General features: G+C 38.1%; 1 protein-coding gene across 1 annotated transcript; it reads right to left on the reverse strand.

Moving 5' to 3' along the window:
- Positions 1 to 24,527: 24,527 nt before the first annotated feature.
- GNAI1 (G protein subunit alpha i1) lies at positions 24,528 to 58,006 on the reverse strand. Its single transcript, XM_009086860.4, has 9 exons — positions 57,659 to 58,006; positions 38,405 to 38,447; positions 38,188 to 38,329; positions 33,643 to 33,800; positions 32,032 to 32,160; positions 28,893 to 29,022; positions 27,539 to 27,692; positions 26,427 to 26,642; positions 24,528 to 26,325 (listed from the first exon to the last, which is right to left on the reverse strand). Exons 1-8 carry the CDS (start codon positions 57,774 to 57,776, stop codon positions 26,452 to 26,454), a joined length of 1,065 nt encoding a protein of 354 aa, XP_009085108.1. The 5' UTR covers positions 57,777 to 58,006; the 3' UTR covers positions 24,528 to 26,325; positions 26,427 to 26,451.
- Between the last annotated feature and the right edge of the window lie 14,083 nt (positions 58,007 to 72,089).

The raw sequence follows: 72,089 nt of genomic DNA on the forward strand, positions 1-72,089 counted from the left end.
ATGTAGGAGCCTGAATAGCAGCCACAAAGCAATTGCTCAGAAAAGTAATAGAAAGGCCACCAGACACTGTGTCATGCCAATGTTATCCTTTTCATAATGTATTCAGAAAAATCAAAATGACATAAGCAGGCTTTAATGATGCCTCACTTTTAGAAAAAGGCCCCATGTGGATTGCTACACTGCAGTCCTCTGCTTTTTATAGTCTTGTTACATTTCCTTCCAAATTGAAACCAGGCTGGGATGCAAGTGTACAGTCTTCCACTCATTTCAATAGGAAAAAAGCAGCAAAGTACCTCATGTTTATTAGAGAGAAAATTAGGAGTTTTAAAACAAGAAATAGTGAAAACAAAGTGGTAAGTGTCCTTCCCCCAGTAAAATTTGTGGTAGAAGTTCAAGGCAGCAACTACTTAACTTTTGTTGCCCTGTTACTGAGGATGGATGTCCTGGATAGTGTCAAAGGGATATCAGACTCACTTTGGGCAGTGGCTGAAAGTCCTCATCCAAAAACAATACCTTAAAAGCATGAAAGAGCTTCAATATTCCTGCTTATTTTCATAAAAAGCTGCAGATAGAGAAAAAAAGATAAACACAGGAGTCCTTGACCCATTAAAATCAAGTTCAAAAGTCCAAAACTTATCTAGCCTCACTGTTTCCTGATTGGACACACTCCTGGTTCTTCCCACTGGTTTAGTCTCACCAGGTACTCCAGAACAAACACAGCACACTCAGAATGTATGACAGACACCAACACATTTCAGTGCCAGACAGTCACTCTAACACATTGCCAGAATTACCCTGCCCTAGGTTTGCCTCTCACACTCCAAGCAGATGGTGGGAGCACAGCTATGGTGGCAGGGGATGCTCTGCCTCCAGAGCCATTTCCAGGCACAGGAGGAGACAGGGGCTGTGGGGACAGGTGGCTGGCCCTGACCACAGCATCCATCCAGCTGAAAGCCTGGGCACTGACCTCAGCAGTGGACACAGCTGCTCATGAGAATTCTCCAGCATCTTCACTTCTTTCCCCCAGCTCCAGCGCTGGCTCTACCAGGGGCTTGGGCACAAAGTTAAAACTACAGGAGACAGGCTCTGTGCAAATATGTGACCCCACTCAGGGGAATAGACCAAACACTGCCTTTCAATGAACTCCTACTGCCACCATACTTATAGTGACACCTAAAGATTTTGGGTTTTTATACATTTTTCATATTTTGTAGCTTTGTAGAGTGTCAATGGGTGGTTATACAGCTCCTGGTATTTCTCCTGCAATTCCTCTTGGATTTTAGAGTAATAGGCTAATCCTTCCAATGCATACTTGGAATTCTGTTTAGTCTTATTCTTAAGAAGAAGAAGCCTGACAAAGATATTTTTTTTCCACTAGAACTTAGAAGACATAACAAGAAAGCCTCTGGAAAAATTCCAGTGGAGCAGAACCTAGGGGAACTGTTCTTCTATTTGGACAATATATTTTAGACTAATGAAAGATGGTTAAAATTATAAAAATTGTAGAAATCTGTTGCCAGGTGTGCCCATAACCGTGGAGGCACCTGGAAGCTCCCATTAAAGACCTGATTCTTATCTTACTATTCAAACACTGTTGCATGTTTTGGGGTTTGGGGGTTTTTTAGGCAAAAATAGCAGATGTGAAATTGTCCCAGTGACACAAATTCTTGAGCATAACTTAGTGAATATAACAGTGTCTACTTCAGGCAGTGGCTGACTAATGCAATGTGGGGTAAGAGTTGCTAAGGAGGAGTGTGAGCCCTGGAGAGAGATATTTGCTGTATTGCTGAAACCTGTGTATGCTTTGCCACAGTAAGAATAGCACCCTAGCATGGGAGATCAAACATGGGCTTGGATAAAGATAGACAACAGTCTTACACTTTCAGAGAAAAGTTACATAATCAGCAAAACTAACCAAGAAATGTAGAATACACCAAATGCTTTTCCTACAACCCTCTCTGCCAAAAAGTATATAAAAAACCTGTCAAGTAAGCTAAATCTGAAAATTCTTAGGACACATTTTGTCCTACATTCAGTTAAAATGTTGTATATGCTAGAAGAACATGGAAGGGTTACATAACAGCTTTCTTTAGAAAATACTACAGTCAAGCATCAGGCTTCTGCAAAGCTCAGTTCCAGTGACACGATTTCATTCGTGACAGTAAATTCTGTGGTTATATTGGCAGGAACCATTGAGCCTCCCACGATACCAAATATTAGAACATTTTTTTAATACATGGGTTTTGGATATATATTTATGCATGTTCACTAAAATGAAGCCACTTCTGAAGACAATAAGAAAAAGCAGAAGGTATTTTAAGGTCAAATTTCAAACCTGCTCAAACTGGTAGGATCAGATAAAGCAAACATTGCTAAATCTTTACTTCTGTATGGAGCAAATCAGGCAACAGCCCCTCCTGAAAGACTGAGATCACAGCAGGAGACCCTCAAACTCTCAGCTCCCCAGCTGAGCTCAAGCCCCACTCGTGGAAGCCTGACAAACACCAGGCTTCAATCACTACATCATGCCTCTCCAACTTATCATTTACCCTGGAACCTTTATTATTATTATTTGGGTTATCATAACACCACGAACCACCATGAAGAGCACTACTATGGAAACACAAGAGATGCCCCATAACCCTGACTAAGCTCTGTAGCCTGGGCACAAAGCAAGAATCAAGAGATTACACACACACTGGTGTAGAGAAAGCAGTGAAACAACATAGATCAGCCTGACTAGCCAGGATCCCAGTACATCAGGGCTGACTATTGTAAACTAAGCTAATGGAACTGTGCTGATTTACTGAGAAAACATCCTGTCGAGTTTGTATTGTACTTAACTGCTGCTTCATATTTAATTATAAAAATCTTAAAGCAACACAAGAGCCTACAGGAACACACTTGCCTGCTGTGCACCAGCTGTCTGCAGTGACAGAGCATGACAGATAGCCCCAGCACTGAGGGGGGTCTAAGGGCTAAAGCAGTCCCTCAGCAACCAAAACCACTGGCTTCTTCATGCATTACAATCTTTGTTGCAAGTGTACTTTCCCACTGTGCCCATTACCATCATTGGGAAATAATTATTGTTGTCTGGATAGATCTGGATAGAAAATGTTTTCATCAGTGGGAATAAAAACACCACGAGAAAGAAATTACAGGGCTGGAATTTTAATCCTAATGCATCTTTTGGGAAGACTGAAGCACAAATTCCCCCGAACTTTCCAGTGTTGCCCATTGGATGGGAGGCAGCTGGTACCCAGCCCAGGGGATGCTCCAGGACTCTGCCAGGCCATGCAAAGCCCCACTCCCACAGCCCAAGCAGCACAGCTATTTCCAGGTGTTGAGGAAGTAAACACAAAAGGCAGAAATCCTCTCAGGGAGGGGAAAAACCCACAACAGCAACCTGATGTACAAGTTAGAGCTATGGTTAGTTGGGGAGTGAGGACTCAGATTCACCCCTGATTTGTGTTTTGGGGGAAACAGGGAATCTAGAATGTTTTTTTTTCTTCCTGGACAAATTTAGTGAGTCAGTTTCAGCAAATTACTGTCGTTAAACACATTAAAGCAGCTGTAAGTAGAGGAAAACCCAAAGATAGCCATACAGAGAATCATGCTGCCAGGACTATGGCAAGAGTATTTAATGTTTTAGAGGAGCTTGGAAGAAACTTATAATAAAGCTAAATTATTAAATAACCAAGCCAGAAGAGATTTTTATTACTGCCTTCAGCTGCTGAAGATGAATGCCTGGTAAGTCCCAAAGGATGTTCCTCCCCTCTTCAGTCCACACTCCCTCCCAAAAAAAAAAAAAAGGAAAACATAAAAAAAGGCTCCAAGTGTTCTGCACAGACAGAATCTGAGATCAAAAGAAATTAAGTTAATAGATGGGGAACCAACACAGAATATCACTTGTAACTTCTTCCCTTTTATTTCCAGTCTCCCCTTCAGGTGTTTATCACTTTTCCATCTGTGTCAAGAGAGGCTCCCTACAATTTTGAAAAATCAGATGTGACAAAAATCATGCTAAAAATATTTCAGTCGCAAAATATGACGCTTCACAAAATACCAGAAGGCCAGAAATATTTCACAAGGAAGCTTTCAAAATGCTTCAAGGACACTCATGATAAAATTGCACTCTGAATCATAAAAACCACAGGAGAGAGAGGGGTCCCCAAATAAATTTAAAATGAACTGAAAGTTTTTGTACACTAACATTTAGAAATAAGAAAAAATTAATAAAAACGTTGAAGACATTTTCAAAATGCTTTCCTAATACAAAGTGGTCCCTGGGGGGATGTTCACACCTCTAGTTCAAAATTTTTATATATAAATTTTCAGATAAAAGTGAGAAATTTAGGTGGGTTTTTTAAGGAACTCATAACACGTGCTACCTGAACAAATGCTGTAACAATGGGATTTTAGTGTGTCACCTCTTGTCTGCAGAGCCAGGCACGATGGCTCTGGGCTGCTCCAATGCCAAAGTCAAGCCTGTGAACAGAAAGCACCTTGGAAGTTGACTTTGCATTTACCCTTGGCTGTGAGCACACACAGAGTTAATCCCAGCCCAGCTGACAGTACTAATTCATGCCAGCTCCACTGGCTGCATGCTCATGTGTGAAAAGCCAGCTCCTACTTTGTCTCAGGCAACTCCTTGACTCATTATTATTTTGCAAAAAGACCCAGTACTTCTATTTCTGACTAATTCACTTAATCAAAATCTCTCTATATGCTTTATTATGTCAATTCCCCTGTGCCTTCAGAGCAGGCTGCATTTTTCACATGAAAGGAAGGTTGAGATCCAGAAGAAAATTTTAGCTGTCTGCAGTTTATACTTTACAGCATCTTTTCACAAGGCCAAGAAGAAGTTTAATGTTGCTCCTCCTGAAGCAGAGCAGTAAGGTAATATTAGAAACGATCTTGTAAACCACACGTCACTGTGCTACATTTGAAGTGCTCCAGAGCAGGCTCTGAGAGATACTGCAAAAGCAAGAAAATCATGTGCCAAGAAAGGGCAAAAGGCAGGCAAGAACTGAGAACCATTAAACTCACTATAGACTCTATTATTTTTGACTATTTATTTGTGACAATACCCTCTCCACTGCCTTTCCTCCACTGTGTGTAAATTTAAATGACAGCACATAGAAAATATCATACTGCAAGACCCAGTGCAATAACAGATTTGCAGAAAATTCTCATCTTACTGTACCCAATAAACATGCAATCATTTAATGCAAGCAGGCCAAATCACAGGGCTGACCAACTTAGCCCTCCATGTGTTTAAAAGAGCCACAATAATTAACATGAAGTTTAAATTTCTAAATCCCTTGCTACAATATACACTAATCACTGTGCACAGTTATGCATGCCTCCCCAGGAAGCAAGTTGTCAGCACAATTACCACATTTAAATATTATTTCTGAGATCAAATTGGTTTGAACTAAAGAAAGCTGTAGCAACTCTCTAGTCTTCACAGTCTGCTACTTCTGTGTTAGCATTGTGGAATGAGTTTTTCATTTCAGCCTTTCTAGGTGGGAAACCCCAAGCTTTCCATTCCAAACCTTCTACATGCACCCTGTAACAGCTGTAACAATGCCAATGAAATGTGCTTCTGCTGTCCTTGCTGTTCTTCAGCTAGAGCAGCCACACTAGGCTTCTGTAATTCATAGCAAGTCATAACAATAATGTTATTGTCTGTGGATGATCATCTGTGAGAACTGCTGACAGAGAGGAAGAAGGAAATCTCTCCATTATGCTAAACCCATCTTGAAAGAGCCCAGAGGGAGGGGGAAGCACAGACTCATGGCTCTGAGGTGTTTTCAGAGCACCCCTACCATGCTCCATGCACCATCTCCCTCAGCCTTCCAAGGCTCTGACATGTCCAAGGATGGCCACACAGCAGGGCCAAAGGCAGTCTGTGTCTGTCTGCAGCAGCTCTGCTCCTTGGACACTCTATGTAATAAAATGACCAGAAAGGGATGAATCCCACCTCCTATTCTACAAGACAGACGATGAGGGCAGAAAATATTTCTTCTGTATCATCACCCACATTATCACAGGCTTATCACAAGAGCCTGTGTTATCTCAAGGGCATGGAGAGGAATCAGGAGTTTAGATCTACAGGAGTGGTATGGTTAGACCTCCAGGACAGCCTTTGGAGCTTGCAGCTCTCCCACTTATCTTCAGAGGCATTTACTAAGGAACAGCAAAGTGAGCACTTTGTAGGTTTGAAGAATTTTTAAAACAGATATTGTTCTACAGGTGTACAGAGTAGTCAAAGCAGAAAGGAAGGCTGCTGTGAAGAATTAAAGCAGATCAGAAAAAAAAGAAAGAAAAGATGTTCTATTCCTTCACTGGTGCACTTGTGCTGTTTTGCTTCAGCAAGATGTTTCTTGCTGCTGTGAAATAGGATATTGATTGGAGAGAGTAGGAACAAGGAACCCACAAAACCCTGAAATATCAAAATTGTTTAAGTATGTCAATTTTAGGAAATGTCTAGTCTAGAAGACTCCAAAGAGGATTTGATCTTTGCTTTTTTTCTTTTCCCTCTCACTCACAGCTGTAAATGTAGGTCTGGAAAAACAAGGGTTTAGTTGGAAAAATAAAAATATTAATTTTAGAAGCATAATTTTATGCCTCTTATTTTTGATTATCAGGCATGCAACATATTTGTTCATATTTATTTTTTCTTTGTTAAAGTATAGGTACAAATTCATTAATATACTGTACTTGTTTTATTCTAACCCAAAGAAGAAAAGCAGCCATAATTTTTTCTAAAGAACGCCTGATTACACTGGTTTTGTATGAACAGAATGAAAAAAATATATCAGCAAGAATATATCAGTCAGGGTGGACATAAAAATCTATTTCTACTCATAATAGATAATTTGCCATCCTAAAATGTTAAGTTTTAAATGGCAGATGTGCATCTTTACTACTGACATAATTTCCATCTTTGCTATAACATTGAGATACATCTTGAAAAATACATAATATAATTGTAGGTCATGTTTTTTTTAAAGGTCGCTTTTATCACATTTTCAAATCTGTTGATAATTGAGTTTAAACACCAGAGGAATGATTCCTAAATGGCTTTGTCTGTTCAGTGTCTATTTCCTCTCTACTTCCTGAGAGAAATCAAATCATGAGGCATATTTAAGTCCCTGGTCACATATATGAAAAGTTCATAAGAGACTTCTGTATTTATTTTCCTGAGAGAAAAGGGATTCATCTTGTCTGAATTACTCTGTTTATAAAAAGCCTTACATGCAAAGCATACAAAAGTCAATTCAAGTGTTTTGAATAACATTAGCAGACTTCACATCAGGCCTTAAAGTCATTTATGGGAGAACAAAGATGTTGTCCTGTGTGCCTGGATTTTTAGATTGAAAGCCATTGAACTTGTTAGTTGTGAATAAGTTGATGATTTAAACATTATCTGTTGTACTTTCAATTTCAGATACAAGTCAAAGACATCTTGGATGGCCACTTCATCATTTTCTCCTCACCTCCCTTACTGTTACACATTGCAGTCCAAAGACACTGTCAGGTCTATATGCAGCAAACTGGGGGAGTAGACACAAGATGTGAGTGTTATTCAGCAGTTTTCTTTATAGTTTGCAGCACTTTCCCTGAGCTGTTAATAGAGCTGTCTGGGTACTGGCTCAGCCAGATCAAGAGCTGTTTACTTGTTTTCCTCTCTGCTGGATCATCACATTTTCACAGGAAGTAGAAGATGACAAGTTCTCAAAACTCTGTGATTTAATACACTCACCTTTTAAAAAAAGGAACCACCTTGCAGATCTCAGTGATAATCAGCAATGCGATGTAGAGGTTGTTTGACTAGAATCTCCCCTTCACTGACAGTCTCACAATACTTTAAAAAGTTTGGGAGGTTTTTAATTACCTTAGAGAGGAAAAAAAAAAACCAACAACTTTTTTCCCTCTCTCCCAAAAGATAAATCTGGTCTTCAGACCAATCTCAAGATAGTGTTTTCTTTAGGAAAGACACAGTCAGTAGATCACCAGCTTACAATGTTCAAGCAGCAGAAATACCTTGTTGGAAACCCTTCCTGCTAGACTTCAGCTGTGCTGGCTACTTAATTACCTGATTTAGTCATGCAATATTCCTTCTTGGACTCATCTGGAAGAAGCAACATAATATTCTGAGGACAGAATTATGAACAAGCCTACCTTGAAGTAGTAATGATGCCAGCAGTGCAGTGCACATGATTTACATCACCTTTGAATGTAGCTGAAAGAATTAGACTGCAAAGAGAGAAAAGAGAGCTTCCAACAGACTGGGTGCAGTCTTTGCTTTGGAGTTATTGTATCCCAAATCCCCAATACTGAATCAGCCTCAATCACCCAGAAAGCACCCTGAGTTACCAGCATGTGCAACTCAGATCTACCAGCAGAAAAGGGCTTTCACTGGATAGTCATCATTGCACTCTAACACTTGGATGCTGAAACCCTGGGAACTTCTCCCTTTCATTCTTGCAGTTTCTAAAGGAGCAGATCTTCATTTGCCTTTGAAACTCAGAGCCAATGTAGCTTATTAAACAAGATGAATAGAGTTGCCATCAGACCTGCAGAAACTGTGAGAGTCCTGGAGCTAGGAGGAAACAAATCAGAGCTTCACCTGATCATATTCAATGTGACAGGACAGAGATATCCATAAGAACAGAACAATTATATTAAATATGAAATACAAATATAAGGCTTCCTGAAGAGGGAGTCATACACATATAGGTTTTGTCTCTTTGCTCAGCAAACTTGCCATAATCTATAGGATTTTTGTCTTTTGTGTAGGACAGTGATAACCCTTAATTTCTCAATGTATTTTTTTTTTTTGTCTGTGGATGCTGGATCCTCTCTGTGTGGATGATATGGGATACATTGATGCTGAATTCTGAAAACAAGACAATCTTTCTGATTTTTACAGTAGGCTGATGCATTGCCCCAGTAACTGTTTTCACTCTCCTTCAGTTTTTCATTCATTGGAAGGGAATAGCTATTTATTCCTTTTAAGAAAGTCCTATGAATGAATATTAATATATTTATAATAATAAATTCTGTAGCATGAATAAACTCTGTAACACTGCACTACCAATAATTTTTGCTACATAATTATTACAGCATATTGATTTATGAAGAACTTAAGGATTAATAAGATTCATATGAATTTTGATTAAATGTCTGCATTAAGGTAAAATGCTTCACAATAGTGTTAAAAATGCCCAGTGCAAAAGGTAGCTGAAAATTATCAGTGAAATGAGGAAAATCCTTCCTCTTAAAGCCAAGTACACATGAATAGCAAACACTTCAAGCAGTATCAAAAATGTCTATTGCTTGGAAAAAAGGAAATAATAAAAAAAAAGGAATGTGTCAGGGCTGAAATTAATAATTTCTGAGATAAGACTTCTGTTTGGAGTCTCATGTGCAACCACTACACTCTTAAGCAGACCTGACCAAGCTGCTCAGAGGAGGGGGAAAAAAACCCAAAAGCTCCAACCAACCAGAAAAAGTAATAAAACTCACTGGAATTTGGAATATAGTTTAAAGTGTTTGTGCTAACACAAAAATATCATTGATGTTAAAGTAATCTTAAACAGGTTCATGGGTTAAAAATTTCAGTAGAAATTAATACCTTTAGCTTGAGCCAAGGCACTTCAAAAGATAATTTAAATTTTAACTGATGAAAAATTATCATTATTTTCTAAAAAATAGGAGATTAATTAAAAAGACACTGAACTCCTTTATTAGGACAATAGAGTAGCTTTTTTTTCTATTCTTTTTGTTGTTTGCTTGGTTTTGCCATTTTTTAGAAACAAATAATAGTTCTGAAAGCCCAAAATTTGTCACTCACATTATCAGGTGATTTTATTAACTGAAGAAATGAAGGGAATAAGGGCCTGAAAAAAATATTATTATCTTTGCTGACATAAGGAATACAACATTAAATACCTGGGTTTTACCACCAGCTTTATCACTTAAGAAAAAAGCCTACATGGGTAGATATACTTATTTTTTTCTTTCCAAATTAAAACAGATATCCCTGAAGAAAGCTCAAATGACCCTGCCTTCCCATTTTAACTGCATATTGGCTCAGCCTCATTGCTAATCAGAGGTCATTTCTCTGAAACACAGGATTGTGGAACAGAATTACTACTTCTGCTCTCAGGGCCTCACCCTTGCTCCAGAAGGGTGACATCATTGCCAAGCACCAGTAAACTGAAATAAGACTGAGCTGATTTCCTGTTACTTTGTGTACCTCCCTGAAAGATGCACTTTACAGTCCAAGTTCACTGCCTTGCAGGAAGAGGATGCTTATTTTTAGCAACATCCTTGAATGTTTCAACCAGTGTGCAGATATAGAAGCAAACAGGACAATTGCTAAATCTCATTGCTCTGTTTTTGGTTTTGGTTTGTTTTTTTTTTTTTAACTGAAGAACAAAGTTCAATACAATACAATGGTAGATTTATATAGCACAATCATGCATCAACCATTAGGGAAAAAAAAATCTTATGGTTTTTTTATTACCTTTTTATTAAAAAAACAAGTAAGAAAACAAATTGAGGTCACAACTTAGTTTTCAGACGGTGTGATTCACATCTACAATTATGAAAACATTAAAAAATTCAGACTATGCAATCAAATCCTGTGGTAAGAGGCAGACCAGCTTCAGAAGATTTGACTTCAGAAACCTCCAGCAGCTAATCTGCCTTTTTCCTTCTCTTCCCACACCAACAGCATCTGTTCTGCCATGGTATCTGCCATAAGATTCCTGAAAGGAGCTCCATTCTATTTCCCCAGAGTTTTCTTCACCCATCAGTTCAGAACCAGTATTTTCTGAATTGAGACAAAGACAGAAATTGCAGATTCTCAGATTTGCCATTTGGCAGCTTAGAATTCACATCTCTGTGGCAGCTTTCCTCTGCTTTGGGAAATCCAAAATGTGCCATGTGCTATAACTGCATGGACTCAGTACCTCTGAGGCCACTGAAGGACTCACACACATCATCACCACCTTCCTGTGTCAGTCACAGACTCCTCACCCCAGCCCCATTATGGTAAGGCAAGGAGCAGGAGCAGCCCTGCATGGCTTGGGTTGTGTTTGTGTGGGCAGGAGGGTGTGCCAACAGCAGCTGCCCGCTGGGGACACATGGGATGGGATGAAAGCAAGCAGCTCTGGGAGAGGAACACCACAAAACACAAGTTACCCAGTATGGAACACCTGATTATTATTCCACCGGCATCTTCCCTGGCCTCCACACTCCAGCTTCTTCCCACAAGATCACTCCAAGCTTCTAAAATGGATTATCCTCTAGCAGGACAGCCTGGCCATGGTATGGATCCCAAAAATTTACCTCCCAGAAGAAGGAATATTGATAGATTTTCCTGCAGAGCCCATGCCAGGTATTTTGCTGCCACCAGGAAGGGAAGCAGGTCCCATAGACCCAGATGTGGCTGAGAAGAGCAACTCCCAGCAGAAGGGCATGTTTGCTCAAAGGATGATGTGGCTCCTGGGATTAATGACAGAGCAAATCTTTATACCAGGGCAAAGCCAGCAATCCAATCCCTTTTGAGGAGGCAACAAGGGAAAAACAGGAATGGACCAGTAGTATCAAAACCTCCCCACAACAGACCCTGCCCAACACTCCCAACTCAACTGCTCTTCCCACAGAAAAACCCATTCCAGGTTCCCATCTCTAGGCTATTATGAAAACAGGGACATCCATTCAGACTGCACACAGGGCACTGCCATCCTCTACCTCTCCACACCAAAGGATGTTTAGCAGTGGTTGGTAAATAATTTCAGTAAAGACCCTTCTCCAAAAAGGTTTTTTTTTTTTTTTTGGTATTGTAATCAAACTGAATATTCTTACTAAAACTTTTGAGATCCCAGTAAGCTAAGGTCAGATACTGGCAACAATTCATGTCTTCAGACTAGAACAGCTCCCCACCACAAAAAGATCTGAGACTTTAACCTCAGCTATCCCCAGGCTTGCACATACAATTCAGTGTGGGTCATCCAGCAGCAGGCTGATTGTCAAAATGTTGCAAAAAAGAGAAGAGGGAGCAATAGAAAAACAGACTTTTCTGATGGGCTGCATTTGAAGGAAGGTCATGGACACCAAGAAAAGTGCAGTTCCTTGGTTGTGTTTTTTAATCCAAGTCTCCTGCCCCAGAAGGCCCCATGGCAGGAAACTTTCCTGGCTCTCCAGGTGTAGCAGGTGTCCAGGCAGAGGTCAAGCAGGCTGCCATTAGCTGACAACCTCATCCCAGCCTCCCCCCACCACAGGCTTGCTGCATCCTTATATTAAAAAAAAAAAAAAAAAAAAAAGAAACTTAAAAAGAAAGTTTGTTTCAGTGTTTTGATGGGAGCCTTTTCTGCTCCTACACCTCTCACAAATATTAAGCTTTTCAACAAGAAGGCAGCCCATATACAGAAATCCAGGCTGATACAGAAATCCAGGTTGCTAAACAGGAGATTTCTAAAGAAGGAATGCTTTATCTCCACAGATAAAAGGCTGCAAGCAGTAAGAAGAAACACTCAGAACTTGTAGAGTGAAAGAGCAGCCTTCCAGCAGCCTAAGAGGTTTCACAAAATGTCATAGCCCTGAAAAACAAAGATGATCTTTACTGTCAATAACAGCAACATACTGGTTATGCTTTGTATGATATGAGTGTCCTTAGGGCTATGGGATGTTTTGTGCATGCTGCAAGCTTTCACTGTGGAGAAAAGATCCCTGCTCTAGGCAGGGAAATGAGCAATACAGATGAGCACAATGTCTGGTTGGGCAAGAAAGGGGACAGGGAGTCTGGAGAATGGCAGCCTTGGACAAGGCTGAGCCTGTTGAACAATTCACTGGGATGGTATGGCACAGCTCTCTGCACAGTGGTCCCAAGCACCTTACACTGCTTGTAGAAAGGCTGTCCCACACCACCCTTCTCCTTAGTGAGATGACAGAAAACACCCTGCATGTCAACAGTGAAGAGTTAGGAGATTCTCAAAGCAAGTGCATGAGCCTCTAGGTCTGTTGGTAGAGCTGAATGGTAATGAAGACCGTGGAGAACAAGTTCTTCCTTGAGGAAAAGAAATGGATCTTAGTGGAAAAAGGCTAAAGGGTAAAAGGCACTTTGTGATGAAACAGCTGTCTCTGGTGTTGTTACAGAGACTCAGAGACACAAATCACCTTCCACAACAGTTCACAGGGCCTGTAAAATGAAAAAAAAATATAACTACTACTCAATAAAATCATAATTTTATTATGAACACTGCATACAGGCATGTGTACTCCTTTACAGTTGAGAGATCACTAATAACACACCAGTACTGGTTAACCTTGGGTATACAACTATTAGAGACCAAACTATATTAAACGTGAGATACGGCATCACAAATTTAGGCCACCAGAAGATGGTCATTTGACTTTGAATTGATTCCTCACTGACCAGCGCAAGTGAAGGATTCCCAAGTTCCAGAGAGCAGTGGCAAGGCTCTCTTCCAGAGGCACGAGCTCCCAGGAGACTGCACCTTCAGTGGAAAAAAGAGCACTGGGCACAGAGGCTGTAGACAGGTTGCTGCTTCTTTCTATACCAGTGATACACAAAGGCTGAGCTTCTGTGCACAGTCTCCCTCAAGTGAATAACAAGGTGTGTGTGCCTACACTAAGTTTAGTTATCACCAGGAATGTGTTTCCAAAGGAAATGTATATTGCTTCCCAGAGTTAATAAGTTCTGCAAATCTGGTTCTGTACCAGGAGTGCACCTAGAGCTCCTGAGGGGCACTTAGTTCAGAAGAGCAGCTGGTTCAGCTTTTGGGCATTGCACCCTTAGCAACAGGCATTTTACTTGAATAAATCTGCCTCTTGCAGTCTGTGCTGCTTGCTGTCAGATATAGCCAAGGTGAGTGTGACAAGTGACCCACAAGCACAAGCAGACAAGAAACACACTCCAAAAAAAGCAGCTGAACCACTGCACTGCCCAGCCAAGCCATTGTAGAGCACAAGCAAGAGCAGCATAGTAACAAGCCAGTCTGCATGTACTTGGAAGGAGGATTTAAATGCCCTCCCTGATGATCCCTACAAAAGTTAGCAGAGACACAATTTTCCACAGATTCTTTCTATTTGCAAGGCCTGATACAAGTGTTCTGTTTTCCTCTAATGGATATAAAAAGCATGTCATGCTGGAACAGGTCTGGCAATTTCAGTTTCAGCTACCAGCTGGTTTTAGTACCAGCTTTTATGAATCCTTGAAAAGATGTTCAATTTTGCTTTAACAGGATTGCTGAAAGATCATATTGAAAAGCATTAGTACATAACATTTACTACCTTGTGTCTGGGTTTGAGAACACTATCTCAAGAGAAGCTATGAAATCTTATTTTCTATGGAGAAGTTAATACCACTCTGAAGTCAGCTATTTTTAATCAGAGAGAAAATATGATAAAACCGACTAATTTAAGATAAGGTTCATATAAACATGTTTTCTAAAAGGAGATAAGCACACATTTTCCAAGAAAAAGGTTATAGATCTAGTTTCTAAAGTAATATTTCACCCTGTCTCTTTGGAAAGTTTAGACTGCTTTTGAAACTTATGCCATTAAAGAAAGGCTGAGTACCTTTCCAGGACCTGAGGATAATGAAATACTAAATAAATGATCTGAACTACATCACTGCAGCTCAGAGAACCAGATCTCAAAAATGGCTGAGGGATAATAGGGCAGTTTTACTGATATCTAAAGAGTAAGGCTGAATATGATTATCTCATACTTGCTTGCTCTGCCACAGACTTCACATTCATCTTCAAGTAAGAAATGTATTATAATAAGTGAGGTATGCCAGGAAATGGTCTTTCAGAGATCCTACAGAAGTCATTTTTGCCTTCTGTTTTCAGAGTAATACTTTGTGCCATTTCCAACTGTGGAAAAGAAGTTCGAGTTTGTTCTGACAGAAAATATCTTTAACACATCATAGCACATTACAGCATGGAAAAGGACTGTTTTACAGGTAGAAGAACCCTTCTCACCTACACTGGACATGATACTGTTTATATAATGATTCATAATAAAAACAACTGAATTCCAAATAAAATGGGGATTTTAAAATATACAGAAGAAGCATCCTGTTGCGAGCATTACATGATGTTATTTTTTCTGACAGCATTTGGAATTTTGTTTCATCAGACTAAACAGAGACCATCTTAAATGCTCATACTGGATATGCTCATACTGGATACTAAATACTATGCTAAAAATTCTGCTACTGAGCCATTACACATCAGACAACATCCAGGTGGATGCTCACTTGACTTGCTGGCCAGCATGGGGCTTTGTGGTCATCACAGTAAGTCAGCAGCAGATTAGCTGGTCACCCTCTAACCTTAGTGGAAGCAGAATTCAGCTGTGTGGGACAGACAATGCTGAACACAAAACTCCTATCTATGTTGCCAGCAAAGCAATGGGCAGCACTGTCAGGTATGTTTTAGCATTGTATTCTAGTTACAGTACCTTTTGCTTGGGTCTTGAGAGAAATTCCCAACGCCTGAAGCTGGTTTTGAGGGATGAAATGTGATGTGTTTTGATGTTTGTGAGTTTTTTTCCAAAAGAGGATTTGTATCCCTCTCCAGAGCAGCCTAACATCTCAAGCTTATTTACTGTAGTGAAACCCTGTCTGACTGGTAAATCATGATGTCCCCTGCACATGCTTGCCAACTCCTTTGGCTGGGATTCACCTTGTGGAATCACTTATAACTGTGAGAAATTGAATAATACCCATGTTTATTCTCATTAAATGCTATTCCAGATAACTCACCTCAAATGATCATTTATGGGAATAAAGCAAAAAAGTTGTTTGCATTTGTGGTCAGAGTAGGTATTTGTGTAGGAAATGAGGCAACTTCTAATTCAGGGTGAGTTTGTTCACTTTAAATTGCAAAGATCTATCTAGAAAGCCTGGTTTTGGTGGTCCACTGACTTGTCTCAGACCATCACTGTTTCATCCTGATTTAGCATGGTTTTACACTTGGCACTCCACTGCCTTGGGTCAGACTGACCAGATGTGTCTCCCACCATAAAACAGCAGCCAGACAGGAGTTTTTGTTCCATCAGCACTGTAAGAGTGATTGAAAACAACACTTTAAAAAGTACCAACCCCAATAAAGCCAAACAATTACAATTTGTAGTGGGGCATAAAGCATTTAAGAACACAACAGAGCAAGGGCTCAGAAACAGGCACCAAAACCTTCTCTGATCATACATAAGGACATGTAGCTCAGGAGCTGCATGGAGGTCAGCCAGAGGCTGTGTACAGGATCATGTAATCATCATATGGAAGCTGTTACAGAAGAGGAAACACGTAAGGATTCCATATTGCATTAAAAGGGCTTATTCTTTATCTTTCCACAGCATGCAGATTGGACAGTTTCTTTCCCTCTGCTTCCTCTCCAAAATGCTAAATATGGCATTCACAAGACAGATGTTAAACTCTTATTTTTCAGCTATAGCACATCCCACAGCCACCAGCATCCTCAGCTGTCTCCTCTTCTCCAAGATCCACTCACTGCATTTCCTGCTACCTTCCCCTCCTAATAAAAATCCCCTTAAATCAATTAATCACTTGGAAAGTGCATTTATTGTAGTTGTAGATAAAGAACAATAGAGGGGGGCAAAAAAGCCCTGTAAATACAAAGGTACACTGGTCAAAGCTTCATGGCACTGCTCAGCTTTTATCAAAGTGTGTTTTGTGAGCTAATGGCCCAAATTAAACTACAGAGAGATTTCAGGTAGCCTGAACTAAAAAGCAATTTTTCAAAAGCACACAAGGCTTCAAGTGCAGCACTAAAACAGAAAAAGAAAACATGCATGACATTTCTAAACTGCAGAGGAAACAATTATTGTGGTCCATAATAACTGATATATCAGCAAGACTACAAGTACTTGTGGGTTTTTCTTAACAGTATCTTAGCTCAGCTGCAGTACTATGCAGAACATAGAAAAGGGTGCAATAACATAAAAAATGTAAAAAAGGAAACCACAGAAGGAATGGGTCTCTAAATTAGACCCATTAAATATTTAAACCTATAGCAAGACAATGGGAAAGCTTAATATAGTTATTTGAGGCATTTTCCAGATATTGTGTAAGATCGTAGCTCTAGAAGAGAGATAGCGATGAGGGAAAACTTTCCAACAAAGAGAGTATGAAAATTTTTTAAAGCATTACAAACTACCAAGGTCACAAAACTACCCACCTGCCTCTTGAGCTGACGAGCCTCCAGGGAGCAGCAGGCAGCTCAGATCTAACACAAAGATCCATTGAACAAAGCTATTCAAATATCCCACAGAATTACTGAGTTCTGTCACTTAGCTCTGGCTCTTCCATTATCTACAGTCTTTGGCATCAGAAGCAAACTCATCCTGGTGACAAAATACATTCTGATGATGCTGTTTCATGATTATCATTACCATGATTATCTGTGATAATCATTATTCATTATTATCTGTGGCATGACCTCCCGGTTGTTTGATAGCAATTAAAAAACCCAAATCAGATAATAATCAATATAGGAGGATAAATGATTGTACCTTCTCACCATACTTCTCATGGTATTTCTCTTTCAAAGAATGCAACCCCACTGAGCACCTAACAAAGAATACAAGTGAAGAGGTGTGCTGATACAACTGCTAACAGAGTATTCTATTTCGGTATAATGAAATGCTGTAAACATCACTTTGCTGTGCTTAAAGCACAGAAGCCTGTGTAGACACATTAACTCAACAATTTTGCTTTCCAGAACAAAGCTCATAAGAAAGATCCGCCTTAGAAGTGCAGCTTATACCTCCTGGGCCATTGGAAAATTGACTTCCTAAGAGTCTCTTTTTGAACACAGCAAAGATTAATGGCTCTAAAGCAGAAGAGGGGTTGGCAATGAGGCAAAGAAATGCTTTCATAGCAGTCTTTAGTTAGAGCCAATTCAGGCAAGGGACAAACACCTTGCAAGGAAGCTGCATGCCTTCATTCAGCAATTTAAAGTGTTCCATTACCCAGTTAAACTCCTGCAGTCCTGTTTCATCATTCTGCCTTTCCTCAGTGTGCTACCTGAATTCTTCTGGCATGAACACAGTACTCTGATTTTGTCTGTCTTTCCCTGGTCTAATGGCATCATGAGCTAATGAAACCATCAATTAACTATCCTTGTCTCACCAGAAATAGGACAGAGGCAAAAAGGGGTTTTAGTAATTTATCAGTTTTCTTTTCAATCAGATTTTTTTAAAGCGTATTAAAATGTTTAGTAATCTACAAGCATCTCAAGTAATGTCTAATCTTTAGGAATGGAAAATTTTGAAGCTTGTTGAGATGATTCAAACTGGTATTTTTTAGTAAGACACTAATTTCATATTCTATCCTCATCCACCCTACCAAAAGGAAATTTAAAAAAACCAAAACAAAACAGCTTTCCACTTTTAAACCCCTTTCATTTATAAATAACTTCACAATTCAAGATACACAAGGAGAAATGGAAACCAATTCAAGAAATAACTGCAAGAATGAATGGACTAAAAAACTGCATTGTACAGAAAGTCTCCTCAGGCCAAATCCATCCAGCTCAGAAGAGAAACAGCTGAAGGACGACCAAGTCAGCTGGTAGCTCAAAAAATTATTAATCTCAAATTGAATTAGACATTGTGAACTACTACAAATAAGATGTTATCTGTGGGGGGAAAGTCTGTAAGGATGATTTTGGTATCATCCAAAGCTGAAGTGGAGAGAGCAATATTCTCACATACCAGAGCACCACTGGCTCAGGTTCTCCCTCAAGATACCGACAGAGTTCAGCTTCAGCTCAGAGCAAGGAGCTGAGTAAGGGTCTCACTCTGAGACCTTCTAGTGAACTTATTTTACTTAGTAAAGGATACAGATGTTTGTTGCAAAGGAATGAATGACTAGTATTGGTAACTGTGACCCAGATTCTAGACCTTGCAGGAGGCCAGTATCATAGAAATGAAATCAAATCAACAGGACATAGAAATGAAATCAAATTTAAAAAAAATAAAATCAGAGTATTTACTTACTCACTATGTCACGAAGATTGTCTCAGATTTCAGCAGGCCAAATGTATTTCAAAAATCAGACTGAATTTGAGCCTTAGCATCCCAACTGCCAGCTGAACATCCTTGCAACTGGAGTACAGAAAATACTATGAGTGTCATCATCCCCTCACTTTTGTAGGAAGTATGGCAATAAGAAATGCTACCTGGCATAGATCTATTTCAAAAATTGAGTTTTTAAAATGCTGGCACAACATGATAATGTGTTTTATTGGAAGAATGCAAGTCTTAGTTACCTAATATGCAATTTTGATTTTGCAAAGTTTTTCCTTAGTGACCATGCCTTTCTTACTTTTCAGAAGTACAAGTTTTGTTGCTTTAAATAATGTGAACTACACTTCATTTGGTAAAGGCTCAGAAAACATATTACCCCATGCCAGCTGACAGGCAATCACTTGAGAAACTCTTTTAACTCACTTGAAAAGCTGAACATTAAAGTGAAGCAAATTATGCATTTCTAGCAGGACTGCTCATTGCTCTCTGCAGTCCATTTAAGGTGCTGAAACAGGTAGGTCCTTTCAAAGCCTTTTCTGAAAGTCACTTTGTGTAAACAATCCATCTGCAGCAGCCATCACTGTTTGGCCTCAAATGACCGGAACACATTTACTCCTGTAATTTAGGGTCCTACATCATTGATACAATTCCAGTATTTCTCTCCTCTTGGCCAAGCATATCAACTATCAGTGTACTGGATTAAAAACACCAGTGCTATCAGGAAGTGCTATCAGTTCTTTGCTGTAATTCCACAGGAGATACAAATGCTTCATTCTGCTTCTCTTACAGCCTAAGGAAGCATCATATTTCAACACTGGCCTTGAGAAGACTCACACAGAGCACTTGGAGTTCTCTATTCATCTTCATTTCACCAAGTTACTGGGGGAAAAATGAAGTGATATAAAATAGCTTGTTCCTGTCTCTGCACTTCAATATTTAAAACACCATAAAACTCACTTAACCTCACAATTTATCTTTCAGATCATCTTTGAAATGCTGCAACACTAAAATTTCTGGTGAAGACAAAACTCATTCAAGACTAGCAAACCATTACTCTGCAGCTCTACTTGCATTTTTTCTGGCATAGCTTTTAAGCAGAGGAAAAAAGATCTTGAAGGATTGAGAATCTGAATAGGACAAGATGCTCCAAGTTTAAGTGCACAACTTACCAACAACTGTCTCCTAGCAGCACCCAAACACATCATCTCTACTTGCACAATTGTATTAAGCCCTGATAGCATCCAAATACAAACCTAATAGACATCAGAAGTGCACCTGTGTCCCTCCTCCTCCACCTCTCTTCACTGCTGAAGAATGCTCCCCCTCTCTCCTCTCTCAGGGTGCCTCCTGCCCATTTGTTTTTGCTAAGTAGCTCAGACCCTTTCCCTCAACATATGGAAGATCAGGCTCCATGGGCCTTTAACACACAGACATCAACAGCCTCACCTGGGAAAGGGATAAGTAGCTGAGCAACTGCACACACCTCACTGTTACTGCCTCTCGAGAGCTCCAGACAACAAAAGCAGGCAAGAATATACCTAAAACCAGCTTTTTGCCACAACCCTCTCTTAAAGCAGCTTTCTTCAAATGTTGGACAGAGCTGTGAAGATGACTGAATATTGTCTTTAATGCTTTCCCAGAAAATTAATCTCATATATGCCCAACTGACCAAAAACATTTCAAAAATGCTTTTAGTCTCAGTAAATTATAAAATTTATTACTTTCTTCCATTCCTTAAATTGAATCAGAGGGCCAAAGACTGAGAACTTTACAAAGAGTTAATAGGTAGAAAAACAAGGCAAACTAATGACATTTAAGCTAAACTAACATAATTTGGCTATGAAAGATATGGGCAGAATCTATATGCAACAACTTCAGAATTTGATGAAACCATGTCCATGAGCAGTCCCTAACAAACTCTTTTTTTTTCCCAATAAACTGCCCAGAATATGAAGGATTAAAATCACATTTTTGTTAAATGCCAAAAAAATAGTACAAAGGACATAATTAGAAACTGCATGTAACAAAATATCCTTGTTGACTTACAGACCTACAGGCCAAATTCACATCTTCAACATATGTTCTAATGTTTACAGCAATAAAACCACAATGTAATTTTTTTTTTGTGGTTGCTGTGTTCAGTTTTACATTCTAAATTACACAGCTGATAGCTACAGTTCATTTTTGTTTTTAATAAATTCACCTTTAATTCTCATTAATAGGAACAGAAATATAAGTTTTGGCAACTCATATCAAGTCAAAGTTAATAGTATTCCCACAAAAAATTTCTGTGTTTTAATAAAGCTCTTGAAAGTTAGACAAGGTATAATAAATTTGTGATTTATAGAATCAAAACAGTAACAGCTTCATCTTTGTTTTAATCTATTAAAAAATCCTGGCTTACAGGACAAGAATTAACATTTTTTAATCAAAACTATTTAACATTCTCGGGATGACAGTTTCATAGTGTTTTTAGAATAGATTTTGTGGGTTGGGGTTTTTTAAATCATAATTCAAGAGAATCACGACACTGGAACAGAGGAAGAGTGAAAATTTGTGACCGTACCTCCCAATATTTTTTTCACAGGAAAAAAAATATTGGGAGGTACGGTCACAAATTTATAACTCCTGAGACAGATTACTATGTACAAAACAGATGGTTTATTCATTTGATTTAGTCTAGAAAACTGTTCATTTTTTTGACAAATGGAGAAAACCTACAAGTATGTTTCTATTTGCAATGTGTTTCCCTCTCAGTCACTTGTACAGTAGCGTCTCACAGTGCATTCTGATTCTGTAGACAGGAGGACATTTGTAAGAAGTATTTGAGATGTGCTTGGTGCCATGTTGTAAGGACTTCTGATGAGACTGTGTACCACTGTGGAACTGTAAACTACAGAACTAAAAAGCTTCACCTGCTCAGGTTCCTGGTTTCCTAGACTTTTCTTCATGCTTTTCTGTACAAACAATGCAGTTTTAAGTACACCTATTTTCTAATCCATCCACATATTCTTACATTACCATACTAATAATAATCTTAAATCAGGCATATTCTTTATCTGCAAAAGAAAGTACAGATCAGCATATCTGTAGCAGGATTCAAGGTTCATTCCTCAGATGTCGACACAAATAGCACAACCTGTGAGGGAAAGCACAGTGACACCTCCTCTCCCCAAACTCCTCTTAGTGGGAGGATAGAAAAGGAGGAAGACTAAGGTAGCTGGGAACAGCTAGTTCTGTGAAGCTGCAGTTACTTCCAGTGACAATGTATCTAGTTTTAAGTGCCTTTTGTTCCACTGCAATTAAAGAGTCAATTTTCACATGGCACATTCTTATCAGTACATCCTTGCATGCATAAATCTTTCTTTTGTAAGAGATGCTCTGACATTGCTTTCAGAATTGACACAGTTCTACAGACATGTATTTCTACACTGTGGGTTCAAGTTTTCCTGTCCTAATAGAAGGGAGTATGACCAAAAATAGTATAGCATTACACTGCCCTATATAGATCTCATCTTATTGACTTTTAAAAATAAGCATAACTATGCCTTAGATCAAATAAACTCCTCCTGCAATAAATTGCTCAATAATCCTGACCTCTGTTGTGTCAGGTAACAGTCAAAGTCTTCTCACTAGCACAAAAAAGAAAACACAAGCAGAGCAAACCAGCCAGAAGCACCTTGTCTGGAATGACCAACTTTGAAAAGCACTGCCTCTAAATACACTAAGGACAAAAAGCTTGATAAATGCAATTCAACTGACATTTTTCAGTATGGCATATTTTCATTACTTGAAAATATAACTAAGTAAAACTCTGGTCCTAGTTCCCTCTATGTCAAGCCAGCTTCTTTGCAAGAACTCAGAGGCAAAACCACCAAATTGTTTTCTTGCACCTATGCAACTGAAATTTCAATATTACTGTTCATCAGCGTCCAAAAACTCGACAATTTTGCAAGAACTACAAGCACTGCTTATAGTCCATGACTGATTAAGTTCCTCTTTTACCAGTCTCATGTTACACATTCATGGACCGTGAGTGCACTTCCACAGGCTATGAATTATTCAAAGATGAGGTGCTTAAAGACTTTTGTTGCACCTTCTATACTTTTTTTTAAAATGAAATATAGTTAAGGCTTTGAAGCTTAATACCCTGGCATTACTCTTCGACCCACAGGATCTTAGCTACTAATATGAAGTAAAACAACTTCAAGCCACATTCACACAGTAGGATAGCCAGTATCTTGGCAGGGTTTCCTTTTTGCTTGATTTGAAACAGACAATTATCCTTTAATTTTTCCCAGTTCTGAATGCACACCAGCCACCATGCTGTTCAGCATGCTGGAGATGGATCTCTTTTGCTCCCTAAGGTTTAATGTAGACTTTAAATCATGAAGCTGCTAATTGCCTACATGGAACCAGAAACAGCAATCCAGCAAATCTAGTTGTTCCCATGCTGTGATCCTCAACCTTGTTTTAGTTAATGAGAGATTACCACATTTAACATCAAATTAACCTCCAGATTCCATAGGTGGCATAATGAAGCCAAATTGCAAATCTTCCAAACCACTCTTCCACAGTGTTAAGCCTCTTAAAAATAACTACATGTTTAATGACAGCTGCATTTTACTGAGACTTCAACCACAGATGTGCACAAGACCACGGGGCTGGAGAAGTCTCTTACAAGGTCTGGTTTTTTACATACAGTACACTTACAATATCCTGAAGGATTTTCTTAGGTAATAGAGAGAGCTTGTTTGTGTCATGCTACAGAAAGAGGTTTGCCTGCACACTCTGCATGAAGCAATCAGAGGAATGGGGAACTGGAAGAGAACAGAGCTCCGGCTGCTGAGGGCCAAGACTGTCCCCCTTAGACAGTGGAGTACCTGCAGCATTTCCTCCATTTTCTGCAGTGCTCTGACAGAGAAGCAGACTCCTGATGGAACAGAGATGTGGAGTCTTATTAGCTTCAGTGAAAAACTAAGTGTGGGGCTCCCACCACAACTGCAAGGAAATCTTCTTGGAGCTTTTCCTAGAGAAGTGGCCTAGGCTGACAACTTTATCTCTGGACAAAGATTGATCTACCAGTGCAGCACCTCTACAAGGAAACATCCCTGCTCGCAATGCATCAGGTCAGAAAAAACAAGATTATCTGTGGACTAGCAAGGCAAATTTAGGTCACAATTTTGTTCACTGTTAATATACAAATTCTTAATAAACCACAAGTTATAAAATTCCAAAAATTCTCCAACTGAAGGTGCTAAGAAAAATATTAAATAATTGATAAAAAAAATCTAATGCTTCTAGCACAAAGTTTTTACATTTACTCTTGACTTCCTATCTTCTCATTTTTACTACCTAGTTACCTCCACAGAATGGATGCAAAAAGATTTCCATCAGCACATTTAATGAAGAACATTTCTTTCAAGCAAGGCACAAAATTTAGATTTATTTAATTTGATTAATCCCAATTTTTGTTTTACATTAAGTACAAAAACCAGCTGGAACGTAGGTGTAAATACAATTCCACAAAGTAGTTCAGTGAGATTTAAAATCATATCCAGAACTGTAAAGCACACTTAAAAGCAGCCCAGGATATACAGATTGCTTACCATAACTGCTGAAAGAGTTCATAATGTATCAACATATTCAACAACCTCCAGCAATAACTTATCTCCTTTCTAATCTTTCATTTAAAATTCATTTAGCAATTCTGTACCTAACAAAGAAAGCATCAAAGAATGAGAAGGGCACATAAGTTTTACTCAAGCAGAGGCCAAACTTAAACACATACACAATTAAAATTTAAACAACAGAACAATGACTTCAATATATTGAACATTCCTAAGAACATAAATGCTAAGATAATATAGAAAAATAGCCACAGGCTCCAAGACTTATTTACTTCTCAAAGAACTTATGGTGTACTGTAGCTGCCTGAAATATTTTAACAATTATAGAAAATTTTATCTCCAGGTTTGGTATGTTTGTGTTTTCTAGATGACAACATACATTTAAGACAACCATCAACTTATTTACATTTAGAAGCTTATTCCTTTTAAAAACTGTATTAAAAAAATCAGTTTTGGCACTATCCCTAAGGCAATGGATGATAGGTACCTAAGAGAGCAAATCACATAATGAAAGCATAGCCAGAAGAAAATCATCTTTAATTTATAAGAAACTGTGAGGCTATAATTAAAGAGGAAATAAAAAAATCAGCACTTCTAACTCACTAAAACACACTACCCAAAACATTGAAGACTCTTGCTATATGCAACAGGAATTTGCTTTAATCTGTGAAGCCCCCTTGTCTTGTGGGAGAACACAATCTTTCTATGGTTTTTAAGTTATCCAACTAGTTTTATTACCAGAATATAGCAAAAAAGTTTAAGGAGAACATGAATTTATGTTTTTAGTAAGCAGAAAAAACATTACTCTGAAGTCCAGCTGTCTATTTAAAACACCCCAAAGGTAATTTTTCCATTCAATCCACTGAGTAAAGACCACAGCATCAATTTTCTTTTTTTTACTATAAATAGTTTTACCAACTTCCTTTTTGAATTTCCATCAGCTTCAGTGGTAGCTGACCCTTAAACAATTTCCCAATGTTGCCACATTTCCACTGCAAAGACTGCAAGCCTGGATTTCATAAACTGTGGATTTCATTTAAATTTTGAAATAATCTTTGTGTTTATCCTAAATTTATAAAAAAGATTTTTTTTTCAAAACTTAAGGCAAAAAAATAAGTTTATTGGTTATGTTTCTTTAAGTCTGAGAAGGTGTATGAGGCTGTTTAAATATCAAAAAAGCTAACGCCATATACAGTATTACCAACAAACAAAGAATAAGGCAGCATGCACCCTTAAGATGAAAAGAAAATTTAATTTTACAAGATGTTTAAATAATCCAAAGGCAAAAAGTGTCTGTCTCCTCTAAGAGTATCTTCATAAAACATGGAAATTTTAGAGGAATGTTTTAGAGGACATCAAGTTACTAAAATATTCTGTTCAACGTTTATACAAATACATTACTACAACTGTAAGTTTACATACAATCAACTGACATCTCAGTGTTAACTAATTACTTAAATTTACAAGACAAACATAAATAAAGCTGTTAAAACAGGCAAGTACAGTACTGATCTATCATTGAGCACAATGCATTTTGTACTTCTTTCACCTTGAAAAGAATCAGATTAGAATTGTGCGAAGTCTATCTCCAAACCTAAAAATAAAATAAAAGAGAATTAAGTATATCTATGCAGGTTTTACACAGCGTGGGCATATTCCAAATGTTTAAGTCCTGTTTTCAGGCATGTAATTTACCATTTAACAACCTTTTTGTCTGTCCTCAGAAGAGGCCACAGTCTTTAAGGTTATTTTTAATAATGACATCAGTTACAGCATCAAACACAAACTGCACATTTTTTGTGTCTGTGGCACACGTGAAGTGAGTGTAGATTTCCTTTGTGTCTTTCCTCTTGTTCAGATCTTCAAACTGACACTGAATGTAAGCTGCTGCTTCTTCATAAGTGTTTGACCCTAGAAGAAAAAAATTGCTCATTAAGCAGATTTCCAACAAAGGAAGAACAGGATGCACACTATCTTTGAAGGAGGAGGTTCTTTGGAAACAGTTAAGCTAAACCTGAAGAGGAGGAAGTCCACAGCCATTGTTTTAAGATACCATTAAAAAAACCTTAGAAGGAGATCTTTTGAATGCATTTGTATAATAAAAACTTAGTACTCAATTCCGTTCCAGATGCAGGAATAGTCTTCCTATTTACTCCAGGGCCAGAGGAACAACTCATTAATGAACCATCACTTTCCTAGGTTAGGATATTTTGTTTCCTTCATTTAAAGTTACTTGCTTCAAATTTTTATGTTTTTAAAAGCTTTGGGGTTTTCCCACACTCAGTTACAGACACTTGGCACACAGATTTCTCCCAAGCTTTTTACGTCCAACATGTTACTTTCTGTCTGAAGTTACAATGAAAATGATACATAAAAATGCTAAGACTTGTTAAATGAATAAATGCTTTTATGCTGTATATTTCCTGAATACGCCACAATGTCAAAATGTATGTACACTCCCTGTTCAAAAACCTCTCATGTATCTCAGGAATTCCTACTTATATCAAAGTACAAAAGTAGTTTGTTATTTTCTTAGAAATAAAAACGGGCTAAATAAATGAGCCTGAACAATTACAAGCAGTAACAAGTAAATGCTATCAGTAGACCAGCATATTTCAGCAAGTTAAAAAGACTTAAGCACTGTTTCATTTGTGACCCATCAAAAAAATGCCTATCTAAATTTTAGGTCATATAAATATTTTAGATACCTGAAGTTATACAACTACAGATGATCTGTGCATGGAAAATTAGGTATTCTAACAAACAAACAAACAAAAAAACCCTTGACATCTGCACCACTCCAATACCTGCATATTCAGGGTAGCAAATAGTGAGAGGACTTCGTTTGATTTTTTCTTCAAAAAGATCTTTCTTGTTCAGGAACAGAATAATAGAAGTGTCTGTGAACCATTTATTGTTGCAGATACTGTCAAACAATTTCATGCTCTCATGCATCCGATTCTGTAATTGAAAGAAAAAAGCCGTCACTTTCTATTTTATCAGACTTCAGTAGTAAAATAAGGATACATATTTTTGATTGCTTACAAATGAACCAGTTACAAAACTAAGTTTTTAGCAAACAAAATCACATTTTACTGCAGGGACATACAGAGAGGCCAAGACTACCACAAAGATCACTTCCACAAGCAGGGTTTAAGCAACTAATTTTTTCTTATTTCCAGGTTTAAATTTTCAATATTTCAGAATTTTTTTGTGTGTTTTGACATTTTGCAGTACAGATATTCTACAAGAATTGCTGAGTTACCTGATTTTGTCTTAACACTGATTAGATCTGGAAATTGAAAATAAATTCTGCACCTAGCTAATATTCCAGAATAAGGAAGAAAGTTCTACAAAGCTAGAGAATCAAGTAAGCAGGTATTTTAACTCTTACCATGATATTTAACTCTGTAGAAAAATTATCCAACATCTAAGTACTTTGGCCAAGTTGGAGTCATTTAAGTAGCAGGATGCTAGCTACGGCCTTCTTTGACACTATATTTGACTTGAAAGGTTTTCTTATGTGTCTTTCCTCCCCAAATTATATTTTACAGAAAGTTGCAGAATGCAAGGAAGAGCACAAAGTCTGTTAATGATTCACATACAGAGGTAAGCGTCACTTCAGACCACTCAAGATAGTAAAATGCACTCTGTGCACAGTGACATGGAAGGAGTAAACTCTTGAAAAAGGAGAAAGGTGCCCAGGGTGTTGGAAAAGAAAAAGAAGAGAAACATTTCTGCAACTAAGACAAGAGATTGGAGAAACACAGTTAGAAAGAAACAAAAACTGAAGACTGAGGAAGGAAAAGAAAACAAAACGTGGTAAAGCAGATACAGGTAAGTAAAAAAATTTCTTACTTCTAGCATCCATAAAGAGAAAAAAATGTGTATTACTGATAACCTATCTTCATTAATTTATGCTTCCTTTAAAACATGAAAAGTGTAGCTAAAAGAATACTTATCTCTTAGTATTCCTTATGAGAATATGAGGAAATACTCTGGAACCCAAAAGCATGAATTTTCTCACCATTTCATTGAAACCATCTGCACAAACCCCATTCATCTTATAAAGCAGTAATACTTCAAAAGACCCATTTATAGCTTTCTTTCAAAGCTTAGCTTCTGTGCAACTATTCCCTTCTTCAACATTATGGTACTTGCCATTTCTTCATCTTCAGCCAAGACCAAGTCATAATCACTCAGAGCAACACAAAAAATAATTGCTGTAACACCCTCAAAACAATGAATCCACTTCTTCCGCTCTGATCTTTGGCCTCCAACATCAAACATTCTGCAAAACAGAAGTCAAAAGAAGAATTAACTTGGGAATTTTTAGCTTTCTGAATATTAACCAACAAAATCTGGAACTATCAGCTGTTTAAGTCTCAGAACATCTTAAAAAGAAGGCAAAAAAATCTGTATCTTGTATTTTCTCAGAATACACCTCAATTTTAACAAAGCTTTGAAAGTCTTCCTAGATATTTTAGGGAACATTTTCAAAGTATGAGATGAAAGACAAACAAAATTAATTATTTACAATATTATACTTCATTAACAAAGTTAATTGTAATCTGCATGAAATAAACAGTTAGCTTTACTAAAAAGTCTACCATAATAAAAGATACTAATCAACTAAGTGGACTGTCAGTCCTGGAAAGTTTTAGCTCCTCTAAGTCGATTACAACTTAAATCTGTTCTTCAATTGGCCATATTTAAATGGGATATTTTAAGAGATTATCTTAGAAGACAATATAAGCATTATATAGTAAAAAAACCCCTCATTTTCCCTCCAATAAGTGCATTTTCTGAAATGCAATTAAGTTTCGCATATGACACTTACTGAAGCTGACTTCTGTTATTTATTAGCCCCCTTTCCTGTTTTCCATGACTTGTAAGGTTGCAAGTACAGGGCAAGTAAAAAACCCAACTGATTTAATGCCAGTGCACTACAGAAACACTGCAAATTGCGCTTGAAGGGATTCAATTACAGTTGTTATTTTTAGATATCTTCAAGTGTTCCAAGTTGCTAGGTTTTAATTTGAAAAAAAACCACAGTAGAAATAAGTAGAAAAAGGAAACAAATTAAAAAAAAAAAAACAGGACCCTTTGCTTTCTCACAGAAAACCGTCAGAAACACTGTAACCTCTAACAAGGTCTTACACTTGGAAAAACTGCTGCACAATTGACAATGCTCACTCCCCTTTTAAGGTTCTACATTGAGAGAATGCCACGTCAAAAACACTTGAAAGATAATTCCTGCTGAATAATGGATTCCTTAGAGGTGCTCCTTACCTTCAGAAAAATCTTTGAAAGGAGGTCTTTGGACATCACTCCATACAAATCTGAGCCAGCCACCTATTACTCAGTTCTCAAATAATTAGCAATGGCTGTACCCAGAGACCATATTTTGTATTTAATACTGTACTTTGTACTGTATCTTAATAATTAATTCCTTAAATTTTAGTAATTACTTCTGTCAATTCTAATGCTATGCTTTGTAAGTTTGTACTGAGACCTGATTTTCCATAAGAATTACACTTCTACAAAAAAAGTGTTCTTTGAACACAAAACTAGTAAATAATCAGACTCAACTTCTGGACTAGGCTATAAAACAGGATGAAGATGACTTGCTATTTGCAATTCAGATGGAATCAATAATCAAAGCTATGTTAATTGCTTTGTAGAGAAGGCTGAATTGAGGCCCAAACTGAAGGAAACTAAACACACAGTAGAACAGGAAAGAAAATGATTCTGTGCAGTTAGTCATACTTACGTACCCTTGTCTTTGTATAATCAAGCCTTTCATGTGTTTGGATGATCTTAAAAGTTTTTTCAAAGCTATCTAAGAGTGTACTGCAGGCCCTCCCAATAACTCATTAAGCCTATTGCCTAAGGCACAGGTACAGATGTTTGAATGTACAACATTACAGCTAAACAATTCCACAGGCCTGGCTCAAAGACACACTTTACACAAGTGTAACCATATGGTCCTTGTAACAATCCCAATAATCTGTAGAGACTGGACCCATCTACAGTACGGAACAAGAAGCATTAGAAAGTGAGAAGATGGAGAGTTCCTGAGAATACTGAAGTTCTCTCTTCAGGCTTGGCTAATGACTGCTTTTCTTAGGTTTGCAAGAGATTCATTACTTCATTAGCTGAGATATCAGCTATTCTTTTGTGGATTAATACATATTTTGTATTCTTAAACCCTAAAACAAGGAAACAAAACAGATTTTTCACAGTCATGAAGCACCCATATTTCAGTATTTGCAACGAATTTCCATGAAAAAAATATTTTTGCGAAGATACTAAATGAATATACAATACAGACATGCTGAATTTCTGCAGAATCTAAATCCATACTTCAAGTGTGTTTTACTGAGTTTTCTTCTCATTCCTTCTCATCAGTAGGAGGTAGAGTACGCTAATGGTTAACACTATCTTGTGTTTTCGCCTTGAATGTTGCAGGTGCGTCAAGGCAAACTTCTTCCAAGAGCTTATTGTGAGAGGACAAGGGGGAATGAGTTCAAAGTGAAAGAGAGTAGGTTTAGATTAGGTATCAGCAAGAAATCCTTTATTGTGAGGGTGGTGAGGCACTAGAACAAGATGTCCAGGGAAGTTATGGATGCCCCATCCCTGAAAGTGTTCAAGGCCAGGTTGGATGAAGCTTTGAGAAACCTGGTCTAGGGGAGGGTATCCCTGCCCACTGCAGCAGGGTTAGAACTAGAGAATCTTTAAGGTCCCTTTCAAACCAAACCATTCTCTGATTCTGTGTCTTTATACATAAAATGATCAGAATATTGGCATTATTTTCTAAATCTCACACCACAGAAAACATAAGCTACATTCTTTCACCTATCTACCTCTAGAATACTACCTTGGAGTATAGGACATATTAAATTCACCTCTTTGGGAAAATGGATTTACTCTTTCATACAACACCAGCAAACTCTTATGAGCTTCCAGTTCTCCAACAGAATTTAAAACAAGAATCCAACAGAACAGCTATTTAACAAGGCAGAAAATGTAATAATTTGTTTTGAGATTTAATTTATATTTAAAGTATCCTTACAAAACATTTTCAGTATAACCAAAACATTTATCGGAACTCCAACAACTCTCACATGCCTTCAGAAAATTGAGTCAAGCACAAGTATTTTTTTTTTCCCCCATAAAAAGTAGAGGGTAAAAATCAAGCTTGTGGTTAGACAAATCTGTTAAATTACACCATTGAATGCCATATTCCATAATTTTACAGGAACTCTGACTGACAGAAAACCATGCATGATTTACATACTTAAAATGAAGATCCTTGAAAGTAAAGTGAGTTTCCACTATTCCTGTAGTTTTCACTCTAGTCCTGAGAACATCCTGTTGAGTTGGAATGTAGCTGGTTTGTGCTATCCTGTCCAAGTCATTCAAGTAACTAAAGGTAAAAATAAACACTGCTTTCAGTTATTCATAAAACAGCAACAAAATAATTACAAACAATTACGTAAGTTTTAAGTCCATTCATTACACTGTGCTTGAATTTTATGATAGTTTTCTCTGAGACACAAGATACAGTATTCTACTCAAATTTCTAAGGCTTTTTGGAATAAACTTTTGAGACATGATATTTCATCCTAGTAGAAAGAAAACTTAAGCAATTTATTCCATTACAAAGAATTCTTCTTTAGAAATTCTGAAATGCAAACATGGTTCCACAAACACCCATGTTATTGGCACTAATCACAACATCTTCATCTTTGCAACCTACTGAACTGCAGGTTACTCTGAACCATAAACAAAGCCAAAACGCACTCTACTTGATAACAGATATGAAAAAAATAACTCTGTTTTGGCCAGAATTAATGTGTCTAAGAAAATGCCTAATACATAACAATTAACTTTCTATTGAGAATTCCTAATTGCATATATTTTTTAGAATTAGTATGCTTTCATTGCCAAACTCTTTGCAATGTAGGCTAAATCCAGTGTTTCCAAAAAACTATACAGCTCTTACTTGTACTTTTCCCATAGTAAATAGGAAAGGCATTGTGTTCTATTTTCTGTGTAACAAGAAGTTAACAATTTTACAAATACATTTATATGGCAGAACAGTTTTCCTATGAAACTTGAGTCACAGTTGTCTAGAAAACAAAACAGACCACAGAAGGTTAGCACAGGAGAGTATGCGAATCACCAAGTGAAGCGTTCCACATGGAAAAAAGTTTATACAACTGAGAAACAACTTCAAGAGCTACAAAATACTTCAGAATCAACAAAATGGTACTACAAGGCAGTATCACTGCTATTGCCATTCTACCATCTTGCATTTCCTTCAGTGGACTCTTTTACTTGACTGACTTACCATTACTTACTGCCACACCATCTTATTTTTGCCTTCCTATTCCTTAATGTTTTATTTTCTTACTTAAGTGCCCTAGCATAAAAGATACATTCTAACTGTTTCTTGGCTCAACACATTTCCAATAGAGACCATTAATTAACAATGAAAACATAGCCATGTTGAAACAGGAAAAAACTCTATTATGAAAGAAAGTAGTATCCTTGGTGATAGAGATCATGTAATCACATTTTTTGGGACCTATTAAGATACTAAAAACGTACTTTAATCATTCTTTTGCAATAGAAAACCTATTAAAGCACCTCAAATTAATCTTTGTTTTCTTTAAGGGAGTGAAACGTGGTCAGAACATGACAAGTTCATAATTACATTACACCTTTTCCTTTCCAACCTTAAAGCTTTGCTGCAACATTTGAGCCAAGCAGACACCATCTTTGTCCAGATACTTCTGTGGTTTCCATCTACATGGGAGCAGAATTTATCAAAACATGACACCTCATACTGCTTTAGCTACTAGTTAGAAGGCCAAGAGAATCTTGTGTGTCACACTGTACTTACTAGGCAGCAGAGTCATTGAGCTGGTACTCTCGAGATCTGTTGAAACAGGCTTGAACCCCAGTGTCTTTCCACAGTCTCTTGATAACTCCTGCAAGCTCTGAAGTCATAAATCCTTCTTCTGCTGCTCCAGCCAACACAAAGAGCTGACGAGCATCATCCTTTAGGATGGAAACATAGGGTGAAGAGTGAAATATTGAGAAATACAACAGAAGTATTATCACCTAAGAACTAGATGCAGCAAATGCATTGCTTAATCTGAATGTAACCAAACAAAAAAATGTGGAAGAAAACAATTTATTTTAGTTTTCTGTACTGGATGTTAATTCCCACATTTTCCAACAACAGGAAAAGACTAGTAATCGAATTTATCATTAGCTGACAAAGCTTCTGCTCTGTTTATAACTTGAGCAAGATTTTTTTAAGCAGGCCTAGTAACATGTTTTGTGCTCAAACCTAAAGTTAACCGTATTTGCACATAAAATATCACATACTGGATAAAATGGTTACAATACAAACTAGACCCTTCAGAAGGGTAGCTGTATGTTGAACAACTGAAGAAAACACACTAAATGCTAAATTTTAATAAATTACACAACTTTGAAAGTGACAAATAATCACTCTTCCCAAATCACACATCTCAGGAATTACACTTCTAAAAACCTTTCCAGATAAATCAGCTACAAATATCTGCTGCCTTAATTATTCCACAGAGACCAGGTTCTCTTGGTAATTTAGTATGAAACAAGCATCAAGATTTTGAGGAGCAAATGCTGGATTTTAAAACTATATATAATAACTGGCTTTGAGGCAAATGAAGTACAGAATGTAAATCCACCATTCCCCTTTTATCAGCACTTGACCAGTTCACCAGCAACATCCAATTCTGCTGAGCAACAAAACTTAGTATTTTATTTTCTAAAGTATTTCTACTATATTTAGACCTTTAAGGCACTGAAGGAAAGACAGCAGATGGGTATAGGGAAAATCCACATTAGTACTCTCCTGTGGGCAGCTGCTTGACCTCGGTTATTAGGAGAATGTGATCCAATGCCAAGGTACATTAGCCAGAAAAATCAGCTTGTAACAACTACCCACAGCATGTACTGTTTGTCCAGTAATTAAAAGAAAGAGAACAATGAATCCGGAAAGGAGAAAGGAGAAAAGAGACTCAGACATATCAGCTGGGAACTGAAAATGTTTCAAGAAAGAGGAGGATTTAAAAAGGCAACATATAAGGTTATTCTCACAAAACCTAAGTGAAGACACATGCAAATCTGTAGAAAAATCTGTCACTTTGCTGTTCCAAAAGAAAGCTGTGGTGAAAAAAATCCCCATTTGCAGGATAAGCACAGAAAGCAGTGATTGTTCTACAGATACTGTCCACTGAAGACTTAAATAATCAAAGACTGTGTGAGCTAACAGGGAAACTGTTTACAGATGGATTGGGTAATACTGAATTTCAGAGGTTGAAAATGAAAGGCTTGCAGTTCAGTGAACTCAAGCCAAACTTGAAGAAATTCAAACATATCTATACACATTTGTAGGTATACATATGAAGAATGGGTTGTTGATGTATAGTTGAAAGTGTCTTTTGAAAGCTAGAGTAGGTAGAAATCTCAAAAAACATTCTTCAATCAAAAATACTGATTACTATACATACACACACCAAACTGAACAAATAATAAAATTTAACAGGTTGCACTAACAATTACATATAAAACCCAGTGCTGTAAAGATAAAGGGTTGGACAGTTAGATTTCAGGAGCTTTAATTTGAATGCTATGCCTGAATAAAAGAAACCTGAATCACAGTTCTAGTTTTGAATACTGTTTGTGGATGCAAATGCAAGGACCTATAGGTCACTCACAAAAGCAGCGAATCTTTAAGAAGGGACAATATATTAAGACACATGATGGAAACAGCTTAGAAATGGACAGTTTTGTCACAAAAGACAATGACATTTTATACCTAAGATGGTCTGACTTTCATGTGTCTATGTGCTCTCAAACAGGGGAGTGGGAAAGGAAGGTAGAACAAGAAAATTGATTTCAGCTCTTTTAAAGGCCAAACATTAAAATGAAAAATGATCTCTGTTACCCCATCTTCCTTTTGCTAAAATGGCAACTACCACAGACGCCAGAAGTGAGGCAGTATGCAATGATCAAGTCCTATTTTAATTATTCATCAATGCTAGATACTTTCCTTTAGTTATACTGAAATAGGGAAACTGCCTCTATAGGGGCCTTTTTTTTAACCAGATTCCATACATAAGGTAATGTAAAATAACCAATTTAACAATCTCTCCAACTGGTGAAAATCTCACATTCAGAAAGTGGTCCACAGGCCATTGAAGCACTTTCACTAAATGCTTCTACTTAAACTATCCTGTAGCACAAAGAAGGATACACCAGACTTACACCTGATCTGCTGGTGTTACCTGTGCTCCCTTGATTCAAAAACTCGAAAAAAGAGAACATTCAACTCACTGCTCTACCATTACTCTTATGACAGAAATAAGAGTATGTGATTTCCAAAGATACCTTACCCCATTTAGAGCAAAACCATCAGAAATTCACCTCATAACTTTAAGAAAAATAATCTGATTATAACAATTTAGACCAGGAGTTACAATTTTGAGCTATTTTTTCCTCTAAAGACAAAAAAATTAAAACAAAATTGAAAATAATTAAGGTATGAAGATATTACTACTAACATCTAATGCTTATGTTCCATACCAATGTTCCTCTGAAAAAAAAAAAAGGAATTTGGACCACCAAGACCTGACTAAGTACAAAGGGATGGACAGCTATTTTAAGATTGTTCCTGACACAAGTTTGTCTCATCATTTATACAGCTCTCTGAAGTCGAGAAACTGAGACTTAAAACTGACATCATATATAATATAGCCCTCAAAATCTTCTTGTTAGTCATTTTATCTGCTAACACCTAAATTTACTCCTCCTCCGTTTTCTTTTACTACGCATTCAGTAACATAAGTCTACCATCTGCTTCCTTCCAGCATCAACTGCCAGGCTCCAGAGAGGACTGCACAAACACTGAACTAACAAGTACTGAAATACTGTCAGTGCTCTGGAAAACTTTGGTCTCAAGGGCAGACTGCAGCAAACATGAGAGCAAATGTAGAGAGGAATAACCAGTGAAATTGAAGCTTTTACCAGTTATGCTTACAACTGAACAGACATATGGTAGAATTAACATATATACATAAAATAATGGCTATAATTGGCTGTCAATTAGATTTAGACTTCAGATACAACTTTATGACTCACTATACATAATTTTACAAACATCTTCCTTATGACAACCATACATACGGCATTTCACAAGGTTACTGAATGAATACACTCTAACATTTATGAACTGCTTTTCAAACAACCAATAAAATCTTGACGAGTGTCAAGAATGAAGAATCTACATACTGTTTCTTGCTTTTAAAAACCCTCCTCTCCTCCCAAACTGTAATTCCACCTTAAAGTGATGGAAAGAACTTACGACAAAATATTCCTGACTACCTTAAGTATACTTATGAACATGTTCATGAACAACAAAATCCTTCCTCCATCTTTCCTGTGAGACAGCCACAATGTGGCAAGTTCTGGCTTCCAAACCAGTACTGGTGAGCATTCTGCACTGTGATTTCTGAATTCTGTGGAGAGGAGATAAAAGCATACATCCTGAACCAAGTTAAACTGCTGAACTGCTGTTCAGACCAACAACTCTGGGGATCAGTTTCAGCACTGCAGCACAGACTGTATAGAGTCTTGTAATGACAGGACAAGCAAAAAAAACCTAAACTGAGAATTTTACAGAGATATTCCAAACATCTCCCTGCCTGACCATATGTGGATGTAATCAGGGTCACCATAGGTAAGAGCACAGGATTAGGACTGGAGATACCAATAGGTGGAATGGCAAATAAACTCAGAGATTTGCATGTGGAACATTAGATGAAAAAAGATGGAAAATGTACAAAAAAGCTTAGGAAAAGGCCACATTTGTTGGGAAAAATCCCAGGATTAGTATAATGAAAAAATGGGATCCCAACAGCAGGTCCATGCCCATGTCTCTTTGAGGAAAATAAATAACTCAACACTGGAAATCAGTATGAAACAGGATCCAGCTCAGAGGCTGGCAATGCTTCAGGCAGTGTTGTGTCTATGATTTAACAGAGAAGTGCAGGCAGTACAGTACAGAAGTAGATAGATGCCTCCCTATTTAAGCCGCATTTTTCAAGGTGCCTAACTTACATTACCTAGTTAGTAGCCCCCAAGTCCATACACATAGAGACATGACTGTGGACGCTTTAAGATTCAGATGCTTAGTTCTCCAAATTTAGACAGAATTCAGAAAATAGTATCTAAACCAAATAGTTGCTGTGAATCAACTCAAAGCTGACTACTCCACAGGTCACCTTGTGTGTAAAGGCCAAAGGATTTAGTCATCAAACACTATCTCACAAAGATTTCTGAAGGAAATAGTATGGATATTTCAGCTGTATGTCTGTGTGTGTACTTCAATACTCACAGCCCTGACTGGATCACCAAAGTCTATCTTCAACCTCCCCATTGCTCTAATGATAGCAATAATGGACTGAATGGTGTTACTGTAGACAACAGCTTTGTACTGTTTACATTCGTCTTCTGAATAACCAGCTTCATGGATAATCCTATGGAAGAAAAAAAATAAATAAATTCTCTATTTAAATTTAAAAATATTTATCACAGTATTTTGCCACACTTACTTCATTTGCTTGACAATTGTGCTTTTCCCCGATTCACCAGCTCCTGAAAAATAAACGTGTGAAATTCACCATTAGGTTTTTACTAATCTTTGAAAATACATTTTGATTCTACACTTCATGTATCTAACCAATATAAAAACCTTCAACAGGTTACAATATGTTGAACATGTTACAAACTCATTTTTAATATAAAAATGCACCTTCATCTGGAAATTTCAAAAACAAGCCATTTTAAGAACAAATCTCAGTTACAAAAAATCTTTTCTTTTACAGAAGTGAGCATAATCTTTACACAGTCTGCTGGTGCTTCTAATGCAAACAGGTGATAAATTGCTCAACTTCAAAGGGATCTAAAGCTTAATTCCTCTGTCTTTTTAATCTAACCAAAAACCTAACCAAAACCCATTCTTCATACTGCATTACTGCTCTTCCAAAACTGCAAATGAACACCTTAAAATTCTTCAAGGCTTCAGTCCTTATAACAGTCTTTTGACCCTTGCAGGAACAGACCAACAGTAGGCCTACTTTTTGTTAGAACAGATGGCATGAGGTTTGCCAGTCAACCTGATATCATTTTAAGTGCTTAACAACAACACCACTAAACAAAAAGCTATGTTAAAATACAAAGCTTAGAAAAACAGTATCTCTGTGAACAGGCAGGGGAAAAGATGCAGTTTTTGCTGTCTCAACAATCTATCTTTAGTCTGCTTCTTACCCTAAAAAATATGTGGAACTCTTACAGCTGCAGTCTAATCCCCTCAGACAGCACACTCCCAGTTTTTCTCGAACTTGTGCTGAATTCTCCCTCTCACAGTTCCCCATTCTCAATATAGCTTTGCAGAAGTGAATACAATCTTCATACAGTCTACAGGTATTTCTAATGCAAAGAGATCACCCATTGTCCAACTCCAATATAACCAAAGAAAACTCTGACCACAGAAAGGCACTGCCGAAGGTTGTACTTATTTGTCTCCAAAAAAAGGGCAGAAACCTGACACATGACAGTCAACCTCATCTTTGACAAAATAAAGGTTATTGAGAAGTGCCAACACAGGTTTACAAAGTAAAAACTGTACTTACTAAGTTTTCATAAGGAAACAGGTGGGTTTGGGGGTGAAGGACACTAAACAGATGTAATTTACTTTGACTCTAGCAAGGCTTCTAATGCCACTGTCCATGGCTGCCCTTGTACCAAGCTGGATAAGTACCAACTTCAGGGTGTCTGAAAATCTGCCTAGACATCCACACTTAAAGGCTTGTGTCAATGGTTCAAAAACCTAACTGGAAGGCATTTAGGCAGTCTCCAGGAGACTGGGCTAGCACAGTTTAGCATCCAATGACCTGAAAGCAAAGGTACAATGCACTGACATAAAGATTGCAGCTGACATAAGCCTGGGAGGCCAGGAAGTTGTTGCAAGTGTTAGGTAACAGAGGTGCTATTAAGAGGGTCCTCAACATGCTAGAGGACTGAACTGAGCAATCTAAGAAAAATTGTGAAGTCCTGCAAGTGGCACAGAATAACACATCCAACACATCATATTTAGGACTAATGGGTTAGGAAAACTGTGGGACTCAAGAAACTGAGGAGTCAGCAGTGGGGCCTTGTAGTGATGAAGGTCAACCACATTGCAGGATGCTGCCCTGGGTCTGTCTGGGACAAACTCTCTTCACAGCAGCCCTTATGGTGCTGCACTTCAGGTTTGTAGCTAAACCAGTGCTGGTAACACTCATTAGTAAGAGAAAGTCATGGTTCTCTTATAGCTGAAAATGCTTGCACAGCATCAAGGCATTTTCTCTTTTCCACCATGTCCCCTGCCCTAGTGACTAGGCTGGGTGTGGACAAGATCTTGAGAAGGGACACAACCAAGACAGCTGACCTAAGTCAACCAAAGTGATATTCCATACAACATGATGCCATGCTCAGCAGTAAAAACTCAGAGAAGGGAGGAAAAACAGGTAGTCATTTGTTATAGTGTTTGTCTGAACACTTTTTTGTTAAAAACCTTGGAAGTGTGGGTATAGTAAAGGGTCTGGAACATAATTCATACAAGGAGAAGCTGAGGGAATGGGAGTTTTCTAGCCTGGAGAACAAGAGGCTCAGGGGAGACCTCAACACTCTCTACAACTACCTTAAAGGTTTTAGCAAGGTGGTGTCAGTCTCTTCTCACAGGTAATAAGCGACAGGACAATAGTAAATGGCCTCAGGTTGCACCAGGAGAGGTTAAGACTGGCTATTAGTAAAAAATGTCTTCATCAAAAGCATTGTCAAGCATTGAAACAGGCAGCTCAGGGAAGTGGCAGAGTCACCATACCTGGAGGTATTAAAAAACTCTAGCTCTGGAACCTGGGGACATGGTTTAGTGGTGGGCTTGGCAGTGCTGGGTTAGTGGTTGGCACAATGACATAATAAGCTTTTTCCAAACTAAAGGATTCTGTGAGTCTTTCCACACAACCACTCGGCATGCCAAGGCCCTGCTTTCCAGGAAGTGGCCAAACACCTGCCTCCCAGTGAGAAGGAAGGAATTAATTCTGCTCTTTGCTCTGCTAGTGTGCGCAAGCCACGGCTTTCCCTATTAAAACATCATTATCTTGATCCATGTATCTTCTTGCCTTCCTTCTATTTTTTTTCCTTATCCCAAGGGAGAAGAGAGTGATCACACAGCTGTGTGGGTGTTTGGGTTGACCCTGGCCAACAGCTTCCACTGCTGCAGTGGCAACACTGCAGACAAGTCAAAGGACACTGTTCATCCCCAGCAGTCAGCATTCATTATGCTGTATCCAAGTACTGTATACAATTCTCCCCCTCAGCACCCAGTAAATGAGATAAGACAAAAAACAGCTGAAGGTCATTTACATGTTTAGAGGGCACATGACATTCAAGGGAAAGCTACAAAGAACTGGGTATTTTAATCCCAGAAAGACTGGTGTGGGGAGAAGAAGGTTGGATATCTGTAAATTTCTGTCCTTTCCATAACATCCGCTTAAAACAGCTTAAAGCAGAAGTAAACTTGTAAGACCTACACAACAAATTAAGGCAATTAAGAACCTCTAGCACAGCCAATTTCAGAGAGATAGGGGGAAGGAGGTGCAGGGAACCTGCTCCATGAAGAGGCCGTACTGCCCGTAGAGGAAGTAGAAACGCAGCCTTGGAGATCTTCAAGATGCGACTGGACAAGGCTCCAAGCAACCTTATCTACTTTGATGTTAGCCTGGCTTTGAGCCAAGGCCTAAACTAGATGACCTCTAAGAGGTTTCTTCCAACCTCAGTATTTTATTTCTGTAGAACAGAGTATTTCTATACTTAAATACTATAAAGTGATCCTTTTAGGATATTCCTCTTATTAAACCAAATACTTCAGGACAGGCTCAGCACAATTTAAGACTGCCTGTCAAAGGTTGTCCCACCTTCTCCCCAGCACTGCTGCTGATGTTGTTACACCTTTCTTCCTCCAACACCACAGAATGAGTGCTGGCACCAAGAGGAGACATTGAGCTCAGAGGAACAGAGCTAAGGAATAGAGCAGGCCTGTCAGCATCAATCTAGATTGCTTAATGCCATCTTTAGCTCATGTCAAAGCAAAAGAGTTTCTTATAAATTTGCAAGTTGCTTTACAGAGCAGCAATAGTTCTTAAGGATCTGAGTGGCTATGGAAGTACATTTATATAAACAGAAATCAGACACCAGTACAGAAGTCAGTTGTTATTTAGACACCTGAAGCATTCATAAACCAAATAATCTCAAAATAGCTAATTATGCACTTAAGCGCAAATAGGTGACAAAGGTTTAAAAGTTAGATTAATTAATGAAATTACTATAATATGCTTTGGATTAATATTTTTATTCAAATAATTTGAAGATGCTATATTCCCTGCACTCAATAGCAATTTTTGAGATATTAAGAAATATACTACAGCATTTACTTTACAAAACCTTATAAAATGTATCACATTTGACTAACCAAGAATGTAAATGTCAGGGCTAGTTACAGTTTAAAATTTTAATTATTTTTGTCATACACTTCATACTCCATTTTTTGAGTCAGATGTGCATGTTTCTCTATGGTGTTAGAATTCACATGTACCAAATACCTATAATTATCATAAAAGTATTCTCAGTAAAATAACCACAAACACCCATAATACACAAAGAATAATTAAGTCATTTATTACAGAATACCTAACATCAGCACTGAGCTCCTGGAAGGTTCATTCCCCTATGTTATTTAATGGAAAACAGAAATGGTTGTTTGGTTTGTATTTTTCCTTTAACTGCACACTGAAATGACTGCAGCATTCCTAATAATCTTTACAAAGCAGACAGGAAAATTTCACCTTACTTATTGAACCATACTGAAAGGAAATTCATCACTTTTGCACTCCTGAATGCAGAACTCTGCCAGGTTTTCTGACAGATATACTTTGTAAAATTCCCTCCTTTATCTCAGCATAAATAAGTTGCCCATACAGCAAAATGAGAACTAACTCTGGTTTAGAAAGTTTTAGACAGAAGCAAGCAGTATTAAATATTCCATGTGACAGCTGTGTATAAAATGTCAGCGCTAGCTATACTGTCACAACCAAACGCTACCTAAATTTAGACAGACTTGATTGAATTTTCCTCAAACATCTAGTAAATGATGCTATTTATTGCTTGCTATTTAAATGTGATACTTTATTTCAGACCACTACTGTCAATAATTTGACCAGTCTTACTGGCTCTGTTACTACTTATTTATAACAAAAATATTTAAAAGACATGACAGATCTGCTTAGACTAGAAGAATAGCAGCATGTAATTTCTGAATTTAAAAGAGTAGTGGGCATCACTTTGCTTACTTTTAAATGAAAATTTAAGTTAACTGAACTGTTAGGTCATTACATTAGTGGAAGTTTTAATAACTGATTAGTCCTTTCTTCCTCTTGCACACTTTATGTCTTTTATATGCTCATCAAAAAGAGGGCCACACAATCTACAAAAATCTAATTTAAAAAATTTTTAAACTTTTTTCCACCTAGTTGAGTAAGAATATAACTTGAATTAAATCTAATACTCTTCTTACACCTGCTTGTCAGAAAGCAGGTAGATCTTCCTTATGCAGACTGCCAAAGTATGGGAGCAAAGCACATCCAACTTAAATAGCAAAATTTCATATTATCCTCATAGATTCCACACAATATGAAGGGTCTTCTGCATCAAAGTTTAATACTCAGGCTCTACGTTCACATATCATTATTTCCCAGCTAGTATTGTGCTATCCAGAGCAGCATTTGCCTGGATGCAGCATGAATTCTGACAGCACTCCATGAATTCAGAGCCAGCACATAAACCCAGGCCTGTGACCAACCCTACTGCACCACCCGCAGCACAGTGAAGCTGACGCTCAGCTAAAGAAGAGGGACTGAGCTCATGTTAGGATTTTTCTTTCAAGGCCAGCTCTCTACTTTGGAAACAGAAAAAAATCAAAGCCTCTTCATGTTCAAAAAAAAAAAAAAAAAAAAAAAAAAAAAAAAAAAAAAAAAAAAAACCAAAAAAACCCCAAACAATCAAAAAACCATTTAACAGATCAGTCTCAATGAATCTTCCCCTTGTAAGAACAAAGTAAGATAAGCAGAGCTCAAACAAATTTAAGAAACAGCTAAAGCAATATTTGATTCTCCAAGCTGTGAATTGGTCAATTCCAAAAAGAAATTTTTCAAAAAATTTAAAAAAATGGGTTGGACTCAAGGTTCTTTTCCAACCTAAATAATTTTATCGCCCTATGACTCATTACTATGAGATTTTATCAAACACCATCTTAAACTGAATTTTCTTTCCAAATGGAGCAAATCTGTGTTTAAAATGAATTGAAACATTTAATAATTTGATTAAAATTAACAGGTAAGCAAAACTTAGAATGTCTCATGACTTATTATCCCACACACTGCCTACATAGGAAGCATTCCTGAACTACTGATTTCTGGAACAAATGTTTTATGCACCCGTGTACCAAAAGGAAGGGCTGAGATCTTAACAGTAACAGGGCTGAGATCTTAACAGTAATTCCTAACCTGCAACACATTTGCTAATTGGTTACTGAAAAAACCAATCAAATACCACAGTAAAAAGCAAGGCAAACTTCAAGTTCACGGTATCCCTCTTTGGACAAAATCAACTCTCAAGTACAACTATTTCTAATAGAATGAATACACTCCTCGTAATACTAACATAGGAAAAAAATGCAGACTAAATAAAAAGTAACTTAAGCATTAGATAAAAACTAAAGAGAAAAATTGGGCTGGCTTTGAAATGACACCAAAGTCAGCCCTAAGTCAGACTAAGGAACAGAACCCACGAAATGTATACAGCCTCGTATGTTACCAGAAGAGAGTTCAAGAGTAATTCATTTAAAACTTTCCAACAGATGTTTGCCAGCATTTCAGCCTGTAGAATAGGATACTTAGACCAGACTGACTTAAGCACAAAGACACATGTGAAATTTAAAATAAAATACATGGAGTTGTAAATTTTTGGACTCAGGTACTGTAAAGTTCTCTCTCCACAATTTTCCTATCCAATTCTGTCAGACACTTGAACTTCACAGTAGAAAGCACAAGCTGAATTGTGCCTGTTTCTTAGCTGCCACTGGTGCCAACACAAGCTAAACACCCAGTGATTTCTACTCTTTCTGCTATGGGGTCAGGAGTCTCTTAAAAAAATCAAGTGTCTTTGTACCCTGGAAGTATAATCTCTTAAACTTATCACTTCATGACACTTCATACATGAGATTAAAATTGGAACGCAAACTGCCAATCAGTGTTACTATACTCAAAATACATCAATCCTAGTACAAGAAACCCACAGAGGAAACTTTGCTACAACACACTCTGGACAGGTTGACCACCAAATGAAGCATTCTCCAAAACCCACACTCTGCCTGAATTTTCTTATTTTGTCCACTCCCCCTTTTTGAAGTCTCCAAACAGTAACAGTTATCTACCACCATCTGGTATTATTCTTATTCTGGGGCAGCTGCTAGCCCTTGCAGTTTATGTCCCTTTTCCCCTTCCCAATTGCTTTCATACAGTCAACCAAAGGGAAACATTACTCATAACTTCTAAGGTGGCATTAGTCTTGGAATTTCCACAGCTACTGGAATTTTGAATATGCCAGGAATCTTTCAATGAATTAAGAATCGGTATGATTAGTATCTGGCAGAAAATATTTCAGTAAATTAGCCATGTAGTAATAGTGTGAATCACAGATGACATCACTGATTTAAACCAGAGAAGTGACAGATTCTAAAATTATGGCATTGACTCAGATAAAAGAACTGAGAATTCTCAAGGTTTCAGCAGCTGCATGCTTATTCCTACAGAAGCAATACCATTTATGCCCATACGTCACTGAAATTTTTGTAAATTCCCTAAGAAATCAAAAATTAATTACAACTTTATTATTGTAAATTATTTCTTTCCTAGGTCTTCAGTATTGCTCTTATTAGATGTTTGAAATCAACTGTATACAATAAAACAGTCAATCTACTGTACCTGAAACATAATTTAAGAAAACTGTTAGGATAAAATGTCATCTCAAGAAGCAATCAAGTATAAACTCGTGGTAGCATCCTGTACGTTTATTCAGGTCTAGATATCTAATAGGCTGCTCTGAGTTTCTTAAATTGGTGCTTAGACTGTTACTAGAGCAAAGACATAGGCAAGTGATAAAGACAGTGTTAATTAGTTTAGTATTGAAACAACAAGGAGAAAATATGGGTTTACTTTTAATATAACCTCTGAAACCCAATGAATACTAAAAATAAATCTTACTGTGAAACAAGGAGGGCACAGACTCCATTTTTCAAACCTTAAGGTAACTTCTATTCACATCTTTAGAAGTATGAATTGAGTTTTGAGCTACTTGCAATCTTCAATTAGTACTTCATATCTTTTTATGACAAAGTGTTCTGAAGTGTTCTTTTCGCTTAGAATTCAATCATGTGATAAGCAGACATCAAGCAGAAATTATGTGCAATTTTATGTACCATACAAAATTAAATGCATGCAGCTCCTGAATACAAATTCTACCTAGCCCTTCAAACACATTTCTATATTCCTCGGGTGTTTTAAATTAGTAGCTACTGCTACATAGTAGGAACCCTTTTATCATTATGTGCATCACTTATAACTGTACTGGGGAGTCATCTCACTTGAAAGGAGAGCACCAGTACAATGCCAAGTGTCATATTTCAGAAACTTTGTGAAACATTCAAAAGGAAATGTGGTACCTTGGAATTGAAGCTACTTTAGAAAGGTATATCTGTTCAGAATGTACAGGAGATCTCTTAAACCCCAAAATCACTGCCTTAGACAGGGACAGTGCCATTGTACTTTTTGGTTCAATTAAGACAGAGGCATAGCTTCCTTCATGTGAAGTGCCAAACTCAGCAAGAACACAACAAGCTAAGAATCAAGGGCTTGGAAATAAAGTTCTCACTTATGCCAGAAATGAAATACAGGTGCTAATGCACCTTTGGAGATGAAAACCATTTGGTAATAATGCTTGCTACCTGACAACTACGTGGCACATCACCAGCAGCTAAACATGTGTGACTTCAGGTTTATCTAAGATGCCAATACTGACACCAGCTTGATAAGATTAGCAGTTGACTACTTAAATGTATCAGAGGCCAGCATCCACACTAATGTAATCTAAAATACTTGGAAATCTCTTCAAAATTCAAAGGCCAAAAACTTGTTAGGATTTTGAATGGAATTTCAATATAGCAAATAACTATCTGCTCTACAAAACTGAAGTAAGATTTAAATTTGCTACTTAAAAAAATCAAGTGGCTTTCTTCTTCCATAAAAAGTAGTAGGCTCAGAAACAATTACTACATAATTTAAAATTATGGTATGAAAGAATATGATTAAAGATCTTCTTGAACATGAGTATGTGAGCCCAATCTAGGAGATAAATGGTGACTGCTCCAACAGAAAGAACTAAGTTCTTTACTTCTACAAGGTCTGTCAAGAGAGCTACCATCAATTTCTGTCAACATAGTACAGCATGCCCCATGCAGTCTTTCAAACTTATATCTAATAAACCTTGCAAAAAACCACAGTGCCTTGACATTGCTCTCCTCAGTGTGGTTGGCCTTCATGGCCTCTTACAATGCACCGTGTTATAAATACAGTGTGCAAAGATGGCAGGTTCAGAGATACCAGAGCAAACTTACTAGGCTAGCATTAATCACAACCAAAAATGCTTTATAAAAATTTCTCCTCTGCAACAAAGGCATACTTTATGGAGGTTGTTCTGGCAGAGAGATACAACAAAACAACTTGGAATAACAACATATTTTCATTGCAAGCCCCACTTCCAATTCAGAACAGCAGATAGTTGTTCTATCTACAATTCTGACAGAACCTACTGTCCCAGTTACCTCATATAACTATGTAACTGCAGAGTTGGGAAAATCAGAAAACTGTGTGTTAATTTCTAGCAAAACAGGAAAAATATCTCTCACGTAAATCTCACCTGATTTTATTCAAAGCTCTACTTGTTACATAACACCAAGGCATTTGTTGTAAATGTGATAAATGGGTTCTGTCAACGTTCATATCAGGGAAAAAGCAATTACACCAAAAGCTGTCCCATTACTGTAGAAACAAAGCAATAAACTTCAGTTCATGTAAATTTTAAGTATTCATCCACACCTAACTTAAAAGAGTTTTTCATCCTGTAGCTCAAGGACTAAGATCTACAAAAATAAGGAGAATAAGCATATTGATAGTTGACCTAAATTCACTTCAATGTCACCAACTCCACCAGAACTTGGATGGACTTAAAGTGACAGAGATTAAAATGTAAAAAGTTTCTAGATCTCAGCGAACAATTTCTTTCAAATACAAATATTTTCGTAACTCCTATTTGTATCTGAAGCAAGAAAGAAAATTCATGAGCATAGTCCACCTTATTTTGTGTTACATGCACATGCACTTTACTCACAAAACTGCCCTGAAGTAGGGTGAACAGTACTTAAAAATTACAGCTTTTTTTGGGTTCTGTTGTTGTTTAAACAGAATTTGTATTTAGCCAGTCTCATATTAGACTGAGACAGTTTGAAGTATATAAAAATGTCAACCCCTTCAAGACACCCAATAATACCAGAAGCAAGGAATAAGAGAGACACCTATATAATTAAATGTTAGACTTCAAACAAGTATGTAATCAAAGGCTGATCTAACCTAACCCCAAATGCTGCTATGTTCCAGAACAGCAGATAGAGAAAATAATATAAATAGATCCTCATCTAGGAATTAGATGACAGTTAGCTCAATAAGTGTTAGCTTTTGCTAGCTAACACTGCAGCCCTAAAGCATATTAGAAGGGATCTTTGTCAACGATTTAACAGCTTTATGCTTAAGCATTTATATGCTTTAGAAAGATTATAACGGTTTTGCCAAGAGTTTACCAGATTTATTAAGAATCCACATACAGCTGAGAAATCCACTTTGAAAATGCTTCAAGAGATATTTAATGCATCAAGAATATAGTCAGCACTTCAGTGAGACTTTGCAACTTATTTTCAGTCCAGCCCTGTATAAAACATTACTAGGAGACATGAAATCAACAAGATTTAAAATGACATTTCTTTAAATAAAACCTATAAATACTCAAAACAATTGTCTGGTTTACTCCGAATCTGTTTATTGCAAGACCCGTATCTCCAGTAATAGCAAGTTTCAAAATTGTATTCCAATACTGCAGCAACACTGTATTCTATTTTAATATTACTACAGCTTTACTGTTGCCTCCATTCCCTTCTCTGTTTGGACACTGGACTGGCAGTTGTACTTCTCGCCCACTACCATCTTGCATTCTCCACCAAAAAGTGCTAGGTAAAAGAGGATTCTTCCTAGTCAAGACTACAACCTACAAAACAGAAGAGCATGAAGAAGCACATGATACTCCCTAGATTTGGAACGAAAAGAAACTCCTGCTCTCAACGGCAATCAGCACATTCCAAAACGTGGGCTGTCTCTGTCTCCTATTGTAGCAAAGAAGCCTTAAAAAAGTGGGTTTTGAATAGAGTTTAATATGTCTATCAAGTGGACCCTGCAACCTTCACATTATTCCTAAACCAACTCTACAGTGAACTGTGACACAGAAATACAGAAATTGAAAGCATCCTATTCTGCATCCATTTTCCCCTCCACCTGCTACTCTGTATTTCCAGCACTCCATCTAGATCCAGCACATATCTCTGCTCCTCATTATGCTTTTAGTCAGGTCCTCATCAGACCAATATGAAATACCAGTTGAATTGACCATTCTAGCAGGTGAATTGACCATTCTAAGTCTAATCAGGACGGCCAGTCTGACTACTCAACCAGCAAAAAAACCTGAATTAAACATTTAAAAGCGACAGGGCAAAGCCATTCAGCCAGATGCTGCAAGAGAGCACTTTCCTTTTTAGCAAGACAGAGCTTCCAGAATAGCTCTGCTGCTTGGAAGACAACATACACGTCTTATTTCCAGCATTCCAATACAGATTTAGAAAGTAGGCAAGAATCTCTTTAGTTTTATTGGAAACTATTAAAAAACCCCAGAGATTCACAATGTACCTACAACAGTGACCAATAAAAAACCTGAACCATGGTTCAAACAACTGCAACAGCTTTGCCCATGCAAAAAACCCAAAGTCGTGTGCAAAAAATTAGTTTATCAACTTTGCAAATTTGCAAAACAAAGACGGGATTACAGGTAGCTATTTGATTGCACCAGCACTTTCAATTCAAGAAACAGGTAATATTAAATTCTAGACTATTAATTATAAACCCACTTCACAGTTTCAACAGGAATTTTCATTACAGTACATCAATTAATTCTACAAAAACAATCTGCTTAGAGCAATGATTGTAAAGACTTCCCATCCATTCTGGTTGCCCAGATTTTGTTTTATTTCACTAAAGATTTTATCAGGTACCTTTGCTAAGTATATTACTCACTACAAAGACAACATTACATTTCTAATTAGAATATTTGAAAAAGTAATGAGGTCCAATGTATTTCAGAAGTTGAAGCACAGTATATATGAATGGTGTTGATTCTTTTAAATAAATTGCTTCACAAAAACAATTTTCTAATTTCAGTATCAATTTTATAGGGACATACAATATTGAAGTTTACATGTATTGGTAAATATAAACACCGAGTACCCATGTAAGCATACACCTGTTAAGTCAAGACAACTTAATTATCAAGTTGTTACCAAAAGGTTCCAGAGGTGGTCTTATTTAAAGCATCAATTACACTTCAATTACCAAAGCCAGAAAATCAATTTACTTGCTTATGACATATTTATCAAGTCTCTTATTAAAAGAATTGGTTCTAAACTGCTTTGTGTCAATTAGCCACATCAGCAAGAGATCCTGAAAGAATTATACCAAAATTAACTTTAAAAATAGAGAAATATGTTTCAAAGGAAGGGGTAGTCAGCAATTGAACCAAAATGAAAGAGTCATAAACCTAACCTCATCAGGAAACACACTTTCAAATCAAGGACTGGTGCAGATGGGTCTCAGAGACCCGAGGTGATACTTAGGCCTATAAGCTTTAAGATATAGATAATTCCAGAAACCCTGAAGCTGGCTCCAAAGCTTTGCAAACTTTAAGGGTAAAGCCAAGGTAATGGGAAGCATCTTCCAAATCCCCAACTCTAATACTTCTTACACCTGTACTGTAAAAGGACTATAAGCAGTCACAAATATGGGTAATTAGTCTATAAAATCACTCCTTTACTTCCCATCCTTGCTAAGAAATCTTGTCTTGTCCGTTGTTACTTAAAGCTCAAGGAGAACAAAATACTCAGCATTAAGAAAAAAAAAAAAAAAAAAAAGAGTTCAAATCTCTTCTTGCAGAAGCATACAGTCCTGGTACACAAGTGTCCCAGCAAAACCAGTTTATTTTTGTCCTAATAGCCTAATTTCAAAATCTTAGTTGTCCTTTCACTCAAATGTCACTAAGTTAAGCTACTAAAAAAACTGGACTTCTAAGAGTGAAAAGTTTTGAGTGAGAAAAACCTAAAGTTCTGATTTTTCCAACTACTCTATATACTTTACCAACTCCAATACTTTGTGGATACAGACTCTCTCAGGTAAAGCCAATCAAGTTCCATTTACAGAATAATTATGTAATTTACAAAAGCCTGAGGTAAGAGTAGGGCACTGAACAAACAAGGGGAATAAATAGAACAGCAGACCTAGGTAAAAGCTGGACAATTACTAAGATTCAGAATTGGAAATTTTTATTAATACAGGTTCTCCTATACATGTCTTGGGAAAAAAACCTGCAAACTTTTAATAGCTAATTATCAAGTCAGTTAAGATCTTTATTTCAGTGTTTCCATGGAAAAAAAAAAAAAAAAACAAACCCAAACACCCTCACACTTAACAGAACATCTTAAATACCTATTTTTTACATCCAGTTTTGCTGTACCACAACATTTGCCAGATAGCATGTTACAGGAAACACTGCAGATATCCATCAACTAGACAGCAAAACTGACTTCAGAATTTTATGCCCTCTGAGCTAGAATCGTGGCTTGGTTTCAAATTATTTAGCCAGACTTTTTGAGCTGGCTACTCAGTTATTTCTTCTCAGAGGACCACAACAACTAAAGGGTAAAATGTGGCCGCAAAAGAACAACCCACTTTGGCAATATGAGTATATAAATCACTACTGCCTAACTATAGCACATAGCCCCAAGTTCAAGTTGTGCCAACACAACTATGCAGGGAGCTACACTGTAAAGACTAGCTCTGATGTGAGTTAAAAATAACTTCACAAAAGGAGGCTGGCTAAAATCCACAACAACTTTGGTATTATAATCCACAGGACAGAATAAGTTATCATATATGACAATGATGATACAATAAACTGTGCTGCAGAAAAAAAGTAAGAAGACACTAATTACATCATAGTTTATTACAAAATTTATGAATGGTCTTGAGGTACCACTGCTGCTGGGAGTGGACAGCTTATCAAAAAATACCTTACTAGAGCCTCCAATTAGAAAGAACACAGCAGCAGCTTTACACTGTTTTTGAATGAAAAGTTGAAAAAAAAGTTTCTCAAGCACAAAATGTTTTCTAACTTTAAAAATATTTAAAAAAACCTTAATACCTGGTACAATACAACTAATTTTTATTTATAGATCAATAGACTTTCTAATCAAGATTTTATAAAAGCCAAGTCACTGCCACTGGTATCACAAGATAGCACATAATGCACAGTTTCTCTTTAACCCTTCCTAAAACAACAGGTACTGAAGTAAATTTTGTCTTAAGAATGATTAAGAACTAACATCATGATATAATCATAAGTAGTGACTTTATAAAAAGTAACTTCCAAAAACAGGAAATATAATAATGCAACGGAAAACCTGAAATCACTGAAGATAATTCGCACTGAAGTCTATACACTCATGAAAGACCAACATGATGTTGTGAACTTTTACACCAACATTCAAGTAGATGGGGACAAGCATAAAAGAACTCACACTGCAGTAGTACAAACACAACCATAAGTAAATCTGTATGCTTACTGCACATCCCTGAGTCTCCTCTCACAAAAGCAAGGGGGATTATTACACTATCACAGTCTACTCACTCCACATAAGTAACATCCTGATTGGCAGAGTCCAACTGCACCATAATAAAATGCAAGAGAGCTCCTAGTTCAGAACTCCTGCTAAATCTAAGGAGACAGGCAGGAATGGGGGGGCAGGGATGTTCACACTAACACAGACAAGACCAACAGCAACAAACCAAACCCAAACATTAAACACTCCTTTAAAGGTATGAGAAATCAGCTTTTAAGTAAGAGGTGAACTTCGTAAGCATCTGTAGATGGTTGTCTCTGAAGGCATGACAGGAAATAGTTTGGTAGAAATGTTTTAGACTAGGCTAGCATCATATATGAAGATAAGGTCAACTATTCTGAAATGTGCTATACTTGTTTGAGAGAAAAAGGCATTTTGAGAGCGGCCTTAAGTTCAGACTTCTAAAGTCTTTCTTTTCTGCAAGTGTGGAGAAAAAACATATTCTGGAGGAAAGGCAAGAGAATGCCTTATGGTACAAGCAGCATAAATGTATTTTTTCAGTCCAATGTGCAACGGGGTCTGGAAGAAGCCAGGTACTGCCAGGCACTGAGGATGATGCTGCTGAAAAGATGAGTATGCAGCAGGAGTCAGTTTGGCTGAGCAGACAGATGCAGGTCTAGAACAAAAGAAAAGCAGACAGAAAAAGATGCCTGAGACATGAAGAACTAGAAAAACAATTAAATAGAATTGTTCTAGTTACCATCTTAAGGAATAGGAAACTGCAATGGAAAAGATTAAATGCAGCACTGCCTGCTAAATGTCACTTATCCTTAAGAACATGACAGGCACACATTCCAGTATGAATCACAAGGATCTATTCAGGAACAGAAAAGTGGCTCTGCTAATCATGAGGACGAAGGTATCCACTGAACTCACACCTACAATTGTGATTATCCAGAAAGGAGACACACAATGACAGCTGTCAAACACATGGCCTGTGACTTCCTGGATCCCAGGACCCGCTCCTAAAGAATGCTTAGGACACATCTATTGCCTTTTTCATCCAAGATACAAAGAACCTTAACACCAAATTTGCTATGCTAGGTGAAGGATATGATAATTCAAAAGACAAAGTGCTAATCCTATAAACTCATGGTGCCAGTTTGAATGTATTCAAAAAACCTGATGAGTTTAACCTCACACCAGAAGGCATTCTATTAAATAAGGTACTGCCTGTTCTCCTGCAGTTGGCATAAATTCAGTTTTATGTGCTCTAGCTAATTCAACAGAAATGTGCTTGGGGATGCACACCTGACTGGGATCACATGTCTATTAATGCAGCCCACAGACTGGTCACTCAGAATCATCACCTCCCAACATAAGAATTACATTCCTTCTGCAAGCATCACTAGAATTTTTATTTGTTGAATATTCAAAGTTAAGATGAGAAAACATGGAAGAAAAAAACCTAACTTGGATCTACTACTTTCTCCGCCTGGAAGCAAGCCAAAATATAAAGTACTTTTCAAAAATCTTACACTAAGTATATGAGTTTATCTGTTAAAAGAAAAATAGAAAATACAAGAAAAGAAAATATTACTTCAATTAGCACACAGAAAATTAGGAACTTGTCACAAAAACTGCTTTAAAAAAAAGTACATAAAAGCATATACTTTTTTATGTTGAACCTTTAGGTTTTGGCCAATATACTATGTTGCACTTATTTTTTTTGTTCAGTTCTCATGAAACTTAAGTTACGCATTGACTGAAAATAGTATTAAAGTAAATAAGCTTGTTTATGTAATGGTTTTAAAAGATAAAATCATCAAATCCCATGTATAAACAACCATTTTACATCTGGCTCACCAACTACAAGATCAAGTTCAGTTTACTTCTAAGAACGATGGGTTGCAGAAATTTTCCAGGAAAGGCTCTCCTGCTGTTGGGATAGCACATTGAAGTGAATAGAATTACAAGGTTGAAATAGCTATACATGGATAATGCTTAGAATCCAGTATTTTTATTCCTAACACCTGCACTGAAAATTTTATGAAGTGATGAACCAATTCACAGATAGGACAAAAGAACTTAGACAATCCAGTTCAATGGTATTTTGTGCACATTAAATATATCTGCTTATTCCTGGAGACAGGAAAACAAAATATGTATCTAACATGCATCAGTGATATTGTTCACAGAGATAGTTCAGGTACAACAATGTCACAACTCTCTCAATTAAATGCCTGCAACTTCCTATTTTAGAAAAAAAAAATAGAAAAGCATACGATGGAATAAATTAAATTTCCAGTCTAGAAATCTATTGATTTTATATAAACATCTTCCCTCAATTGAGCATTCTAGCTCAAACTTCAGGATTCTCTAATCACCATGCAAAAAAAAAAAAATTATATATGCTGGAATCAATATAACTTAATGGGTCAATTATAATAATAATAGGTGTACAGCTACATGACCTTTTTCTACATAAACAAGGTGTTTCAGATGCCACTTGCACATTGCATTTTCCTGGCAGCAGACCACAATTTTTACTTTTCCTTTTACTTCAGTATCTTTTTAGCAGAACAAACCCATAAATAGATATAGGAGTACAACCAAGTGGATGATAAACTATGACATGTGGGCTGAACAAGCAATTGGGAAAGTGAGTGGTGAGAAGTGACTCTACTGGAAATAACTTTAAATACCTTTGCCACCAGATAAAGCATTCAGATCACATTCAAGACACCTGACAGACTTGTAAGGAAGAGGAAAGGAAAAAACTTTAATTCCAAAACATGTGAAATACGTATGTGCATCCAGGGGTGTGTGCACAAAAGCTCATCCAGAGTTCAATAAACATTTAGGTAATCATTGTTTAAACAATCAACCCAGCACTGGTCCCAGGAGAAGCCAGGCTGCCAGCCTTCACACCTTTTTTTTAGCAGGGGAGAGGGAAATGCTAACCCCAGAGGGCTGCTGCTCAGAACACCCTGAGAACCCACATGTATTTGACCATTTGTTCCATGTTCTTAGATCTCATGAGAGCCCTGTAGAAAGGCTTTTCAGCCTTAGAAACAGAGAATTTCTAAAGTTTAAGCTCATAACATAGGACTTAGTATGTAAGAGCATTAAAATAGTGACAAAATCCATTCTTAAGTTTAAAGCATCTTTAAACAGATGACATCTGTACACAAGAATTATGATGAAAAATAGGAAAACAAGTACCAAACTACAGGCACTAAAAGTTCCACACAGAACAGCAAAAAACTGAAAATTAACTTCAAATGCCAGATAACACAAAGTGTTATCTTGCCACTTTTTAAAAAGCCAGTAACATCTGCACTATTGCTATTATCACATACAGGAAAACCTTTCCATACAACAAGCTGAGGAGTCCAAAGGTGTTCAGGACTAGGCACAGTACCAGCCCAAAACCTAAGAGATTTAGGTTTCCATCAATTGGCTTGCACTTCCATTTCCTGGACAACAATTCCAGTTTTTGTTTCTGGCTTATTTCACAAGTTAAATTTCAAATCTAGAAAATAATTTTAGGATCTTTGTTTTTCCCATTCTAGGTTTCTTTCATTTCTTCATCTACAATAAAATTTGCTCAGTCTTTTGTCCCTTTCTGGAGCCATCTTAGAATTTAGCAACAGAAAGTTATTTAAGCAGTCTACTACTTTTGTAGTGAATAGAGCACTACAGGAGAGCAAAATCAATGTCGAGGGGAGTGAGATATTGTGCATCATTTAAAAGGTGTGCCTGAAATGACACCTCTGAGAGGAAAGCTGCAACTCAGCAACTATTTTAACTCGCTATCAGACCCAGTGTGGTTTAGATACACAGAATATACTGCGAAACTTACCACTTACCACAACATTAATTCAATGCAAATCTTGCAGCATTCAACTGTCCCCAGCCTACAGTAGTTTTAGTACTGAACAAATGTAATTAAAATTCTCACTTCCTTTGTTCCTATAATTTTAAAAATAACCTTATCTTTACACACAAAGATATCTTAAAACACCCATGAAGGCAAGCGTCAAGTACTTGTGAGCAGAACTGAAGAACACAGGATGGCACGCAATAAGTCATTATGTTACACATGTAGTAGCTCCATCAAGGTGGTACTTCCCGTTGTAAGATCCCAGAAACACAAGCTGATTCCACAAAATTTAAAAAAAAACAGCAAAAAACTACTCAAAAGTTAAATGGTGCTTTGCCTTTTGTTCTTTTGACACTTTTCTATACTTCACGCAGCAACAGTTTAGGAGTTGTTCGGGTATACAAGAAACATTAAGAGTAAATATGCCCCCAATGTAACGTTTCCTTCCTTTCAAAAGAGGAAAAAAGAATCCAGGTCAAAAGTTTAAGGCGCTATCCCTTTCCTATGGAAGTCAGGCCCCGGACAGCCCACGCCGTGCCGCTTTCCTGGGGCGCTGCCTCTAATCCTTCAAGCAGCCGAGGCGCCCACCTGCTCCAAGAGGCTGCAGTGCCTCCCGCGAACCCAGAACTTCGGAGGGGCCCCGAGCACGTACCCCGGGGTCCGAGGGCAGCACCGCCCCCCGCCCAGCCCGGGGGGTTCCTATAAAACTATACCCCTCGGTAGGCGAGGGAGCTTCGGGGAGCGGCTACCTCAAGAGGATCCTCCCCTCACGGCATCCCTTACCTAAGAGGAGCAGCTTGACTTCCCTGGCCGCCTTCTCGCCGTCCTCCCGCAGGTTCCTGTCGATCATCTTGCTCCTCTCCACCGCCGCCTTGTCCTCGGCGCTCAGCGTGCAGCCCATCTTGGGAAGGGGCTGTTTGGCTCTGCCGCGAGAAGTGAAGCAGGGAGCGGCGCGGTCCGGCGGCGGGGAGGCGCTGAGGAGGGAGGGGGAGCGAGTGCGCCCCGCTCGCTCTCTCCTTCCCCCGCTCCCTCACCTGGGGCGCAGCGGCGTCGCGGGTACCGCGCGCCGGGCTCGGCTCACGGCCAAGAGGGGAGGCAGCGAGCGGGAGGAGCGTGGGGAGGCTCGGCCGGGGGAGCGCGGAGCGGGGACAGCGAGGCTGCGGACGGGCAGACCGAGGCCTCGCACCGGGGCCGCCGCTCCCGCCGCCGACCCTGAGGCTGCTGCGCGCGCGGCACCGCCCCCGCTCCCGCCCCGCCGGAGGCGCGCGACCGCGCGCGCACCGCCCACGCCGGGAGGGGAGAGAGGAGGGGGGCGCGTGCACGGCGGGAAGAGCGGCGGGCGCGGCCGCGCGTGCGCACGGCGGTGGCCAGGCGTTTTGGGGCGGGGGGCGGGGCGGGGGGAGCGCCGCGGGAGCGGAACGGAGCTGGAAGCGGAGACGCAGCGAGAGCGGAATGTGAACGGAGCTGGAAGCGGGGACACAGCGGGAGCGAATCGCGAACGGGACTGGAAGCGGCGCGGCCCCTGACGCCCCCGCGCGCGAGCCCCAGGCACTTGCCGGGGAGGGGCTCGGATTTAAACTGCTCGCGCGCGGGAGGTTCCATTGCTCGGCGGGGCGGGGGAGCCCCGGGCTGGGCTGTGCCATTGGGGTGCCCCGGGGGATGCTGGAGTGAAGCTCCTCATCCTTTCCCGCCCTGTCCGCCTGTCCCGTTCTTTTTGCTGCCGAGGTCCAGGCAAGCACCTCGGGGTGCAGCCCCGCCGGTCGGCCCTCGGGAGGGGCAGTAGCAGAGCTGCTCTTATGTGGGCTGATCGGTTAGCACTTCACGTCACGAACCCAAAGCCAAGAGAACCGTCCCCCACCTCACGGCCCAAAGCTGCTCATCCCGCTCTCTTTTCTGATGGACCTTCCTTCATCCGTGTATATAAGTATTGAAATAGGGGAGGGCGTGCCAGGAGGATGGAGCAGGGCTGTTTCCGATGGTACCAGGCAGTAGGACGAGAGGTAACAGGGGGATTGGTGCACTCCTAGTTCTACCTGAACATGAGAGAGCTTCACTGTGCAGTGACCGAGCCCTGGAACAGGTTGCCCAGAGAGGCTGTGGAGCCTTCTCCACTGGAGATGCTTCATAGCCATTTGGATGCAATCCCGGGCCATGTGCTCTGGGATGACCCTGCTGGAGCAGGGAGGTTGGAAGAGATACCCCGCTGTGGTCCCCTCCAACCTGACCCACTCCGTGATTCTCTGCCCTATCTCAGAGCCCTGGCATGCGGCTTCTGCAGATCTGTGACCTGTCAGAGGTTGTTTTATGACTTGTTTTGCTCTTTATTATAAGAGCCCTGAGGAAACTATGCAATGTTTACAAGTCTTTCCCCACCACGCACACGTTGCGCTTGGATTGCAAAAGAAAGATCCCGTTACCCGATAATAGGATCAGAGAACAAATGGGGTTGCAGGGACCTCGGGATAATCCAGCTGAGCTGCGGTGTGACTGGGACCCTCAACCCCATCTGGTGAGCGCTGATAGGGTGAAGCACTGATTTCACTGAAATTCGTCGGTAGAACTGTGCACAACTGATAAAACGTTGTGAATCTCAGGAAAAACTTCAGTCAAAACAAGCTGCAAAAGCCTACAAGGCAAATCTGTTAAATTAAGAGTCATCATTCCAGTTAGTCCTTAGAATTTTTTGTTTCTATAAAATCTCAAGAATTTCTGCCACCAGAATGAGCTCAAAAAGAGCAGCATTTTACAGCACAGAAGGTGTTTTAGCATTAGAGAGCAAAGACTTTAGGTCAGAGTTAGCTATTACTATACTTAACAAATTAAAAAGCTTTTTTCTTGTAATACTCAGTGAAAAAATGTATCAAATGTTCTGTTTTTATTGGATGTATTGGTTTTTCTTCTTTACAGGGATCTTTGGATGCTGACAATGAATAAACCATAAGTAGTGGTGCAAAAAATGAAGTAGATAACACTCAAACTATAACTTAAGAATTTTTCACATCTTCTGATTGGTAGGCATGCTCTCAGCCCTAGCAAAGGATGGCATAGAATTCTTTCTTAAAGAAACACCAATGTACATCAGTTCCCGAGACTTTATAAGACCTCTGAGACATTTTATTTGGCCATCTTCATTGTCCTACTTCTATGGAGACTGCTCGGGCACCTGAGAGGTGTTTGTTGCTTCTCTGCCTTCCTGAGTTGTTCAGGTGCTTACTCCATTTTGTGTTCTCTTGGGCAGACTGCCACCCTGGAACTGTGTGGGATAAAAACTTTTACAAAACAGCTCATCTCACATATGGAAGCCTAGTCTTGTTTTTAGGGCTCCTGGCCTCTCCTGTGGTAAAGGGGGCAATGTCAACTGCTGCCCAGGAAAGAACAGAGTTAGTGGAGATGAAAATTAATAAGCTTAGGGATACTTTTCTGATTTGGAAATCAAGGATAAAGAATTATTGCTGAGATAAACATCACGTGGTTAGGGTATTTGTAAGTGAAAGTACAGATTAAGGGATAAGAAAATAGTAAACAGAGATTATGGTAGGTGGAAATAATGTGATAATAAGAGTGGCAGATGTTACAGAAATGAAGATACTACAAGTAGGACACCTCAAATTTGCCTGGATTTTATTTCATTTAATCATGTGCATAGAGCTCACATTTTTATACTTTTCACCAGGAGTATTTGTTAGGGTGTTCTCTCTGTCCTTTTTTCCCTTTAACACTGTCACTACATTCATTGGCAAAAAACATGAAACAGACCCAAGTTCGTTTTCTTTTTATCACCCTGTGTCTGGAAAACAGAACTGGATAGTATGTCCTCTTTTGCACATATAGCTTAGTCTTAAAGATTGACTTCTTAGTTCTATTTAACCCAAGCCCACTTTATTTCATAATTAGGACTTTTCCACTTTTCCTATTACAACCCTGTGGAAAAATTGTACCTCGTTGTACATGGACAATATTACAAAAAACTAGGGCAACTCCTGGGCACTCTGACATGCATTCCTTTAAAATTTGAAGCCAATTAGTATCAATTTTTAATTTTTCAGAAGTGGAAGTATTACATGGCACAGGTTCACCAATATTATTTCCTTGTGCAGTCTTCTTTGAAAATAGATTTTTTCAACAGTGTTCAGCAATGTCAGTTGTTTAGTTCTACTTATGCAATAATGGTTCAGGGGATAAATTATTGTATTCTAGTTACTTCACACACATAGCAGCTCTCAGGATCATGGAATAGCAGAAACTCTTTTTACAATGCCCAAGAGGGCTGAGGAATGATGTGCTAACTCTGTTGTGGCCAGGAAACTCCTAATATTCAGAACAAAGGTTGTCAGTGCAGTGCTTTATAACCAATAATGGCTTATATGGTGCTGTGCGGCAGTGTAGGCCTGAATCACTACCTGGAGCTACCATAGATCTGAACCTGATGTCTGAAAGTATTTTCTCCTAAGATAAAACAATCTACTGGATAATGAAAGAAACTATAGTTAAGTAGATAAATGTAGTCTGTATTTGGACAGTACACCAATGATCCCTATGTGTTCTTCCAAAACATAGGGAATGTGTAAGCTCTAACTCATGGATTAGCATTGCCTTGCAGCAGTATGGTTATGTGAGGTGGTGTATTTCATCCCTGCAGCTAACACTGTACAGCTTTTCCCTTCTTCTGACAATTTGGGAGATTGCTCAGGAGCTGTGTGTTTCATGGCCTCATTCCTGAGAGGTGATTATTTCAAGAGATTTTGTTGTTTTGCTTGGTTTAGCAACAAATAGCTGTTGTTTGATATGACCTCCTTTTGAGTCTGCATCACCAGCTCCTGGGCTCATTTTTCTGTAAGATTATCTTTAGCTGCATGCTGCATGGGCTTAATAGATAAATTTCTTGTGTTTGGTATGGAATGCACAGTGTTTTATGGGGATAATGAACAGCCTTTAGCTCTCTATTTTGCTGTTTTTCAGATTTTAATTTAAATTATCTGATTTAATCATTGTTTGCTCTTGTCTTTAACCAGACACAGTACACAAAAACATATATGAGAAATTGAATGCAGTTGTTACAAAAGAAATAGAGGAAAGTGGGCAAGAATTTGAATATCTGCCTTTGCAAAAGTGAATAGAGCAAGGTAAAATACTTTCTAAATAAAGCATGTAACTATATGCATAATTATATCTCAATACCTGAACTACAATGTTTTTTACTTAAGTTATTTAATTTCCTTTTGTGTTAAGAAAATAAAATGTTCCCACAGTATGATTCAAGGTATCTTCTTCCATATTGCTCATTCGAACCCTTCTGCCATGGGCAGGGACGCCTTCCACTAGACCAGGCTGCTCAAAGCTCCATCCAGCCTGACCTTGAACACTTCCCAGGGGTGGGGCATCCACAGCTTCCCTGGGCATGTTGTTCCAGTGCTTCACCACCCTCAGAGTAAAGAATTTCTTCCTAACATCTAATCTAAACCTACTGTCTGTCAGTTGGAATCCATTCACCCTTGTCTTGTCACTGCATGCTCTTGAGGAAAGTCCCTCTCTCTCTTGTAGGCCCCCTTCAGGTACAGAAAGTCCACAATGAGCTCACCCCAAAGCCTTCTCTTTGCCAGGCTGAATAAACCCAGTTCTCAACCTTTCCTCGTAGGAACAGTGCTCCATCTATCCAATCAACTTGGTATCCCTGCTCTGAAATTGATCCAACAGGTCCATTGGTCTTCCTGTGCAGGGGACCCCAGACCTGGATGTGGTGCTCATCGTGGGGCAGAATCCCCTCCTGACCTGCTGCTCACAGTGCTCCAGTGCTGCCCAGGACATGGCTGGCTTTCTGAATCTGAAACAACAGCTGTATCACACCATTTGAAACTTGAACAGATGAAAAATAATTAAACGGAGCAAATACAAACCCTCCATGTGAATTAAATGTCAAAGGCCCCTCTGCCCCATTGCTGTCTTCTGGCAAAGTGCTTGAGTCCACCTTCAAGAACCTCTGGATTACACTGTATGCATACACAACGCTGATTCTTCTCTCACGTTACTGTGATTAATTAATGGATAGTGGATACTTTAGATATTAATTAGCTAGGATAATGTCCCTGTTCAGCAATGTCACTAATGACAGGGCAGAGCTCATGCAACACCTCTGTGAAGGGCCTTTCTGACTAAGAGATTTTATACGCTTCATTCAAAATGAAATTTTTCTTGGAACCGCAAAACAAGTTTGGCTTTAAAGTTTCCCAACGCTGTAGATGAGCAATACTGAATTGATTAAGCTGTAGCTCAGTAGCATGCTAACACCTATAGTGCTTGTTAATATGGATGCAAATAATTATTGTCAGCGCCCTGGAAGATTCCAAGGTGTATGCTGTGTGCAGGAGGTGCTGCTGTCAGGGAGAGGAGATTTGTGCTGTGTATGCCAGAGAGTGCTGTGCACATCCTAGTGCTCCCTGTTGCCTTCAACTTAACAGTGAGAATTCTGTTAATTTTAATGAAGGCAGTGTAATTACAGTGATGTGGGGAGAAAATCAGCTTTGTGTATGCACACTGTGTAATCCAGAGGTCCTTGGAGGTGAACTGCATGTATTTTGCTAGGAGAAGGCTGAGCAATGGGGAAGAGGGGAATTTGACACTTCATTCATTTTATGTTAATCTTTCCAAGAGACTAGGTTCCTAAGGAATTGTGCAAATATCTAAGTAGATGATTTCAATGTAGATAGGTCCTCTCCTAGAGCATGGTAGAACCAGGAGTAAATGCTCAGAAAAGGAGATTTCTTTTTGTGCAGCCAGCATATTTTTGTAATATTACCATGTTAGATTTAATTCTGAGTAGTTATAGCAGAAGAAACTATATAACATACTGTCTGTTCTACCCCTGACCTGCAAATGTACTAATCATAATACAGACTTCATAGTATAAATAAACAAAGGAAAAACTCACTGGAAAATTGAGCACTTTATTAATGAAAATTGTATTAATCTAGAAGAGAAAGAGAAACGCGCACATACACACACACTGATAGACATTTGTTTCCATAGTGCTGAGAGTCCAGCAAAAAATCCAGAATTAAAATTTCAGGACATAATGTCTTTAGTATATCCATAGCAGAAATGGGTTATACATAAATTAAACCACAAAAAATCAGGTAAACCTGTAATATTATGAAATATATGGCTTTTTGGGATGTGATCTGGGTGGTTACATTATGCTTTGTTCCTTTGTATGTATTAGTAAATTGAAATTATTTCCCAGTTAGTGTGAAACAGCTCTGAAAGACTAAATGTTGTATTTGTAAATGTTATTACAAACATTTATAAAACGTTTATAAAAATTAGATACATAAATAGGTACATTCATGTGCAATTGTCACACCAGAAATAATTAACATTATAAAGTGAGAATCATTTAACTCCTGTAAAATATTTTTTATAGTGCCTGTATCAGTTTTGAATTAGGAAGTAAACATTAGCACATATAAGCAAAACTATCAACCAGTATAATATTTCGTGTTACAATGCTAGGTCTTCACAAATTGGTGTCTTTTTAAATGACTTTACAATAATGTATTTTTATTCAAATTCATAAAAGTACAGTAAATGAAACAACTGCATAAGATGTTACACTAAATCAGATATTCAGGAAATTGCTGCAGGAATGGTAAATTTTTATCTCACATAAGCACAACATAACTATAAGACAATACAGCAACTTTTTGACTGTCATATCTAAGTGTCTTCACACATGATCTGAAAGGTAGCTCATATCAGTGGATACCTTGAATAGTTGGCTTTACTGCATATGAAATTATTACTTACTATGATAAATTAATTCTATAATGTAATAATACAAGCATATAATTCCATTTCTAAATATAGTATAAATCCAGCAGGTTTTTTTGCTGACAAAGCATATGAATAAACCAAAGAATAGGACTGATTACTTACAGAAATTCAGAGTTTTTCAATAATTGCAATTTTAAAATAATTTGTGGGTAAAGTCTGTTGATTGAAAGGAGTAGATTTTGACCATGTTATCCAATAAATATAATTTGTTTTGTTTCAAGTGAAAGTTGAACAATATTTACATGGAAATGAGAAGCACTTTTTTAATACATAGGCCTTTTTATTTTGCACCTCTTTATGTGTGGGCTACAGCAGTAGTCTTTCCATTTTAGAATGCTGAACAGCTGTGAGTGCTGATCTATAAACACCAAGTAAAATAACTTTGAAATATTTATCAGAGTGGGGTTGTCCTTCTCCCTAGGCACAATGACAGAGACCCTAATACTAAACCTTGGATTTTTTTTTTTATAACTGTAAAAGATTCTCCTGATTTCAAAAGATGAAGAAGAAACAAAGTGCTAAACTGCCTGCCTTCTTCTGTGATTGCTGTGAAGCAGAGGCATGAAGCAGGTCTGAAGGAAGGCCTTTGCTGTGGTTTTGTGTTTACATGTTTGCTGAATCTTCAAAATGTTCCTCTTTATTCTCAGTCATACCAGGTCCCAGATTCAATCCAGGGTTATACTTAACACCTATACATTCTTTTACTCTCAGCTTGTAATTAGCTATGAATTCTGCAGCTTTTGAAGAAGGGCTTGTGTACCCCCAAACTTTTCTTTTTTTCCTTAGCTACACCAGTTAATCCAAATAAACCAACAAGCCTTAGTTTTAGGCACTTTATTAGAGGTAATGAAGTTCGTGGTTCTGGGTACACTGGAGTCAATGGAAATGTGACTATTTCTATTACTTTATGTAAATTACTCTATGTAAAAACAGCCAGAATTTCTCTCTTGGAGCTGCTCAAGCACTTCAAGTTACACATGTGTTTAAGTGCATTCCTGATCTACAGCCAGACTCCTCAGCATCTTTCGAAATTGTTTTTTAGTTAAAAAAAATTATGCTGACACTGTGTTGCAAAAACATTGTTTTTACTGGGTGAATGAAAAAAGTTACTTCTTGTCTTAAATCTGATCCTAAGTTATTTGGTAGGAAAGATGCAATTCAAGTTTAGAACTTGAAATAAGAACATCTAAGTTTATTTCAAAATGCTGTGGTTTTGTTGACTGAGTAACTTTCTCCTTTAATTCTCCTTAAATGGCCAAAAAATGGCAAAACACTTTATGTCATCACAAAAACCTGGATAAATATTCAGGGTGTTCTCTAATGTAGTGACAAGACTTGTTATATTTTGTTTATTTATCTGAAAGTAATAATTTCTCAGAGCAAAGCAGGTATGAGCCTTATTGCAGGAAATAGCGGTTTTGAATGTTGCTTCCTTTGTCTTGCAAACAGGAACACATAAACCCAGCACATATTTGGTTATATTCCAGTGCCCCTTTGTTTGTTTTGCCATTTTCTTCGCTTTTATATAAATTAGTAGAAGTTGCCTGGGTAATGTTTTTCATGTGATTGTTTGTTTACATGTCCAGTGTCCTTAAAGCTTGTAGAAATCATGGGCTGTGACTTTTTTTTTTCTCAAGTAGACTGTAGTTCACTTTTCTCATATTAATGCAGAATACAGAAAATCAATGATTGCAAAGTTATTAATTTTTAATTTTTATAATGAGTTGGATACTATTATGGTATTCAGCTGAATAATACATTATATCTAATGGTGCCTGGTATTATAAATTACATTTTGAACATAATATTTACTTTGAAAGGTAAGCAGGTTTGCCTTGGACTACTCTGTTTATCTGTTTAAATCTCACCCCCCCGCCCCTACCCTCCCAAAAAACCTGCACATGCCAGAGGAGGATCCTGAAAGGTTTTATTTCTTGAGTAAAGTTTGTAGAATCAATTTTGTGAACAAAATAAAATAAGAACAGAAGCAGAATTTTTTTTATAAAAATGCAAAGGTGAAACAGTCATGACATCTGTTTGTAAAAAAAACCATGAAAATATGTTCAGAATTTTTTTGTCTTAAAATATTATTATTAAAAATAAAAATAAAATGCATTAGCTAAACACTGTCAACATAATTAATACTAAATCCCAGGTCTACTGTAAGGAAAGATGACCACTATCATCAATATCTGTAAGACTTGGTTGTAGCTTTGCATTACACTATGTTGGAGACAGTGGTAAAAGAAGCTAGAAATAAAAATTCTGTGTAACAAAATAGATTCTTCTCTCCAGTGTGCAAAAATAATTCTTCTTTGTCTGTCACAAGATCACCTGATTGAATAATCTGGCAAACTATTCTACGCAGTTTACTCCATCATGCTGAGTTCTGGCTAGTACATTTAGGATTTGTTCCCAAGAAAATAGATGCTGTTTTCAGGCTTCTCTCACGAGGGATATTTGGAAGATCCAGATATTTCTCTGGCTGAGCAGAACTATAAAACTGAGTTGTGAGCATCTGCTGCAAGAATTTGGAGAACCCAGATTAAGAAAACTATGTATTGATAAAACTGTCTAAGGGAACAAAAACAGGAAATGTTTTTAGATGAGAAAGAACTATCAGGAATTTAAACAGGAAAGGCTGAGTACTGCTTGTTACTGGAGAATGCTGATGCTGTGTGCGGAATGACCATTGCCCTGACTATGAGAGCTTTGACAGACTCTCTGTCCAAGGATAGGCAGTCCAGATCAGCAGTGAAAAATTGTTCACAAGGTGCTTCACTGGTTAAAAAAGCTTAAAATGGGATTTGAGTCAAGGGAGTCAGGCATCCAGCTATCCCCTAAATTAGTAGGACCAAGCTGCAAACAAAAATTATGACCAGAAGAAAGATCTTGGGCATGTTAAAAAAGCACAGTATTGCAGCTGAGGTCAGAGAAGTCAGAGGCAAACTGAGGGAACCAGACAAGCAGTGGTTCCAGCTGGAGCTGAGTGTTCCAGTAGGAGAGAGCAATCCAGAGCTGGTCACAAATGGAGGTACAAGCAGGAACAGTGCTGGCACTCAGAATGGTTTGTCATCTGCAGCACTGAGAGCCTTGGAGAGAAGGAGGAGGGCTCAGTGCCATCATGGCAGGTGCTCTGTGGTGAGAGTGCAAGGCTGTCACAGGTGGGCTATGGATAGGCACTTGGGCCAGGGGCTCACAAGCCCACTCAACCCTTGTGGGCTCTGAAACTGGCTGGCTGAGGCACTGTGCAGGTCCCAGTGGTTCCTCTGATGATGGATAAGGATGGTTCTGTCAACGAATAGCTACAGTTCTCAGGTTTCAGCTCCTGAAGCTCACAGCAATCCTTCCTGGAGCGAAGGGCTGGACCAGAGCTCTGGTTTCCCAACAGACCTGGAAGCCATGGGCAGCTTTCCCCCAGAAGAGTCTTAGAGTGAAAGCAGATCAGTAGTGTAGGAAGTGACCAAAAGAATTTGGAATCCGTAAAACTGCATTTTTACAAAAAAATCCAAAACAACCAAACAAAAAATCAAACCACCCTCAATCCCCACCTTGCAATCTCCCCCACTAACCCTCTACTCATTCTCAGAAGTTCTAAACTGACTTTTTGGTAGGTTTCCTTCAGATTAAATAAGCCTTCTCACTCACTCACCTATGCATCCTTTGTGTGTGTATTGGAGCAAAATAAGAGTAAGTCCCAGCTCAACTCTTAGCTTTGCTAGGCAAAGTTGGCATAAGTCTGTGCTATTCACTTCTGAAGTATTTTCAATTAATGTATAAAGAATAGGTCTCTACAAGCATCTGTTCCTACAAAACCAGATATGATGTTACTGTATTATCAATTAGAAAAGCAGCAATGAGATTATACATATAGAATTTTTTTTTTTTAATATGGTAAAAACATTGCAATAGTGCTGCTAAGATATTCCCTGCCACAGTAGGCTGGTCAGTCTGACCAAAAATAACAGAAAACAGATACAGAATTAACTTCTTTATGAAGTAAAAGGCAGGAACAAAATCAATTCCAACCGATACTTTACTGAATTTTGTTTTCCAAAAATGAATCTTTTTACTTTTGTGATGAAAATGTCTAAGGTTTTGACTAAATATTCCATGACATTCAGACTTCAAATGCAGCAAAATGCCTTTTTCCATGATTCAGACCTTAGAGAGATTGCAGAGAAGTGAGCTGGCAGATTTTTAAAATGTATATGAAATTTTGTGTCTTTATATAGGTATGTATTTTTATTGTCTGTGACATATATGTAAATAGTTTTATCCAGATTTTCATGGATGGATGGAGTTTGTAGAAGGGTTCTGGAGAAAGCAGGACTCATTTCTGTTCTGTTCAATGTAGTGTACAATAATTTCAAATTAGTTATCATACCATATCTGATAAAATGTGCACATTCCACACAGGCCAACAAAACATTAAGTAATGATGAGGCTAAAGCAGTTATTTGCAGTATCCTAAAATTCTTGTTCTGCAGAGCCCTGGGAAGGGGGGTAAAATTTGTTTATGTAGCTAAACAAAGAGTAAGTATATGAAGAGGCAGTTTTATCTTTTCTTGAGGTTTTGATGAGACCAATATTGAAGTACTACTTGGAGAACTAATGTGGATGCCCCAAAAAAAAGGAAATTGAAAGTCTACAGTATAAATCATCATTAAAATGCCCAGGGAGAATTCTCTAATAAAAAGGATGAGGAATGTGAGCAGCAACAGAAGGAACTGGCTGCCCTGTGTCTGGCAGCATCTTGGACAAGCTCTCAGAAGGTGTCACACATCCAAGTGGTACCAGGGAACAAGCAGGGATGGATGTGAAGTGTTTGCCTCATGCCAGGCAGGGCACTGAGGAGACCACTGAAACTTTCTTTCTCAATAACAAGTACACAATTTAAGGGTCAGTGAGAGATGGAATATTAAACTAGATAATCCGATTTTTATACTTCCTTAATGTCAGTGTATCCATAAATAATAAGTAAAATAATTTAGGAATAAACTGTAACAAATCTCTGATTAGAAATTGATTCAATATGATCTTGCAAAAGGAAGATCCTCCAGCTGAAGCAGATTCTCAATGTGGCATGATTGTCCCCTAGTTAAAATAGAGTTGTGTGACTTGCCACAGAGGGCTGTGATACAGAATTCTGTAATTTGACTAAAAGGAACCTTTTAGTTCATTCTGAAACATGGTTGAGATACCTGGCAACTTTGATGTTCCTTTGAACTCCCTTCTAGCTCATTGCTAGCCAAATGGCTGCTGGGCCTTGCAGATATAGTTCAAAGCCTGATTTATGTTACTGATTAAAAATAATGTAAAAGCCTCTGGAAAAAAGGAAGTCTGGGCACATAATAATGCAGTATAATAATGCAATATAGGGCTACCCACCAGCTTTGCTGAACCATTTACTGGATCTGGCTGCTGAGTTTTGATTCTTACTAGTTTCAGATCTTGGTGAGTGGCAGGAAAAAGAAGTTGGTGTTGGCACAAAAAACCTACTTTGGTAGTGATGTTATTGTGCAGAGTAGTCCAACTCCTCAGTTTCTCATCTGATATCTAAACAGGTTAATATATGTAACTGAATACATGTGACCATGGGGAGAGAAGAGATAGTGCTTTCCAGTTGTGCCATCATGGGTCAACCTGTGATGTGACTGTGGTGATTACAGGCACAGATGGCACTGTGACCAGCACTGCCAGGGAGCTGGCTTCGCCCAGGAGTCCCCACTCTGTGCAGTGCAGGAGCAGGGCAAGTCCTTTCCTGTGGAAGGAAAACACTGCAGTATTGTTCTCCAAGGAGGGCTCTCAGGGCCAGGCAGTGCTGCCATACCTGGCTGCCCTGCAGAACTGAGTCTCTGCCCCCTCTGGCCCCTCAGCACAGTTTGAAAGTGTCTGTGTGACCTGGACACCCTCTGCTAGTGTCCACAGTACAAACAGTGATGAATGCTCATGGTGTGCCCTATTTAAGGCCATAAGACAGCAAACAAGCCAGATTTCAGGGATGAGGCACTACAAAGGCATCATAGAACCATGGCCTTTTTCTCAGGAATAGGTGTTCTTCAGTACTGCCTTGGCCACAGCAGCTAGTCCACCCAAACATAAATGCTATTTTTCACACCAAACTTTTTAATTTTAACTTCCTCTTTATGTATGTGTATATATTGTTTATTCACAAGCATGTCACAGCTTCCAGTGGGTTGAAGCAGGCAGTGTGGTATCTCTATTCATACATTTCTGCTTTTTAATAAGATCTATTCAGAGCAAAACAAAAGGCTGATTGAATGCTGGGAGAAATTTTGTATCGTGGAGTCATTTAAATGTGAACTAGGACATTCTCTGGAAAATTACATAAAAATGGCGAGTGACCCTGTGTACAATACTTGCTTTCAACCTTATCCAAAGCCAAGACAGCCTTTGACAGTTACATAATGCAGATGGGTCATGATCAGCCAACTCAGAAATGTTCAGCATTGTGCAAAATGAGAATCATATTTGACGAAGTTGAAGCAAAAAAAAAGAACAAAAAACCTTTCATTTTCAGAATGTTGATCAATTTTCTAATTTATAATTTCCAAATTTAGAAATATTTAGAATCATAGAGTCATTTACATTGAAAAGACCCCCAAGATCATTGAGTCCAACTTTTGAAATTTTATTTGTTTCTTGTTTTACATCTAAATACTGGTAGAAAAATTGCTAAAGGCTCAAAATAAAAAATCTTCAACCTTCGACACACCTGTTTGCAAAAATGTCTGCAAAATATTGAAAATGGCTTGTGAAGCTACAGATGAGGGATCATATCTGCTATTGATCTCTATGAATCACATTTATCTTGATTTAGAGAGATTTTACTCTGACTCTAAAATAGCTGTAGACTGATTTAGTTACAGAACTGAATTCCAGAATCCACAAAACCAAATAATTTAGCTCACTGCTAAATCTTCTTGCCACCCCTGCTTTTCTTCCTGTTCTCTCCACTGAAAAAAAATTATTCTTAGGACTCTGAGTTAATGCTTATTTGCTCTTCTTATGCCAAAACAGTAATTTTACCCAAAAAAATCAACAAAATATCTGAAAAACTACACTTGCATCAGTAAACACCACATGGCAGAAGTGTCAGTTTTCTCCCAGTGGAGAAAATAAGGTCTTAAACTACACAGAATTGTGTTTCAGTGTATGCAATTTGTACTGTGCAAGCCAAAGGCTTTACATACAGATACAGATATATAGATATATAAATATGACTATAAAAATAAAATTAACTGCAGTAAAAAGTCTTACAGGTGTGTATACATATTAATTTTCATCAGGGGTATTACAGTACAAGCTTCTTTGGTATTTCTGCTAATATTTTTTCCCTGTAGCCTGAAGAGAAATCTGTTGA

This window comes from Serinus canaria, chromosome 1A, assembly GCF_022539315.1.
Source record: "Serinus canaria isolate serCan28SL12 chromosome 1A, serCan2020, whole genome shotgun sequence".
Classification (NCBI taxonomy): Eukaryota; Metazoa; Chordata; class Aves; order Passeriformes; family Fringillidae; genus Serinus; species Serinus canaria.

Bases quoted from the DNA above. Each gene is read 5' to 3' on its own strand.
- GNAI1 (XM_009086860.4), bottom strand. From the start codon at position 57,776: ATGGGCTGCACGCTGAGCGCCGAGGACAAGGCGGCGGTGGAGAGGAGC. The intron at 38,330-38,404 runs GTAAGTGTGGCA...TTTCTTCCATAG, and splicing joins ACAATTGTCAAGCAAATGAA to GATTATCCATGAAGCTGGTT. The intron at 27,693-28,892 runs GCAAGTACCATA...TTTCAATTACAG, and splicing joins TGGCTGAAGATGAAGAAATG to AATCGGATGCATGAGAGCAT.